Consider the following 72,089-nt stretch of genomic DNA (forward strand, 5'->3'; position numbering starts at 1 on the left):
AGATCCATTGCATAAGCTGGTCAGGATTTTAAACATCCCATTCAAATTCCCACATTCCTATCAGAACATGTTCATGTTCAATGCTTTTGGTTTCCCATATTGCTCTGCAGATGGACTTCTGCACACCCTAATTTGACAAACCCGTAAGCTTGTTGCAGGCGTGGAGGAGCGGATGGGTGAGGACCCCTAAGCTACATTTAAACCCTGTCGAGTCGGAGGCCTTGTGGGCGACGGGCTCCTGCATCCAAGAAACAGGAGAGTTACCTGCTCTGGATGGGGCTTCACTCCCTTCTGAATGAACAATGCTCCTGGATCCCTCTTTGTCACTGGAGCCACAGGTAGCCTCGGTTGCTAGGAGTGCCTTTTACCAGCTTCATCTGGTAAGACCATAGTGGCCGCTGGAGTTAGGGACCTCAAGATTGGATGCCTGCAACGCACTGCATGGGGGGGGGGGGATTCCCAGAAAGCTGCAGCTAGTGCAGAATGCAGCAACCAGGCTGTTAACTGCAACATCTTCCCAATAGCATATAGCACCTCCGCTAAGAGAACTACACTGACTGCCAAAATGCTATAGGGCTCAGTTCAAGAGTTTGCTTTCCGTGTTTAAAGCCCTATGCAACCTGGGGCCAGGTTACCTGAAGGACATTTTGCCACGTATATCCTTGCTCAGCAATTGCATTCCTCTGATGGGGCGTTGTTAAGAGTTCTGAATATCCCAGAAGTACATTTGATCTCAACTCGGGAAACGGGTCTTTAGTGTTGCGGCTGTAGCTCTAAGTAATCAGCCTCCCACTGAACAGACGCGTGCTTAGCATCTTTACTTTTAGCAGCTACTGAACACTTATCTTTTTAAGACATTTCTTATCTTTTTAAGAAAGTCAAAATGACCCAGCCATTTCATACTGGATTACATTACACAGAATTTTGCAGTTTGACATTTTAAAGATATGCTTTAAAAAACAGTTGTGTATATTTCGTTGCTTATGAATTTTTAAAATATATTTCTGTTGAGTGCTGCTTCAGAAACATTTGTTGGGAAGCAGTTTAAAAACCCTTTAATAAATATGGCACCCAGTTGGAGCCTACATTCACCCTATGGCTTTCTGTTAATCGGTGCAAGGGACTGTGCAAATGCTCTGAACTTATCTGTGACATCTCTCTCCAGGTGCTGCTTCCAGTTTAGCAGTCGTGTTGAATCGGGAACTCCTGTGCAGCCATGCCTTTAATGGAAAGTTACATGTTGCAAAGGACGCCAGATCATCATAAATCAAACAGTACCAAACAAACTCATAAACCTTCTGGAGATACAGACACAGAGGAAAGCCCATTGCGGTGTTTTAAGATAATTTTATCTCTATATGTAAAGCAAATAGTTTACAGTGCAACTCTGATTTTTCATGGAACAAAGAGCAGACCTTCAACACCAACAAATGCAAAAGTCAAGATAAATTCACAAGGAACAACCCACATTGACACAAAATAAAAAGATGGGGTCTCACAAAAGCGTCTCTGTGTGAAAGGGAATGGGACAGATCAGTGTCTGGTACAGTGTGATACACTCAGCCAGACCCTTGCCAGAGCACTACCAAATCACATTTGAGAAATCAAAGACATTCCAGGGAAAGTATGAACTTCAGTCTGCCAGTGGAGGTGGAAGGTGAGATGAATAGATTAGTTTTGCCAATGAGAAAGGAGTGAGATAAAGGATATTTGTCCTTTAAATTCTTCATCTATTTTCATCTTCTAAATATTTAGAATAAGCTCCAGATAAAACCTAGAATTTGCCAATTCTGTCCAAGATAGCCTATCCTATCCTGTTTAGGATAACCTAAAATATATGACACATCTCTCATTTCCTGTAAGTGAGCAAGAACTACCCATAGTGAACAAAAACTGTGATTCCAAACTGGTGGTGGCCTCTGAACCCTTTGAGAGCCTTCTGGGGAGTCTGAAGAAACTTAGACTCAAGTGGTGATCAGCCAGAAATAGACCTGTCATTCCATGACCATATTTGCAAGGGGATGTTGGCTTGCATCGTAAGATACAAAACTAATTAAACTCATGTTAGCTAACCCAGGTCTAAGCATAAATCTCCAATTCCGAAAATAGAAAACTCACATTCCTCTGTAAGAACACTTTTCAAATTCATGTTGATTCCTCAGAGACACATTCCAAAGGCATGTGGTCTATCAACCAGCCTTTGCCAGTCCCTCATGAATTCTGCTAGGGAGAAATTCCCATTCCCCCCGCTAACTTTGAATCTATAAATCTAGCTTAAGCAACCCAGAACAGAAGCCACACGGCGCAGCTTCTTAAATAATTAAACTTCATTCTAGCAGTCTTACTGCCTACAGTTATCATTAAACACAACAAAACGATTTTCTAAATCCCTGAAAAAGAGCATGGGTCCACTCCCTCCCACCCTCTCGCCACATGTCCCACGTCAGAACAGCTTTCCCAGAAACAATTCCTGCAACAAACACAGTGTGATGCATCTTAGAGACACATCCACCATTAAAAGGGAGGAAGGACGAGGGAAGAGGAATGTGGATGCTACATTACAGCACCAGTACAAAGTAGTTAAGCACATTTTCAGTGACAGGAAAGAAACGACCAGACCCAGAAGATTAACCTGAAGTGACTTAAATAAATAGAACGCCACAGCCACCTAGTAAAAGCTACTACTCCACCCTGGGAAGTTACAATAAAGCAAAACACCAGCAAGGTGGGCAACATAAAAGTGGTGGTAGGATACATTCTTTGGGGGGGGGAAACCACAGAGCTACCTTCTGCGGTAGCACTTCCTTCATTGGTCCAGTTTTATATCACTCTTTACATTCAGCATATTTTAAATTGAAAGGCTGAATCTGACCAGGGAATGAAAAGATCGCTTCTCTAGCTAGTCAGGTTCAGAACCCCACCCAGAAGCAGAAGAACAGCATGGTGATATACGGGTTGGTTTTCAGTGCAACCACCCAAAGCTTTCCTTGCACATTCTTCCATCAAAGTTCCCTGGGAGCTGGGGGTGAGGGAAGATTTTTAGAGGGGGGAGGGGTCCTCAGCTTGAAAGTGGCAGGTCAGTAAATGGAGGTGATTGTCCTTTGGATCACTCAGCAGGCAGTGAAATGAAGGAAGAGCTGTGATGAAGAAGCGCACAGCAAGATCCTTGTTTCCAGTGTTCCCCTCTCAACAGGGGCAAGTTCCTCCCTCTCTTCCCCATTCCTTAGACTCGCTGAATTTCAAACAGCTTTACATCCGTGTCATACCAGATAGGGGGATCCACATTCCTGAAGAGAAACAGAAGTTTGTTTTATTAGGCAAACACGAATCCCGGCGTTTTCCCATCTAGGATAGTTACAACGTTCACAAAACTTTAACAGATTTGCAAACTCATGAGGTCAACAGACACAAGTTGCTAAGGGCCACACTGTTTGTGATGTTCAGTCAACTATTTCTTTATTATTTTTCTGCTCTTCTCAGACTGGAAGCAGCTCTCCAGAGTCTCAGACATATAAGTATTCTACATCTACCTGTTTTCTGATCCTTCTAAAATGAAGATGCCAAAGATTTTCTTTTACAAAACAGAACTGTGGAAGATCAGTAGTGGTGAGGCTTCGTAACTCTTTCTCCTCCAAGGCCCCCCACCTTAAAAAAATTCCACACCCACACTCAAAAAAAAAATAACAAATCAAAGTGATGCAGATCATCCAAACATATACAACTTGTGTATACAGTGTAAACTCACTGCTGTAGCTGGCTAAAAGTATATCCTTCCTATGCTGCTTCAACCTCTGAGATCCACTTGTAATCCATATAACAGAGATCGCAAGTACAAGAAACTGTGAAAAGATTTACTTGTCACCATGTCCATGCCTGCAGAAAGTTCCACTGGAACAATTATCTCCACCCAGGCAATTATCTCCACCCATGGAGATAATAATTCTACATTATAATAAACTGTCTACCATTTCCTTACTGATATTGTTATAGCAACTGCAAGTTCCTTCATGGCAGTATTATTAAACTATTCCATACCACCAGGATGGGCAACCTGTGTTTTAATATACTGTTTAAATCCTGAAATTATCCGTCTTTAGCTGAGAAGGGGAAATATACACGCAGGTCCAGCACCCATGCCCGAGGGTAAAAGATCCAAAAAATGAAATGGCAGCATTTCTTAAAGGTTCAGAACCGAACACTGAATAGATGTCTAGGGCTGAGTAGACGCTTATTGTGAAGAGGATTTTTTCCCATTTCCCCAAGGTAACATGACCCATTATGGATTTTCTCTTAAATTTACTTTCCTGTATCTTAACCTCATGCTCTCCATACTATATTAAGGGCACCTGAGGAATAATTGTTCTCCCTTTTTATTTCCAATATCTAAACATTATTTTGAATTGCCGTTTTGTTTTCAAATTCTAAGCCCAGTTCAATACTAAATGTACGTTATTCTCAGATGCCGATAAAACCCTGATTACACTTCAAAGTGATCTTACTGAAAATGAAATGTCATTCTCTGTACAGAACCTAACAACATGGCTCATGACAGGCTTGGCATCCATTACTTTGTGCAACATTTAAAATTCACAGCATAACTCCACCTCATGGTTATGAAGGCAGCCTTTAGTACCAACCACTTAACTGAAAACAAGGCAGGCAACTCGTCAGCAACATGCTATCAGTGAAGAAAAATGAATTTGGGTTGTTTTGGGCCGACTTACCTCAAATAAATAACTCCCCACATGTAAGTGCGGAACCACATAGCAGTGCCACAGTTAGCCTGGTATTTGCGGATCAGGATGGGATGAGGAACAGGAAGCAGCCCCACCAATGTGCCATGCTGCAAGAACTTCAGAATCTCAGACTCATCTGTGAGGCCCCTGGAAAAAAGAGAGAACACTTAAATGGATGCTGCAGAAGAATAAACGTGACCCACAGAGTTTCCTTTTATTGGTGTGCACTCAAGTTCCACGGACAAGGGCAAGATGAAAGAGCATTAGAAATTCTCTAAAACTGCCAGGAATTCCCTGCAGAACATACTGAAGTGTCCAGTTATTTCCTTCAAAATGACACTAGTGTATTGGTCCAAGCTTGATCTTACAATACACTAAGGGGCTAAATTACATACAACTCTGGAGCTCTGTGTCTGGAGGTCCAAGGCAATGTACTTTTTTGTAAAAGCAGCCACACATTTCCAGCTGAGGTCAGGCACAGGGGGTGAAAGTACAATCCTTCCTACAGCTGTCATCTAGACTGCTCCTCTGGAACAGCTGTTGCCAACAGGAAGTTCTACATGTGGGCTAAAAATAAATTAAGTGAACAAGTTCCCCCTCCACAACTAACAGCCATTAAGGAATGAGGGTGATCTCAATAAGGGCCCACTCCACCCACACCCATTGCAGTTCTAGTCTAAAACTGGACCCCGTGGCTCATTTTACAAATTGGGAGCTGCAAAGCAAAGAGCTCCAATGTGACATGCAGTTTTGGTCCAGTGAAGAATGTCAACTTTGCCAATAAATATCTTCAGTCAGGACAAAGAACACCAAAGAGTTTACCCACACATTTACAGGTATCTTTTTTCTGGTTGTTAATGAGGTGACGGAGACTTGCCTATTACAAAAATTGATTAGGACCATAATGCTTATGTTTACTAACTCAACATATGTTGATAGGATATTATCTCTTTGAATAAGGAAAATTGCACAGTAACATTACAGATTATGCATGAGATATCAGCCAGATTCAGGCTGGATCTAGACACATCAAAGAAGCGTTTCAGTTTAAAGCGTTATAAATTTAAACGGAAAACAGGTAGAGAAAAAACGGGACTGCCATGTTGCCACCTGGTGGCACAATGTTATATTGCATATACAACGCATATAAGTCACTTTTTCTTTACCAATCTAGCTGAGTTCATAGTTTCAGCAATGTACTGTATGCTATCAGTGCAATAATAAGAGTTCAGAATTGCTTCTGTGTAAAGTGTTATCTGGAATCGTTATCGTGCTGCAATTTATTGCCTTTCTTAGGGAAACCAGTTAACCATCAGGTTGTGCAGCTGTAGGGAGCCAGCCCCATAATGCTCTGCACTTCTTAAACCACCCCCTCAAGCAATTCATTGGGGTATAGAATCAAAAGGCCCTAAGAAAATGCAAATGTGGGGTCCATACTCCTTCTCAAACTTTGCACTAAAGAAGATATACAGAGGTGGGGAAATCATGCTCTCTATTCAAGGAGAAGATCAGTTTCAGAGATCTTCAGAGAACGTCCTTGAGTTGCTGCTGGCTAATTTTAATGGTGACCATGCTTATGTTATTGTGGGTATAGGATTTCTTATTATCATCTAAACCATAGTGTATGATTACTTTTAGAGTTTGTTGTTGTGTGAGTATTTTTTTAATGGAAAGTTTGTATTAGAACTGTATCTCTCACTGCAATTTGCGCTAAGACCTGCATAAGCTGATGAACAAATGAAATTTATTGTATTACCACAGTTAAAAGAAATTAGCAAGAAGATGTTCCTGCCATGCATTAGGTAAACAACAACAACAAAAAAACCTCTTGAGGGGAAGGTTGGCATGTGCAAGCTCCTAACAGATCTCTTGCATAGCCTCAAAGCTGGGCTTTGCACAAGTGCAGAGCCCCATACATTGAATCAATATAGATAGACTTCTTTCTGATGTTTGGGACTGCATGTACTTTGGGTAATTATTGCCAAATTTGATATTACCCAAACTCCTATAGAAAAGTGAGCAGAGGGCATGTCCTGATCATCACAGTATTGACTTCTTTATAATTCCTATCACTTTACAACTCCCCTCTGGCCCCGCCCTCAAATATTCAAAGGACCATAGACACTTACTTGTCAATGCAAATCTTCTCTACCTGGGGGACCAAGACCTGTAAAAGCCGCATGATTGTCTGTAGGGGCAGCTTTGACTTCCAAGATACTACCTACAAAGAAAAGGAGTAGAAGATAAAATCAATGATTTTGAACAACTCAGAAAGCATACAGATGAACATATTCATGTAGAACATGTCAAGTATATCAAACTAGGTTGCCCTTAACAGGGACAGTAGGAACATTAGAGTATGTACCTACAAAAGGAACTTCCATGTCCCCCCCCCCCCGCCACAAAAACATAGGCAGGGGTTCTGTGAATGCTTATATTAATTTTTTTCTATAAGAGAATTAAGTCTTCAAACATAACCACACAAGCTCTGAACACTGTAGTTTTCTGAAAGAAGAGTACAGTGGTACCTTGGTTCCCGAACGGCTTAGTTGACAAACAAATTGGCTCCTGAATGCCGCAAACCCAGAAGTAAGTGTACTGGTTTGTGAACGTTTTTCGGAAGCTGAAAGTCAGTTTCTGCTGTCGGCATTGTTTCCGGGGCCAATGAGAAGCCATGCCTTGGGTTTTCAAATGTTTTGGAAGTCGAATGGACTTCCAGAACGGATTGAGTTCAAGAACCAAGGTACCATTGTACTCTGTCCCTACAGAGACAGAGAAAGCCGCAGGCCACCCCAGGGATAAACCCTCTTCTCATTTAGAATGAACACGCAGCAACCCACCCTTCCACAGACAGAAAGAATCACGTAGACTTAAAAGCTAAGAAAGACTGCTTAACTACTAATAATTTTGATATTAAAAGCTTTTTATTGCATGCAGTGCGCAAAGTTCATTATAATTCCTGCTTCATTAAGCAATGAAGGGAGCAATGGAGCAGGACCAAAAACTATAGTGATCCCTAATGAGGGATGAAAAGTGTAGCACCTGCTTGCTGTTCTTTGCAGGCCCCTCTCTGCTCAGGTCCAGGTGGCAGGAGAATGCTGCTTCATCACTTTGGAACAAGCACACACACCCCTCCCCCGATTGCATCACGCTTGCTGTAAAAAGGGCTCAGGGTGGGCATCTGCTCTAATGCACATAGCATTTTACTTAATCACCGCCTGTTTACTTTAACTGACTAGGAGCAGCCCCAGTTCAGCTCCTGCTGAATCAATAGGGAGTGAGAAGGAAAAGGAATCATGGAGCACAGGCTCCTCTCACCCATTCAGGAGTTGGATTCCACTGCCCAACTGAGGATGCACTGGACTGACGCCGTCGATCTCGCCGGGGCTGCAATGATTCCTGAGAAAAAGGGACACAACCATATCACTTACCAACTTATCTGCGCCACACTGCTGCCTGGCTAATGCAAATATTACTTTACATGCCGGTCAAGTGGGAAGATAAAGCATGAAAAGTAAGTGCAGTACATGAAAAGGAATGGGTGGGAGGGAAGCAAATGCAAATTTCCCCAACATATTCTTTTTCATTAATTCTGGGGGTTTTTCACTGCAATTTTTCACATTTGGAGGTTAACCATTCCAGATGGGCATAGCAATCTATGCCCCTGATTTGCTGTGCTGAAGAGGGTTTGGAAGAGGTAGACAGGGCCCCTCCACCCAGGCCTGCAAAAATCTGCTGGACTCTGCCAGGAGGAGCTCAACCAGCAAGACGTGCCCCAGTGTACTCCCCCAAACTGAGTGCAGAATCTATTGCTGGTGGTATTGCTACAAGCGGAAGCCAGCAGAAATTCTAGAAACAGGGCATGGGGTGGGTGGGGAGGGGGAGAGAGCTGAGCTGGCACAGGATCCAGCAGATCCTCAGCCAGCCCTGCCACTGTTATAGAAAAGGGCCCAATCCAGTGCCAATCTGTGAGCTGGCGTAGCATCCCCACTTTCTGCCTTAGATGGTGTGGGCAGTGGGACTGTGGATGCATTCAGCCCCTACCTCTCTTGACCAGGGGCTTGTATTCTTCACCTCTAAGGTCAAGAAATCTAGCAGCTGTGTCTTAACATGCATCATGGATATTCACTGACTATACTGAACCAAATTTGTTACTGGGAGACCTTCAGCTCATATCATTTCCTGTGTGGTCATAGGGCCTTTGTGCTGGACATAAGGCCACTCTACACTTAAGCCCCAATAAAAGCACCTCTGCAGGACAAAGCTGCAGTGTAGCATCCACTTCCAGGTACGTCTAAGTGGGCAGTTACAAAAACTCCTCACTGATACCATTCATCTCTGGAAACACTATACTGAGCTCTAAACCAACAGAAGTGTAATGCTGCTTATCTGGAAGCAAACAAGGTACAAGATGATCTGGGTCTCTATCTTTTTTTGCCTCCAGGATTTATTTATTGTCGCCATAAAGTGATAACACAATCCAGCATAATTTACAGGCACATTAACTTTATGGTATGTAGACTCCTGGACACCCCCAATAAAGCTTCCACAAATCAATCCATGAAAATACCTGTTTGGGGCCCCTGTTCATGCCCTCCCCCATCCCCAGAGCATGAGAACCTTAACCCTGTCATCAGCAAATGTCCACAAAACTGACATTTTAAGAGCAGCATAATTCTATTTGATCTACACAGCAATGTGTCAAACGGAGATACTTGCTAGATTTGTCCTGCTGATAAAAAAGAATTATTCAGGTTTAAAGTATGGATCTGAAACGCCACCAACTTCTCTGTAGATGAGAAAAAGGCAGACTCCGAACTGCAATATGTAAGAAACCCATTTTGGATCACCTCGTTTTCTACACACACAAGCACTTTACCAAATGTGCTTTAGTGGATTTAATGCCAAGGGCAACAGTGTCCTTGAACTGCATCAAGGATAGCACTAGATCAGTGGATCCCAAACTCCCCCCACCCCACCCCCAGACCACTTGAAAATGGCTGAGAGACTTAATGGACCACTTAATGATTTTTTCTGCCTGCTGTAGAAATTGTAATGTGCTATGCTAGATGCTGTATGGTTTCCTTAATGGTGTTTTCATTGTTTCTTTTATTTCTTATAAGTCATATTAAAATTTTAATTCTATGGAATTCAAATTATAATGTAATCATAGAATGGTAGAGTTGGAAGCTACCCCCAAGGGTCATCTATTAAAATCCTCTGCAATGCAGGCATCTTAACTAGATCATCCATGTCCAATGGCCATCCAACCTCTGCTTTAACAACTCCACAAAGGAGAGTCCGCTGCTTTTTCTTGTACAATAAAATACAATATAAGAAATAATAGGTGCAACAACAATACCATTAAATACCATTAAGAATGTTTAAGAAGATTGACGTGTAGTCTCTCCTCTTCAACCACAAATCTGTAGACACACCATCTGAATGAAGCTCATGGTTGTAGGACCATACAGTGGTACCTCAGTTTACAGACGCTTCAGGTTACAGATGCATCAGGTTACAGACTCCGCTAACCCAGAAATAGTACCTCGGGTTAAGAACTTTGCTTCGGTATGAGAACAGAAATTGTGCTTCAGCAGTGCAGCAGCAGCGGGAAGCCCCATTATCTAAAGTGGTGCTTCTGGTTAAGAACAGTTTCAGGTTAAGAACGGACCTCCAGAACGAATTAAGTTCTTAGCCAGATGTACCAGTGTAGTTTGAGAACTCCTACTCTAGATACTGTTATTCAGTACCTGTATTACAACTACTAGCTGTGCAAGTTTAGACAATAATAATCAGAATGTGTCCAAGCACAAAAGCAACATGTAGCCGTACCCCACTCCAAGATTCTGTGTCACTGATAACGCCAGGAGGGCTGCCTTGTGCTGCAGACTGCGCAGACTCTGGCTCCAGGGAGCGCATCGTCCCATCTTCAGACACCTGGGCTTTCTCAGTGAGCTTGTCAATACCTGAATTTGGAAGACAGCATTAAGAGGAAGCCAAGCAAGGCTCGGAGGAGGTCAACAACATAACTTAGACCAAATGATGCAACTCCCACCACTTGCCTTTCTGTTAAGTAGATTCTTCTTGCTTATGTTTAAACCGACATATCAAGACATGTAAATTTGACATTTGTTTTAACACGCAATCATATTTTATAATGTATATTTTTTAACTGTTGGTTTTGTTTTGAAATTTTTAAGGCTAACATCTGATTTTATTGGTAATTTTAATGTTATATAAATCTTGTTAGATAATTTCCCACCACTTTTTCAAGAGCAGAAAGCACCTCATTCTAGAAAAAGGAGAACTATCATGGGGGAGGGTAGGCAAGCTCCCCGGTAATTGAATTAAGCTTAGGGACTAGGAAACCAAGACGGGAACATTTGGTCGTTTGTGGGTAGCTACAAAACAGCCCGGTTCAAATGAGGGTTCTATGGCAATATCCTGGCAATGGTTCTATGACAATATCCCGGCTGACAAAGCCGTTTCATAACATGGAGCTTAAGTTATTTCCCTAAATGATCTTCGTCATCAGGAAAGACATCAAAGATTGATCCAATTCATCATCTTTAACTGAACTTACACTTTATTTAAGCAATTATACAACAATAAAGGTTAGACTGACCTGGAGTTGCTACCAAGCTGGCCTTTAGCGTCCCGGGCTCAGCAGGTGCAGCCGGTCGAGATCCTTCCATGGACACTCCGTCCTGAGAGTTGGTGCGAGATATAGGTTCGGGAGCTTTCTTTTTGCGCTGCAAAGCTCTCTGGATGGACTGCAAGTCAGTAGGCAGATTGGCCAGCTGATGGAACACATTTCGCTTGCGGATAATGGCATAGACCAAGTTGGAATTGCCTAGGAAATCACAGCAGCAGAAGGGAGAAAAAACATGATTAAGTAATTTTATTTGCAGGGTAAAAGACCTATAAATAAGCCTGGGAGGCTGTATGCTACTTATAGTCCTGTATCAAGAACATCTTTCCTTACCTTCTCCTATATTACCGCTAGGGGAAAAATTTAGTCCACAAAGCAAAAGCACAGTTCTTGAGTTGTTTACAGGGTACCCAGTTGGCAATGCTAAAGTTAAGATCAATAACAGAGCAGAAGGAAGTGGGAGCCTAGTGAGCAGCATGCAGGATCTGGACTTGAATTTGCTTTCTTGCTTGGCTACCTGCTTACTGAAACTTTGGCCTAGTCACTGTTCTCAGCCTTAGTGCCCAGTGCATAAAATGGAAGCTATAGTGACATGGATCAAAAGCAGTGTTAGAAACTGGGATAGAAAAGCTGGAAGCCAAATGACTTCTGGGACTTGGGTTGTGGGTGCCAAAACAGAATGTCTAGTTGTTATGGGGAGGGGGCGTGACAACACTTTTTATTATTACTATATTTAGAGTAATACATTTTCTTCGTTCTTGGCATGCCATCAGAAAGGGGTATTGGGCCAGCTTATTGTTTAGCAGCTACTCACCATCAAACTGATATTGAATGATATTATTGAAAACTTCCAGCAAAAAGAAGACAAGGTGGTGGTTCTGGACAGCGGAGAAGAGGAACCAGGTGGTTGAAAATGCTTCCAACAAGTGCAGCAGTTTGTTAGCAGCTACCATGGAAAGAGACTTCAAGTATGGAGATACTGGAAGAAGGGGAAAAGAAAATTAGGGTGACAGTAATTCCCTTTATGATTGCTTATCTTCAGCATACATGGCACTTTAACACACAGAGAGAGAGAGAGAGAGAGAGAAGGAAGGAAGGAAGGAAGGAAGGAAGGAAGGAAGGAAGGAAGGAAGGAAGGAATCTAAATTTTAACAGTGGGGAAGGTACATGGGGCAGTTAAAGACAGCAAAGGATGGATGTGAACAAATGTTGTTATACACCCTAAATTACTGCAGGGGAGTAGGATTAAACCAAAGGCTTCATAGTAGGGGCGAATTTTGGGAAGGCACGTATTTACTAGTTCACTCAGTCTTTTGTGAACTGGTAATGTAAAACCTTAAATAAAAATAAAGAAGTTTACATCTAATTCTAGGAAAAGGTGAAGCAGGAAACTTTGTTGAAGTTTGCCTCATATCTTGAAAACTAGTTTAGGGGTTTTATGTGTGTTCCATAAAGGGAAAGGCAGACTGTAGTGTCTCGTTACACAGGGTTCCATAGCTGTTACCTTCAGAATTAGGAGATACGTGCACCATATGGGGCCTTGTAAAATAAAGGAAACCTGATCAGACACCACTTTAGCCTTTATGACACTCTTCTTGTGTTTTTAAAATTTGTTTAAATGGTTAATATATTTGGAACAAAACCCTGTAACAGGATACAAGAGCTAGTAAAGAAAAACTAAGTCAATTATGAAAAGGCAGTTCCAAAAAATGCTACAGGTTTCCCTTAATATGAAACAAATCTTGATTCTAAGTGACTGCATATTGTTAGCGAAGGAGGCCAATGCCATCTACTGCAGTGGAGATGGTATTGCACCATTTCCTCAGCTCCTCATAAAATTACTTCAATGCTTATTGTACAGATTGACACAAACTAGGATGTGTCTTGAACGAGAGTAAGGAAATGCACAAAATAACTCAGTGAACATTTCCCAACTGTTGCACTCACAGTGGTCTTCTCCGACCGAGTTTAAGGAACTAGAATGAAGATTTCTAGAAATAACATCTGCATATATTGGGTGGTATCCAACTAAACAGTTCCACTAGCGCAAACTCTTTTAGCTGCACAACATAACTTCCCCTCCCTCTTCTCTCGCCATGAAGCTGATTTAAGGGGACACAGAAGAGGGAAGGGAAGGTTAGCTCCACCACATGCCAAAACCCAACCATCTGTTTTGCAGGATACCAGCAACTGTCTGTTCCTTCAGATGTCAAGAGAAACACTGCTGGATTATTATACTACCAAAGGTTTCTTTTGTGGGGAGGTTGTTGATTTAAACATAAATCTCCATAACTAAGTAAGTGTTTCAATACAGTTCACTCTGGCACCTTACCATTCACAATGATAGTAAGGAGGCAGTCAAAGAGGGGCTGCAGCCTCTGGTGCCCACTGGTGATGATCTTATGAAAGACCTGGAACACAGAATGAAAGTGGAAATGAACAGGTGCAAACAGAATTATCCTGTGCTGGCTGTTGCCACCACTGAAGAGCAAATGTAGCATATGAAATTCTATAAGTCGACCATGAAGCAGTTCACAAAATTCCTGCCCATTTCTCCTAAACTCTGATTAGCAAGACACGGGGCTCACATACACTTCCACTCGTCCTGTGTTTTCTAGGCATGATTCTGAGTGGTGGTCTGTTTTCCCTGCCACTTTCCTCCAGAAAACCAGACTCTTTAGTGCTAAATTGGAATAGACGACAATCCATGGAAAACCCAACTGCCGTTTGTTCAGCATTAAACTGTGGGTTTTTCTTTGGAAAACAGAAGTGTGGATGGGCAATGGGCACGGCTGGTAACTGCGACACTCACAATGATCAGGAGATCTGCGTGTGTCCCTGTAAATACAGGGATATCCATTGGTACTCGAACGGAGTACGGCTTGTTCAGCCGAACCCCAAAATTTCTCTCTCCACTCAGCAGCAGTAGGATGAAGACACCGATATGCATAAGCCCAACACGTGCTGTAAAAAGAAGAACAGTGTTGACGTTCAATCAGCTAACAGAGATAACGCAAATAATTTTGTAGAAGAATCTTCTGCACAGCAGCTCCACTACTGTTCAGTCCAACGGTCCTAAAGACACTCATGATCAAAACAGACCCATTTCACTGCTGACACCCAAGCAGTTTAACAGGGAAAGGGCTACAGCTCAGTGGTAGAGCATCTGCAGTGCATGCAGTTTTAATCCCCAGCATCTCCAGGTAGGGCAGGGAGAAACCCTTATTTGAAATCCTGGAAAGCTGCTCCCAGTCACTGCAGGCAGTGCTGAGCTGGATGGACTGTTGATGATCTTACTCAGTATAAGGCAGCTTCCTATATATGTCATGGGGCAATGTGTGACTGCTGATTTTGTGAATGTACTCCAAGAAGGGTACTGAAAAAAGGAGAGGGAGGTCCAAACCAGATATGACAGGGAAGCCACACATATTTACACGTTTAAAGCAGGGAGTGTGTCGACACCGTTTGCACAAAAAGAACCAAATGCCTGTGAAGAGCTAAACCCTATCCTGCCTTAGCTCACAGTGCTCCACTGCCTGCAGTAGTTCTTTCTCAGCCCAGCTCCAATAATGGCACTGAGCAGAGCTGAAGAGAAACATACTTGTAAACAATGTACAGTGGTACCTCGGGTTACAGACGCTTCCGGTCACAGACTCCGTTAACCCAGAAATACTGTAGTACCTCAGGTTAAGAACTTTGCTTCAGGATGAGAAGAGAAATCGTGCTCTGGCAGCACGGGGGCAGCAGGAGGCCCCATTAGCTAAAGTGGTGCTTCAGGTTAAGAACAGTTTCAGGTTAAGAACGGACCTCCGGAACGAACTAAGTTCTTAATCAGAGGTACCACTGTAGTGAGGTTGGATGAGAGATGGCTAAGCTCCATTCATCTATGAATGCCTTGTCATGTTAAGGAAAACAAAACAAAGCCCTGAACCCTCTCCCTCCGCCATGCTTTACACATGAAAATAACAGACATGTCTGCCCATGTCTAATCTGGCGTGGCCCTAACACAGCTCTCTTGCCTCTGCATCTAGAATCTTTATGGCTGATGACCCAAGAGCCAAGGAAAATTAACATGGGTATCATTTGATTAAATTATGTTTGGCTTCTGGGTGCTGTGAACAGGAGACACCAAACCCACTTCTCACATATTCTAATGGTAACACACTGACCTGTGCTTTTCCAGCCATTCTTTTGGATCTTGCAAATCAGAGCCACCAGCTGAGCAGTACAGGAACACTAAGATTAGTGGGGAAGGCTGCTCATGATGGCCTATGGCTATATGACTGTAAACTGATAATTCTGGATTCTCATGCTGTGTACACACTAGTGGGCAGGCAGTGGGTATGGGTGTCTTCCTGTAGCTTATGTTTTCAAGTTGGGTCAAAGCTGATGGGGTGGGGTGGGGCTGTATTGAAATACAGCATTTTTCAACCTCACATACTCTCTAGGCACAACCTCTTCAGTTGAATTGGACCCAACTACAGCTACACCCATGAAGTTATTTCCAGTATCTGTGACTGCACAAGCAATCACAGTGAATGCAGAAGCAAGCCTTATCAGCCTGAGTTTTGAGAAAAAGACAAGGCCAAACTTACACTGATCTGCCCTGGCATCGTTCAGGAAGAAGAGAATTGGCACCAGGATATCTAGGACATCGCTACTCTTCAGCACAAAGAAGAGAAATTTCTGAAAGGGAAAGATAAATACTTGAACTCCTTCACACAGTTTATCTACTCTATAGGTCCAGCCACGGCCCAGTGGCCCAACAGAAAGAAACTGATGCTTTATATGAAGATGTGTCAGAGAGGAGGAATAGCATACAAACCAACAAGTTGAGAAGTGCCGGCTAGTTTTTCAGTGGTTTTGTGTTTTAGAACTCTGCTTTCTGCTGACTGCATTGCAGCACAAAAAAGTTAAGGAGCAAGCCCTAGTAACTCAATGAGTCTGTCTTCTAAATAGATATGGTAGCATTTGCACTGATAACCCCACATTTATTTTCATGTTAAATGTCTTGATTGAATAATGAAAAGCATGCTCTGCCAGTAGTTTCTTATGTGAGGAAATCAGCAAACAGCTGGCACTATAATTTCCTATTTTCCCCCTTATAGGCTCTTTCTGTTGGAGGCTTCTCAAGTGTCAGGTGTGCTGATTCAGCATGCCTGGAATCTGAAGCTCACATTAAGGATTGGGTTGACGCCTGTGCTGATCTCTGCAAGTCCAACCACATGCAAGCAGACTAGCAGTATCAGCAAGGGTTATAATGTCCCACACAGTCACCAGTTAATGAAAGAACAATACTAATCAGTATATTTTCCCTTCAGTGATTCCCCATTCCTGCATCTTTCAGTGCTAAACCAGCCAAGGGGGAAGGAGGTCAGGGGAAAGAGGACAACTGCCAACTAGGTAACACACACGTCCCTAGTCACTATCACTAAGATTCCCTTATTCCCTTGCTTGCTTTCAGCAGGCACAGATCTCTCCCCCTCTTGATTCTTTGGCAGACCCAACAGATGTGCACCTTGTTGAAATCACAGAGTTTCCAGAAGAGAACCAGGAGCTCCTGGTGGAACTGAATCTTCTTGGTAGAGTTTGGCAGGTAGGTTTGGACCAGTGGGTTGGAGAGTAGACGGGCCACTCCTTTCAGAATGAATTGAAAATCCTGCCAAAAAAAGATAATGTAAATGGAATAAACAAGTCCTGTCAACAAAGATAATGTAAATGGGCTCAAGGCTAGCCCAGTAAGTAGTAAAAAGAAGAATGTATGCAACATGTACCTCTTCTCTGTGTATCCTGGACAGGTAATTGACAAACAGATTGTCTGGTCCCGGAGGCTGCATTAAAAGGAAGTTGAGATAGCACTTCTCAGCATTTGCATTGGTAATTAAGGGCATATAAAAAGTTATTTGCATTCTCTGGCAACTGACATTTTCACCAAATTGTCAGAAAATTCTAATATTTATTTGACAAATTCACTCAGTTAGGGATCAGTGATACACAGAACAGGATTTGGTATAAAAGTGCTTCCACTCACAGAATTTAGCAGCAAGCCAAATGATACACCTTCCATTTTGAGGATGCAACGTACAGCAGTGCTGCTGACCAAAGTCAATACTTAGCATCTATAGACTAGGCTACTTACTTTACTTATTATATAGGGAATGCTATTAATTCTAAAAATTGACTTGCACACAAAAATAGGAAGTGGTTCCTAACACTACTATTGATAGCATGCAAGGTTTTAATTGTCACACAAAGATTTCTGCTTGGAGTAGAAAGCTCTGCAAAGTTAGAAGACTTGCGGTAATTTTCCTATAAAATGAATTACGGTACCTCTGCTAGCACCCAACAATTTCAAATTCTGACTCTTATAATTCAGGGGCAAGCTACATGTTACATGCACATGCAAACCCCAACACTATTTAAGAAGAGCAGCTTCTCAATTGGGTTGTTTTTGTTTTTACCCCTTTTTCCACGAGCCATTCCCCCCCCCCCATTCCAAATCACACTCCTGAAGGGAGCTAGAAGCAATTCCCACCCTGACATCAACCAGGGCCACACAGGGGAGGAACAATGGAGGATGTGTGATTTGGTTTGAAAAAAAATGGCTGTAAAGGGGAAAAGGGAAAGGCATAAGCCCGCTCCCCACCTCCAAAGCTGTTTTTCTTTCAACACTAACACACTGGGGCTTCAGTATTTACATCTCTGTGTAACATGCAGTTTGCCTCACAGTTTGCCTCTTAGTACAAAGTATGTAGGGACAGACAGCTGAAAGCATTCTAAGATTTGAAGGCTGAGCATCAGTTTGGCCAAAAAGGAGTGTTTCAGTAGAAAGATGACCTTTCCCTCCAATAAAGACCAGTTAGCTCCTTCTCCTCGGCAAGAAAAGGAAGGGCTAGAGTGCTCCTTTCATCTCTGCTCATTTTGAGAGCGACAATGGGATACCTTCCCAGCATGCGGACAGGAAGAAAAGCAGAGTGGAACCAAAACAATCACGTGTGCTACAACCGCAGTGTGAGGAATGCCCTGAAATGAGCTAGTTAGTATGCACATTAATACAGGTCAGGGACTCAGAAGAAGTTCAGTATTAAGGGGAAGCAAACGCACCACTAAGCTCTTAGGATGATGGGGAGTTCATGTCTCAGATTTACCATGATTACTACAATTGTCTCATAGCAAAAGAGAGCTTGAAAAGAGGTTTTCAAAAACCAGCTGGACTCTAGAAAACAGCACTATACTGAAGTATGCACTATTGAGAGAGGGCAGAGTACTCAAACTTCAGTAGAAGTCAGTCATCCCACTACATTTCACATTGTGGTGAATTTATGATACATACATATTAGTTTTTGATCTTCCCTTTTTGAATTTATTGGGCTTTTTTATAGGGACAAATCCATTTACCTGTTTGGTCAAAGACACCATCTGATCTTCTCCCAAAACCCAAACTACATATTGCATACAAACTCTCTTCCCATGTTCCTTATCTGCAGCAAAACTGTCTCCCCCCCCCAAAAAAAAAACACTTTTCCTTCACAGAAGCTCCTGAAGGGGTATATGCAACATCTGGCAGTTTCAGGACCTTCAGCCTGACCAAAAAGACTCTTGTGTGAGTCTGGGCAATATTTGAGACTGGTCTCATGACAGATACATACAGGAAATACAGAACACAGGAACACAAAAATTCCAGCTGGAGAGTTACTCTTTGAGGTGTATAAATTTTATAAATAAAATAAATGACTGTGTACCCACAAACTTCTCTAGAAAGGGAAGCCATCCTCCCCTCAGTACAAGGAAACACAGCTAAACTTGGGAGCAACTCACATCAGCATCATCCATGACTGTTCCAGTGGTAGTTCCATCTACTGTGGGGCTGGAGCTGGTGGAAGTGTCATAGTCCAGGGTGACTATCAAGACTTGGGCAGCCTGCTCCACCAGGGGTTCACGATAGTCCGAGAAGAGCAAGTGGTTATATGGGATCCCATAGCCCACTGGATCATAAGCACAGACGATATTCAAGAGGGAAGTGAACAGTGGAAGCGCATGCCTAAAAGAGGATCCAACATGCTCAAGAAGTTGCACTGGGGATGAAAAACTCTTCAAAGCTTTCCAAAGTCAGCTGTACTTTCTACAAGGTGTGCATTCTGTTAGCATTGATTCACTACTATGTGAAAGGATAGAAACCTGTATGCCTCAGGGACAGCATGGATTAGTGAAAAGGGGGGGGGGGACTTATTCTGAGGCATCATCTGATATTTTTAGATTATTCTTCTTAGCCATCTAGATAAATGAATCATTATTCCATAAGTGTGTCAACATAAACTTGAATTGAACCATTATAACCCATACAACTGTAATAAAAAAAATTATTTCATCACTACTTAAGTGCTGCTGTCATACAAATCTTCTACTGTATACAATAGTTGGGCAAAGTGCTTGTGGCATCACTAGCAATAAGCAATTAAAACATACCCTATCCCTTTAAAAAAACATTTCCCCAAAGCAATTTACAACAGACAATAAAAAAAAGCACCCACTCATATACCGTGCAATTTTATGAGCATAAAGGAGTTTATTTGTTTTCCTGCTTTACAGAGACGTTCCTCCTGCCATGGTAACAGGCAGTGAAATGCTCTTATTGCTCTCTCTTTTTTTAAGGGCAGTGGGGAAAGAAGTGGACATCAACAAAACTACCTCTTTCATAGACAACGAAGGGCTGCCTTTTGTTTTGTTTAAATTCTCTGAGGCTAAGCACTCTTCCTCTCCAACACTGCTTTGTGTGCACGATTAAGTCTTTTTTTAAGTGGCACAAGGCTTACTTACACACTTGGCACTTGCTCCCTTCCATTACATGGGGACAGAAATAGCACTGTCACTGGAGCTTGCTCCACCAGTGCTAAGAATAAAAAACCATTTTGAATCATCTGCAAAGGCAGGCATGAAAAAAGCTGCCAGCTACTGATTTTATCACATCAACTGATGTAGCAAAAGGAAAGCGATACCACTCAGCTCAGGAGTGCTGGTTGGATAAATCCAGTCATATTCTAGACCAATGAAAGCGCTTAAGCCTTTTGAAAGGCAGAAGACTGCAAGAGATGAACACCAGAGGGCAGGCATTCACCAGGAATCAAGGATTGCAATCCAGGTATAACCAACAACGTACAGTCGTCAGAATATTTGAAGCCACAATTGGAAACCAATATAGAAAGTCCACCCGGTCTACTTGCTTGTACTTCAGAAATTGGAGTACAGTGAACTTCAACTTCCAGTATGAGGCGTAGAATATATCACCTATTTGGGCAACGCGTGTGAGTTGTAAATAAAGCTAGGCAAGTGTGGACATCCGTAAGGCAGATATAGTGAAACACCCACAAAAAAGAGGGGTGACATGCAGAAGAGAGATACCTTGTCTATTGAACAGGCATCCCCAAACTCAACCCTCCATGTTTTTGGGACTACAGTTCCCAGCATCCCTAGCTAACAGGACCAGTGGTCAAGGATGATGGGAATTGTAGTCCCAAAACATCTGGAGGGCTGAGTTTGGGGATGCCTGCTATAGAACGTCTTAGGCTAACAGATTTGGATTAAACTATATTGCTCCAAAGTATCCACCACATACAGTCAGCTACCTCTCACCTATTCTCCGTGGAGCAGAAAAACTGGACCCAGGGATTTGAGTTGCTATCTGAGGAGGGGGGCAGGTACATGACCTCGGAGAAACAAGTCAGCAGGAGCTTCAGGAGCTCTGTTCTGAAAAACACAACAGCAAGAAATCCCAGTTGCATGAGGCTGTAAGGAATGGAGAGCTAATGGAGGGGTAGTTTCGGATTCTCTGTTACAATGTAAACTGAGCAACCTTTCATCAACCGCCAGCTTAATATACATTACTAAATGCATTTTTCTTCGTGTTGGCATTTGTAAGTGGTCACTGAGTAGTTTTCTTCTCTTATCAAAGACATGCTTTTTCTAGGAGCACTATTCCTTTAGCCATCAGGAGCCACATGCCACTTATGCACTCTCCCATTCACAGTATGTAGCTATTAGCAGACAGATCCTGAAGCTGAGACTCCAATACTTTGGCCACCTCATGAGAAGAGAAGACTCCCTGGAAAAGACCCTGATGTTGGGAAAGATGGAGGGCACAAGGAGAAGGGGATGACAGAGGACAAGATGGTTGGACAGTGTCTCGAAGCTACCAGCATGAGTCTGACCAAACTGTGGGAGGCAGTGGAAAATAGGAGTGCCTGGCGTGCTCTGGTCGTTGGGGTCGTGAAGAGTCGACTAAACAACAACAAGCATTGTGTCTTTTGTTTGGCCCTATTCCATGGAGCCCATCTAAGCAAAAGAATGATAGTGGGAAATAAAATGCAATGCAATGCCCGGTGTAGCCTTTGCATTAGCACTGTTGGCTTGTGCAACTTCATATATCGATGATGCCTGGGTTTTCATATTCTATCAGAGACCATCTAGAATGCAGACTTGAGTAGAAAAAAAATCACCTCCCCATATATGAAATTAATTTAGTCCTAGTCTTCAATACCATAAGGTTATTAGCACCTAGCTTTCGCCCATACAAAGAAAGGTCTATTGAGATGCTCACATTTCTGTATAGTGCCAATCATCCTGCCAGCTCTCCTTTTGTCTCTTCTGGAGTATTTTTTGATGTTCTTACCTGTTCAAGTCGTGGTTGTAGCTGGGCTGTGGGGAGTGAGCAAACCCAACACCAGCCTCCCAGATGTACTCACAGCTGTCAATTGCATGGATATCCTCAGCTGTGTCCTGGAAAAGAAGTCAGGAGATGAAAGATAAATACTCATGCAAACCGGAAGTGGGATTTACTTTGTCTTTTTACTAGCAGAGGCTCCTGCTGAATCTTCCAGCTGAATGAATGGCCAGGATAACCAAGATCAGGGTAAATACCTCCTTATGCCAAGGATCTCTTGTATATAGATTAAGAGGATCTGAGAGTTTCAAGCAGCAGAGAAGCGAGATAGGGCTACTAGGGATAGACCAATCAGTCTATTTCCAGTCGGTGCTGATTTACTGTGTGTTTATTCAGAAGTCTGTTGTCTGCCCTTTTCCAAAGTTTTTAAAATCCATACAAAAGCATTATGAATTCAGATACATAATTAAATACATATTTATCACAAAATAGGTGTTTAAATACACCTATTTTGGTGTATTCAACTAATGAGTCCCATCAGGAGACACCTGCACAAGGACTTCCACTTGTGCAATAGGGCTTCGCCTCTTTCTTCCCTCCCATGCCCTTCAAAATTGGCTCGGGGAGGTGGGAGTTGGGAGAACCCCAAAAACAACACATGGAAGGAGAGTGGGGTGTCGTTCTATCTGGCAAGCTGAAATGTTTGCATCGACAGAACAACTGTAATAGCCCAAGGTTGAATTCCTCCCACAGTTTATGCCAGTGAGTGAACTTCTAATCATCTTTTATCCTAAAACACATGTTAACAAATGTTGGTACGTTTTTGAGCCAAGAACCGTATTGCAAAACTTGGAGAAGCACGAAATCCAAAACATAGTCATGTTCCAATCTGCATATTAGCCCAGCAAGACGTAAGTGAAGCCACTTAAAAATGCAGAACAAACAAAATTCACTTCCGGCCTTGAATGCCACACATCGCAACACACAGCCATATTATGTTTGGTTGTTTGTAGGAACTGGTGGTGTTTGCATTTATATTAGTTTACAATTTAGAGAGGCAGAGTTATGACAAGGTTGTTCCATTAGTGCCACATGGCTTCCTTTCCCCATGTGCCCCTGGCACCCACAATCACACCCACAAAGGAGATGAGGGGGGCACAGGGGTGTGTGGTGAGAAAAGAGGAAGCCGTATTGTGCAGGTGGAAGTCCTTGTGCTAATGGAATGACTCCGCTGAATATAACTGAAAATGTGTGGCTATTTTCAATCTTCTGTTTAAATGAGCACGTCCTGCATCTGGGAAGGTGGCATCTGGTCCAAAAAAGCTTATGGTACAAGAAATGATGCCAAAAGACTCTATTATTTCTAGTCTTGCATTCTGGACTATCATCCAGGACAAATCAGGTAGTCTCAGACATGTTTAGTAGCAAACAGATCCCACAATAGTGTAGTTAGCCACAAATAGCTCTTCTTCTATACAGAAAAGGGCACATTCCAATACTAGTTCATCCATATTCTTGCTGCCGCTTTTCAAGGCCAATGAATCATTACTCACATGAAGACCCCCTTCCCACCAGCACACACTGAAAACAGTTATAAATTTAAGAAGCTTTTCCTTTGTATCCAGCTTTATTAAGGTTGACCACTTTGCCCTTCCTCTTATTTTCCCAGTATTGTTTTTTTGGCAGCAACACGCTCTATTCTGTGCCACAAACAAATCACTGGGACCACTTTTATGGAAACAAGCAGCCATTGAATACAGTGGCGTTTTATTTTACTTTTCAGGAGCAGCTGAGGCAAAAGGGGCCTCAGATTAATGTGCTCAAATTAAGGGCATCTGGCATCATTAAAACAAATCATTCCGGTGCTTTAATTAAGAAAGTTCTATGTTATCCTTTCCCTGGCACACACGGAGTGGCATTTACAACTCTTGCCCAATGCCTCAGAATTTCCATTATATAATGGTCAACCTCACACATCCCAACACAGAGACAGGACAACAGTTTGAATGGCTGGAGCGGCAACCAACTCTGCCTGCCTGCTAAGGCACAATCGTGCAGAGCAGCGCCTTCTGTAGAGGAGTACAACTTTTAAGCTCAATCCAACAGCTGCAATCTCCCCACGGAGCCAACATTTCACTGAAGGCAAACAATCAAATAAGTTTTGGGGGGTTTTTTGTAAGTCACTCAGGGCTTTTAAAAATCTCTCTCAGACGTAAGTTCAATCTGCAGCATTAAAAAAAGGAGCATGGCATAAAACGTGTCCAGCGAGCTAAAGGATACTTCTGCCGAGCTAACCTTGTCTCAATTAGAACGCCAATGAAAGAAGCAAGATGGTGCAATGATCACAATGGCTGAGATGCAGTAATGGGGACAGTGTCAGCAACCCAGTTAAAGGTTCACTCAACAATACCACAACACTCTGCCAGCAACACTCCTTGGACAGTCTGTACCAGGCAACTCCAATTTAGTTTTTCCAAGAACAACACAAAACTCATGGAAGAGAAAAGCTTCCTAATTTGACAGAACAGGCCAAATAGTCCGACTCTGTTTACATCACTTGCTCCTCAGCAGCTTGAAAGCATCATGCAGTGGTAGTGGGGAAGAGAGGCAGAAGGATCATGTGGTGCTCCCGAACCCCTACAACCAACTTGGTTTTGAATCCAGTGTAGATTCCTTAACACAATAACTGGTGCTAGCCTTTGCAGGGTGCTATAGCTGAGGATGGAGGGCAATTCATCCCATATGCATTTTAAGCAAATAGCACAAATGTGCGCTGGTAAGAAAATAACTGTATATTTAAATTTGCACTTCTATGAATTTCATGACCTAGTTCTTGGATCAAAAAGTATATGAAATTTGTAAAAAGCATAATTTGGAGTAAAAAAACCCCATTTAGAAATGTACTTATTATATTTTGGTAGTCTATAAATAAATAAATAAATAAATCACAGATTAATGAGTAAATACAATGGATTTATGAATGTATGCGAGACTGTCATGTTAAACTGATTCACCCATATCTAGTTACATCAGGTGTTCAGAGGCTAGCCATGTAGAAAACTATTTTCAAGCACACCCCACCAAATAGGAAGGCACAGGGGGTAGATTCAGCATTAGTCACACTAATTTTCCCATACATGAGTCACTATTCTGCCGTCAACAGCTCTTCAATATTGCTGGAGGCCCTTAGAATGACGCACTATGATAAGAGTGATTTCTACTCAACACGCAGAGGTCTGTGCAAGAACCCTTGCCATCAAAAGAAGCCACAGGCTACACATATTGTACCAAGGCTCTTCCACAGAGTCGAAAGGCACCCGTCCATTTTCATTTTTAAAAAGTCCTTGCTAATAGTATTTAATTATTGCATATTATGCATGCCTGTTACCAAATAGCCTTAAGATGAATTACTACTTAAACATGCTAAAATATGACAAAGGAAAGAAAGGAAAAGGAAAGACATGTAAAAACAAGCTTTTGGAGATTATTGCAGTGTGCCAAAGGATCAGAAACCGAAAGGTAATTTAAAATAAATAGATATCTGAAAGATTCAGAATTATGATTTTTATGGGTTCATCAAATTTTGGGTCATCAGTCTAATGTTAAATGCACTACGTTCACCATGCTACCTGCAAATGGAATACAAACTCATGGAGAAGCATACTGTGCCCTACATCCAACACAGAGTTAGGCAAACCTGTTGCGTAAGCATGCCTAGGTGTGCTGAATTGGGGCCTATAGGTGTGGATATTTTCTGTTAACATTCTAAGCAGGGCTTTATTCAAAACTCACAGTGCAATCCTAATCATGACTACAGTACTAAGTATTATTGAGCTGCAACCGTAACCTGTCAGGATAGAACAAAATCAAATTATTGAACTCACCACATTGTTTTTTCGGTGGCTCTGGACAGTGAATTCTGGACAAAAGAGCAAATCCGCAATGGCCAGAAGCAGCGACTCAGCGAGAGGCCTAGCATTTTCATCATCTTCATCTCCCTGCCAATCAAAGGATAAGTCACAGCATACTCGATCTGATCTTGACACTGACTGCAAAGCAACATTACTTAGTTCACCTAGCTTCCTTTGGAAGCACACAAGACATGTGTGTTGGAATAGGTTCTACCAAGAGTCACTGGTGCAGGATTCAGAAAAAACCAAAACTATGGAGGAGGAAAAAATGCAACAGAGGCAAACTCTAAAAGAGGCAGTGCTACTGAGGGAGAGGGTGCCAATGTGGTCTAAACCACAGAGCCTCTTGGGCTTGCCGATTAGAAGATCGGTGGTTCGATTTCCTGAGACGGGCTGAGCTCCTGTTGCTCTGTTCCAGTTTCTGTCCACCTAGCAGCTTGAAAGCACACCTGTGCAAGTAAATAAATAGTTACCGCTGCTGCGGAAAGGTAAACGGCGTTTCCGTGCGCTCTGGCTTCCGTCACGGTGTTCCGTTGTGCCAGAAGCGGTTTAATCATACTGGCCACATGACCTAGAAAGCTATCTGTAGACAAACGCCAGCTCCCTCAACTGGAAAGCGAGATAAAGTGCTGCACCCAATAGTCACCTTTGACTGGACTTATCCGTTCAGGGGTCCTTTACCTTTTCCTACCTTTACTGAGCTATGTGAAGAAACATGTTTATTTTTATTTAGAACCAGGCCTATTTCTATGGGTAAGGGCTGTGAACACAGTATATTTATAGGATAAACATAAGGAGTAGGACACAGCTTTTTCCACGTTCTAGCTGAGGAAGCAAGTCTAAGCACTAACATTTTTTCTTGGGACCACCCAATGGCAGCCTGACCAAGGTAGGAATTGAAACAAAGGGTTTATTTATATATCGTCCACAGCTTTCTCTCAAATTACATTTTACCTATCTGCAGTTTCTGAGCACCTTTGCTCTGCAGACCACATGAAGCATGTTACTGTGTCCAGAAGCAGCTTTGTGCTGCTGCTCTTCCCTTTGTGTTTTTAGTTTTCTAAATAAGTTCACATGTACAAGTTTCCATGTAACTAAAACTCAGGATGAAATATAAAGTTGTCTTAGAACTGGAAAGTGCACCTTATCAGTTTGTTTGTTTTTAATGATGGGATTACACAAGCACAGCCAAATACTCCTGGATACTTCAGCCAGATACTCCTGACTGAGTTATTTAACTGGAAATAAAAGTCGGGGGGGGGGGATGTAACAGGCAAATTAAATTTTTAACAAGAATGATTGTTATTAAAACCACACAATGGTCAGGTGTGGTTAAGAGCAAATGGTAGAATGTGGTTGTGGCTACCAGCCATAATAGCTGAAAATGGCGACTCCATGTTTAGAAGCAAGTCACCCCAATGAAGGGGTTGCTATCTTCATCATGCCGTACTTGTAAGCTTCCCAGGGGCATCCAGCTAGCCACTTTTGGAAACAAAATGCTGAGCTACTTTAGCTGCCTAACACGCCAATGCTTATGTCTTAGCACAAGCTATGCATATGAAGAAAAAGTAGCATTCGTGCAGCCCATGATCTCCATCATAATTGCAAAACCTACTGATGCATTATCTATAATTATTATAAATATCTTCCCCACATAGAAAATATAGGGCTTTCGCTCAGTGGAACACAATATATCCCAAAGTATCACACAAAAGTACAAAGTTAATGCAGACTATGCATTGCCAAAAAAATGGCTGCAAATGAGCCCAAATGTCCTTGGTCAAATAATTTAACATCAGGGCCACTTTGGCTTCAAATACATTACTGTATTCTAGAATCTAGTCATTGCATGAGCAGACCTTAAACAGAAGCATATAGTTCTTATGTTGCTGAATGATCTGTGAGAAATGTGTTATAGAGGCAGGCGGTTATTCAGCAAGGAGATGCTCTTAGTTTTGCTGGGGCAAAGCAAGTCTCTTACTTCAGCAGCCCAAGTGCTTCCAGGCATCCAAATCAAGCCCTATTCTTCTATCTCAGTGCTGGTGCTTCGCTTCAGTCACAAGTCTGCAGCTGTTTCCAAGGGAACCATACATCCCCTCTGCAGGCCTGTAGCACTGCCACTCAAAGCTCATCCTGGATCTCATACTCTCCTCCAGCGGAGGGGGAGGGACAGGGGCTTATCTGTGACAGCCAGGCCTGTATCAGCCTGTGCATGACACAGAGCCCTTCACTCATGGCAAGCAGGCTAGACTACAATAATGACCTGCATTGATCCAACCTTGTCTAGTACCATAACGGGGCAACCAATAAAAGCACACTAAGTGCAGAAATAGAAAACAAAAGAGATGAAAACCGGCTAGCTGCCCTTCCATTCAGCTTTGAAATCAGAGAAGGAAAAATAGTCTCTAAGAATCTTAAGGGCAAAAGCATCAAATCGATTAATCACAGACATCTGTTATTGTTAATATGGGATGGCTTTAACACAGAGCCATGGCCTTCAGTGTAGCATACAATGCACAGCTCTTGAGGTAAGCACCAATTACAATCTCCAGCTTAAGCTCCACTGAAATGAATAGGCAGAATTATACTATCACAGTTGTGCTCTTATAACTCCTGCTCCTTTTAACGGGTCTAGCCTAGAAGAAACTCCTGAAAAAGAACAGAGCCCATAAATTGACCCCCATAAATTATTTGATGTTATTTAGTCAACAAAAACATTTTCATACATATTCCCAATATTTCAACTACAGTCAAACCTCAGGTTACAGACACTTCGGGTTGTGTGTTTTCGAATTGTGCACCGCGCCGAACCCAGAAGTACTGGAACAGGTTACTTCCGGGTTTCGGCAATCGCGCTTTGCGCATGCACATAAGCACCGAATTGTAACCCGAGCGTGCACAGACGCGACACTGCGGGTTGCGAATGCTGCGGGTTGCGAACGCTGTGGGTTGCGAACGTGCCTCCTGCACGGATCACGTTCGCAACCCAAGCGTCCACTGTATTGCATTTGACCAATTTAATAATTTAAAATGTTATTGGAAAGTCAACACATTTAAACAGCTTGGCAGTCTGTAGGAGGATGAACTATAGTAAAGCAAAATGAGGCAAGAAAGCACCACTATGCTGTACACAGGCTGTAATTGGCAGTGGGGACTATTTTTAAGCAAGTCCTTCTGCAGATATGGTGTGGAAACAGATTTCCGTGGCATTCTCAGTTTAACAATTTGCAAAAACAAAAATCCCACCAACAACTCAAAAACACACATAAAATGGTTTCATCCTGTGTTGCTTATGGGTACAAAACTGCAGTTTGTAAAACAAAACGAAAATGTTCCAAATTCTACGAGCAAAGCCCAAATGAGAAACTAAATCAATAAAACATGCAAAGTGGCTGAATGCTCAATATTTGGTTGCAAAAATTTCTGTGCTTTGTCAGATTTAAATTCCTTGACAGAAGTTGGGGGTTTAGAGACTAGAATGGCATTATAGAAGTCAAAAGCAAAGAATTTTTATTACGCATTCGGGGAAAGTGGGCATAAACAACTCAGAAACTGATTGCTTCCAGACAATATGAAGAAGTCCGCCCCACTTAGTGTTGCATTGGGGTTAGCCCTCTTCAGTACTTCCTGCACATTTTCCAAGTCCCATTTTCTAAGGCCAATGCAGAGAACACATTTCAAGTGTTCATCACAATTTACACCCACCACATCCCTATTCCTACAAACACTTGGGCTGCACACATAGTCTTTGAGGAAAGTAAATTAAGAATGCCACCAGCCATCTCCTCAGGAGCAGGAAATGGGTTTGGATTCAGTCCTTTCACCTCCCCACCCAAACCAAAAAACTGATTTGTGGGATTTTAATACTATTATTTTTTTGAAGGTTCAAAGCAAGGTTTTGGCATTGATATACACAGCCGTATACAGCTTGGGACCAGGATAACTTGATGTTTCTACATCCCAGCTGATCATATATGTATATATGATCATATGTGTTGTTATTGTAAATAACAACAACACCTGGAACTACTGAGAGTATGTCTGAACCCTGAAAACTATTGTGATTGTGGTCGTTGGCTCTGAATAAGCATGACTTGGAACAAGAGATCAATAGTACAGTCAGTCCTTGCCATTTTTCACTGGCACTGCAGACCAAAATTACTCCTTACCAGGCTATTGCAGATGCTGAGTAAGATGCAAAATTCAGCAACGAAAAGCACCTTACGTTGTCCTTCCGAGGACATCATCAGTCTAGGTTCATTTAATTTTCTTTCCTCCCATCCCATTTATAGATAGAATGAATTTCAAGACAATTCTTCAACACCGGGTATCGTTTTGAGAATGACCAGCTTTCCCTTGAGATGCCCATGGATGAAAAAATAGTTTAAAAGATACAGGCATGGACAAAGCCAGGTGCCCGCTTTACCAGTCTTTCCATTATGAGCCTCTAGTCCTCCATTAAATATGTTTCAGTGCTTCATTTAAGAAGGTAGAAATGCTGCCAGGATCAGAGCAAACCAAGCAACACAGTCCAGGCATGCCTAGGCCTGGGTAAAGTTTTCCTACCTCTAGATAAATATAATTTAGTAGTTAAAATAAATTAATCATTACACTTTGATTAAGAAGTCCTTCCTCCTTCATCTGTTTGAAAGCAGTAGTACAATTCAATAGATACATACCCCTCCTCGACCTGCTCCGGGAACGGTTGACCAGAAAAAGCCTCTCCAGTCGGGATCCTCAAAGATATAGGGTAGGATGCGGGTCAACAGGCGGCTACAGTTCAGGACAATCTGCTTTTCCTTATCAGAGTGACAGCCACTCTCAGCTCCCTGCACCAGCTTTTCCACTGCCTGAAACAAATAAGGTAAAGCAAATGACAGGAACTGCTGCCATGCAGACACCAATTATTGCCACAGATAATTCAAGTTTTCAAATGGCTTACTGCAGCAGCAGCAACATTTAATAAATGCATCATTATTTATTATTAGTGCTGGCCTCTGTTTGAACGTAATAGGTAACATCCAATGTTTCCATCCCATTAGCACAACAGATTTCCATTCGTTTTACAGAACTTGCCCTTCTAGCCCCTTCCCCCACCCAAATTTGCTTTTGGAACAGAGTTCGAGGAGGGGGGAAGCAGAGGAAAGGGAAATACTTTTGTGAGCATTTAAATCTGATCATGCAATGCTGTATGTTACCCAATACTGAAATCCATCTGAAAAAGACGTTTTTCTGAGAATGTGATAATTTAGTAAAGGGCGGGGGAGAGAAAGGATTTCAAGACTTAGAAGTGTGTAATCAAAATCTTACTTTCTTCCTTGATCTTGAAAAATGACTGAAGGTTCCACAGATGAATATGCTGCTCTATGAGAAGTGCTCTTAACAAGTGCCAAGCATAATGGAAGAGGTGGGAAATGTGGATCCAACTGATTTGTAAAGTGTGGGGAGAGAGCATGCCAGATTTCCAAGATAAATACCTGAGATCAAGTTAATATCAATGTTTTTCAGGAACAAGGTCACTGACTCCAGTATAACCCTACCAGCAGCAGTCCGTGCCAGCTTCTATTTTTGCAATTATCTGATATTCCCAGATACATTTTTAGTGGAGGGAGAAAAGCTTTGGTCTGCAGTATGGTATGCATTACTCTTGAAAATGAACTCATATTTGAATTGGAAATGCAAAGTACATTTTGAGGATCAATATGCCACTTCCAGCTCTTGGAGAACTATCAGAAATTGTTTAACATGGCTGCTCACATAGTTTGAATAGCATGTATCCAGCCCAGTGATTTGCAAGGTATGTAAAGTCATATTAAAGGGACGCGAGTGGCACTGTGGGTTAAACCACAGAGCCTAGGACTTGCCGATCAGAAGGTTGGCGGTTCAAATTCCCGTGATGGGGTGAGCTCCCATTGTTCAGTCCCTGCTCCTGCCAACCTAGCAGTTCGAAAGCACGTCAAAGTGCAAATAGATAAATAGGTACCGCTCCGGCGGGAAGGTAAACTGTGTTTCCATGTGCTGCTCTGGTTCGCCAGAAGTGGCTTAGTCATGCTGGCCACAAGACCCGGAAGCTGTACGCCGGCTCCCTCAGCCAATAAAGCGAGATGAGCGCCGCAACCCCAGAGTCGGTCACGACTGGACCTAATGGTCAGGGGTCCCTTTACTTTACCTTAAAGTCATATTAAACAGAGTGCTCTGCAGGTAAATACTGCATAGCGGACTAGCAATAGTCCAATCTACAAGTATTGGTGGTACAGTAGATGCAAATAGGTTCCTCTTTCCTCCGTTTACCAAAGAGTAAAAGAAGAGGGGAAACCTCATACATTAAAAGTATTTTCAATGTCTGAACGACATTCCAGACTAGAGCAGTTGAAGTTCCTATTGCTGAATATGGGAGAACTCTCCTAGGATGCATCTTAGTGGTATGCAAATATCATAATATTCTACTGTGCCACATACACGTACAGAAAAAAGACAGACCCGCTTGCTTATTTTCTACACCTGAAAGCAAGAAACTACAAATTTGATGCATATCCCCTGTCCACGACACCCTTGTGCTGTTAAAGTCTTCTCTGTTAGACAGAGAATTACAAATATTCTGCTATAATGAGTAAGAAAACCTAAACAAGAAGAGATAAAACCAAAGTCTTTAACAACCGCTTCAACTTATAATGCAAGGGATTAAACAAGATGGAATAATACAAAGGGCATTTTTATAAATACTGAACTTGCTCTGGGGCACAATTTTCTGAGGTAGGAAGTGATGTTTGTTTATTTAAGGAATGCATTCCCTGCTTTGCAATATATGTCTCGCTGTGGCTTGTAAGATGATGATGATAGATAGATAGATAGATAGATAGATAGATAGATAGATAGATGATAGATGATAGATAGATAGATAGAGAGAGAGATAGATAGATAGATGATAGATAGATAGATAGATAGATAGATAGATGATGGATAGATAACCACATCAGAAAATGGAAATATTACAGCAACATTCATAGTGCCTGGGCCTCCTGAAATAAAACTGCTTTAACCTGCAAGATGGCCCTCCTTCAGGAGACACAAGCAATTTACTAAAAAAGCAAGTTCTCACTTGTTTTCCTTTTCACCAGTTTCTAACTTGTTTTCCTTTTCACCAATATCATTCCCTCATCACTACATCATGTTCAGAACTAGAAAAGCATTTCCAGCAGCATTTTTTCTAGCCTCTGAGCGATCAGGTACAAGGAGTTTTTCATTCGTGGTAATGATGATGACCATTTCTTTTCCAAAACATTTTAGGGGGAGGCTGGAAGCGCAGCCACTGCTCTTCAGCAGGCATTTCCTTTTTCTCTGGAGAAAACCTCTGGGACCATCCAAAGGCATTCTAAGGAAAGTGAGGGAAGAAGGCTAGGTGGCTGAATGCCCAGCACCAAACGTTTAAAAATAGTTCTTAAACCTAATTTAAAAATAATAATAAAAATTGGGAGGGGCAGGGGGTCTCGGTCCAAGAACACTATGCTGCCTGCAGACACCACATGGGGGACTCCAGGCTTAAAAGAACAGGAGAGTCCCTATAATGGGATTCAGAGGCATAATTGAGGTCACATCTAGTTTGACCCTTAGGTCTGCTTTCCTGGGGAGGGTTAGAAAGATGGTATTCTGGGACAGCTTAGCCTAGCGGTTACTTCGGAGCAATCTTTGCAGATTCACCAATTGCTTAACGGCAGTTCGATACCCTGCAGGCGCTGTCTGGCTTTTTTTAAAAAAGAAAAGAAAGAAAGAAAGAAAGAAAGAAAGAAAGAAAGAAAGAAAGAAAGAAGGTATTCTAAAATTCACCTGGTAAATGTAACTCCTGAGCACACTTAAACTAGCAAAGGTCTGTCTGATTCTTTGATCATATGTACCAAGTATCTACAGTTGAAATACATGGGAGCTTTATAGCTGGAATTCAGATTATTGCACTCTTATTCTTGCCTTGCAGGCTACTGCTGTCCAAGACTGATTGCCATAGTTAATCCTGTTGAAGTTTAACTACAGCTTTCATGTTTGCCTACCCTGCAGGGTATTGGTGGTTTGATACTATTTCCTCTTCCAGATTACCATAAACCTCAGCTAACAATGAATCTACTGAAGTATCTTTCTATGCCTTGGTGCTAATTTAGGATTGTTTGGAATTATGGAGTCGTTTCAAAAACTGTACATTCCCTGTGATCAGGGGTCTCTACTTAAGAGTGACGGACATCTCATTCTGGATTGGTTTACCTTCAGCCAATTGTCCCCCTTTGAATGAGCTAATGTTTGACTAATTGAATTTCACAGCGGGGACAATACAGGAAGAATAATGCCTTTTACCTTATAACACAAAGTAGCCAAATTTGAAGGAGATTCTTCCCTCACAGCTCTGATTTCTGCAGCAGGAACAAGAGCAAAAACATCTTGGACTGAAGTAGCTGTATCTGCCCAGAACTGGTCCCAGAACGCATCATCTGTTGCTTCTACAGGCTGAAGAGACACAAATATCAAAGGATTGAATTGATTCAGTGTTTTTATGCTGCTTTTTCCAACAGCAAAGTTGAGGTCAAAGCAGTCCACAACAATAAAGATAAGAACGCTTCCATCAGTATAATCATAGCACATCAGTAAGCAAAAGCGGACCAATAAAAAAGACATTTAATACAAACCCATGCTTATTCAAAAATAATTTATCAGAAATGACTGCTAAGCACTAGCCCAGTGCCAGCTGACATAACTCCTATAGAAAGTGGTTTTCTCGCCCAATGCAGCAGCACAACCTAAGAAGGCAGATGGGAGTAGTCAGGTGGTCTTTAATGAAAACATACAAAACCTGGAAATGGGAATGATTTTTGGGAAAGCTAAGAGGCACAGAAGGCTGACCGGAATGCAGGGAGTAGGTTAAAAACACCACCACACAATTATAACCTACATTGGTTTTTGAGTTACTGGTTGAATACTTGGTGTGATCACTTTGTTTATCAAGCAGACATTTGAATGAAGTCCATGACCAAGGAACATCCAAAGCCATCCAACCAAATCAACCCAATACTACTGACCAGTTGGACAAATGTAAATGCATTATTAATAAAATAATAGAGTATCTTGGAGAGACACAAGTAGGGTGGAAAAACTGAAGGGAAATGATGTAGAGAAGCTGAGAGCAAAAAGGCAAAGACTTAGGGCCAATAGGAAGGGGCAAGAAGCTGTGGTGAGATTCGGCAAGTACCTATGAAGCTACACCAACATCTCTTGTTCATTCGTTGCTGCTTTCAAGAAAGACGCTTTGACAGACACTTACTTTAATAGAAACCAATGCATGTGTGGGAACAGAGCTATATACACAGGCAGAGTAACACACAGCGTTCTGGACATGGGTGCACATCTACATGCATATAGTTTATGATACAGACAACCACAAAAGTCATACTGAGCAGACTTGATTATTTTGTGCCAACACAAACAGTCACTCTAAGAATACTAAGTGTACCAAGTGAAGAAGGTTCTCTCCCTTAATAAAGGAAATAAATTTCAGTCATTACAGACTCACTGAATACTACTCAGCAGGACAAGTCAAGACATCAGGTAGAATGAATATTCTATCGTGATCTTGTGTGTCTGACATAGTAAAAGCTCCAAAAGCAAACAGCAGTTCTTGCCTAATAGCAAGTTATTCAGGGCATTCGGCAATTTCAAATTGTGTTTGGAAAGGGTGAGGAGAGGAAAGACGACTGCTTGTTTAAACAAAGACAATTTCCTGGCTTCCAATTTCCTGGCTTTACAGCAGATAAAGGAATCCAATGCCTACATTGTTAAAGAACAGTTTAAAAAGCAAGTGAGAGTGAGAAACTTTGTCATGCCTGATTAATAACTGGCTGTGATGAAGGGGCACTACCTGAGCTATTGATAGGTAATGTGTCACTAAAACATAAAGACCAGAAAGCTGAAGCAGGTAAGCAAAGCATAAACTGGTAGAGCATGTTTGTTCTGTAGTGATTATATATTCCCATGAGATACTAATGTCAACTACCTCCCTGTCACCATCCTTAACATCCATAAAATGAGCCCCTTTGCATTCTCTAAAAGTAGGCACTTAATCACAGGTGATTGCCTTAATGCAGAAAGTATTTGCATGTTAACCAATGGGCAACACAGCAAGTCTGCATTCAGCTCCTTCTGAGTGAGGAAAGAGGAAAAGAGACTGAACAATCAGAAATAAATTCAGCAGGAAAGCATATTCATAGTACTGAACTACTGAGAATCAGGAATTTTAGCGGATTGTGTGCACAGGTGTAAAATGCATTTACACTGACATTCAGAATGATATAACCGAGGATTTAGGTAAAGAAGTGGCCCCTGACTTGATCAGAGTAACAACCACCCAGAATAAATAGGATTGGTATAACTGGGGTGCAGTGTATTATGCAACTCAAATACATCCATTACCTTGAAAAATATTCAAGTTACCAAACTCTTTTCAACATGGTCCTGGGACAAACTAATGAGCAAATCACCCACAATGCAGATGGATTAAAAATGTGACGTTAAAAAATGTGATATAAAAATGTGCATTATGCTGGATATGAAAAGGCAAGAAGAATGCAAAACTAACTGGAAGGAATATCAAATATAGTGTATTAGAATAGTAGACACAGCACTCATCAAAGAAGTGTCAGCCTTGCCTCTTCCCTAAGCTCCACCCCCCTCATAGTATCCTCTCCCACACCCTTAGGATGATGTCTGTCCCACACCCTACAAAATCCCCTTCCCAACTCCCAGAACAGCCACTTTATACGAAAGGGTAGCCATTTTGTGTATGCACCCCAAGCAGTATTTTCAAGGTAGGTTGTGATCTATCCATGTTGGATGAGGGTGGATATATGAGCACTGGCCCCATGCTATTAGCTGATATACTTTCCAGCCATTGAATTGTGTTAAGATGAACCCCCACCCCTCAAAAAAAATTGCTCTGCAAGCTTATCTAGCCAGATGGCCACAAGGAAGCCAGAGAAGGAAGTACAGTATTATATGCTCTCAAGGCAATGATTCACCAGGGACTCTGCTGAGAAGGTTGTGCGCTGGAAGAGTGTTTATTTACATGAGGAGGGTGGGGAGAATTCAGTGCTGTGCACCCATTTATCCCACCACATAATATTAATTTCCTTTTATTTCCCCCACTAAGAACCATGAAAATGTAAGGATCCCTGTAGTATATTAAAAAAACATATTGAATGTTACATTTGTAAATAATGTAAAACAAAAGTATAGAACATAAAATTTTAAAAAAACCAGTTTGATTCCAGATCTACCCTCTGTTTCACTGGAATGCAGTGTTTCCGGAAATACTGGATATCGTTCAGGGAATTAGGCAGAATGTCCTGGTCAGATGACTGCCAAGGGAAGGGGCCACTTCAGCAGAAAAGGCAGGTGTTCTACCTTACACTGAACAGTTTCCTGGCTGAAAAAACAGAAAGATTTTGCATTACAGAATCCTTCCCCAGGCATAACTATTTGGACTATTTATTATAGTAAACTGTTTCAATGATACTTCTTCAAATATCATGAGTATGTTTGATCCAATACTCTCTGTACAAAGCATGGGACAAGTTGGGGGCAGGGGAGAACATACTTGAGAACTATGCTTTTGGGTCACCTCCAAAGTAAGAGCCCAACAAAACTACCTTAAGCTGCTACCAGACTGATGTTCAGCTGTGCCATCCTTGATATGCCAAAAAGTTTCTACCACTTCCATTAGAATTAAAATGTATCTTGAAATAAAAAGGCATTGCAGACGAAGATATTTGAACATAACCACTTGCTACAGACATGCTGTGATATGTCTGCAAGCCTAAGAGGACCAAGGGTATTATAAGTGAGCTAATGATCAAAAGTAACTATTACCAGTGATGCATTTATGGCAAGGGGGTGGGTGTGAAACGTACCACCATCACCCCCACTACAAATGTAGCCAAGGAGCACAGCTCTTCTTATCATATGCCAGAAAATCAATGGCTACGACCATTTGATCTCAAATCTCCATAAGTGAAATTCTAATAGGAGATATAGGAAACACAATTATCTTATTACAGTGTAATGCTTTAATATCTATTTGTAAGTATTGTAAGTACCACTGAGTAAGGCAGGCTCAATGAGTTCAAGAGAACTTACTTCCAAATAAACAGGTACATGATTGCTGCCTTAGTTGAGTATTTGAGGAAAGGGGTTAGAGCCAGGAAACATAGCTGAGGTTTAAAGTAATTACTATAAAATAAAGCAAGAGATTTAATCCAGCCCCTCCAGGAATAATCCACCCCAAACCTAGAGAAAGTCAATGTGTGTATCAAGTGGTGTGTTGCGCATTTTAGTTCTGTCTTAACAGCTTTGCTTTAACTTGAGAGAAATGAAAGGATCTACTTAAATTCCAGTGGACCTGATAATTTCCAGAGAATCAAGAGCTCTGCATAAGATTCCTGAGGAAACAGGATACATCTGCAGAAATAAGAGAATAGTGCTACCCTTTGAAACAGGAAAAGGCAACAACGCACTCTTCCAAATCAGCATTAGCTAGATTTTCAAATAATGGTAACTTCATAAAGATAGTGCAATGCAGAATTCTGGACTTATATGGGAAATCTGGGTTCAAATCCTTGCTGAAGTTGGTGGTCTTGATAAAATCACAGTCTCCTAGCCTACTTATATGTTTGGTGCAATAATAAGATGCTTTGTAACTGCCCAGAGCCTTTTATGAGGGAAGACAACCTAGAGCTGTATAAAAATGAAAGGAGATCCTATGCTTACACCTGCAAGGTAAGACAGGTATACAAATTAGCCCGCTGAATTGTACTTAATGTTGTCAAGCAAGAAAGCCTAGTTTGACCGTAGCTGCCCAAATAACTTTTGCTTCTCGTGCCTAAGGCCAGTTGCCTTGCTGAGTTCAAATGCCTAAAATTAATGCCTCTCTATTTGCTAATCCTACCCATCAGTAAAGGAGACAATAGGAAGAAGGAAGGCATGTGATAAAAAAAAATTGTCATTTTCTCTGGAGAAGGTATTCCAGTTGCAATATAAAAAGCAATCCATCAACACTGACAGAATGCAATGGCAGGCAGCATATTTTCACCAAAGAGACTATGGAAAAGATAGCACTGCTTATTTGCAATTTGTACAAATTACATTAACATAGTAAAGACACCAGTCCCCAGGTTACAGACGCACATAGCCTTTCATACTGGTCACTTTTCAGGCTTTTTGAAAATTATCTCATTAGAAAACACAGACTACAGAAACTATCCATGTGCACCAAGTCCAGTTGGTTCAGATCTGCAGCCTGACATTCATAAAAAGAAATTTGAAATAGTAGGATTTATTAGGTTGCACAAGTATGTGTTGTGTGTATATATAGTCTTTATGATCATTTTTTTGTCAGTCTGTACAACAGTATGACATTATGGTATAGTTTTCATTTTGACAAAACAGTCAAAAGCAACGGCATCAAACTTCAATTCACCTATCCCTGACTGATATGAAGGATCTATGTTTTTGTTATAATGGTGTAATAAACAGCACCACCAAAATGTTACATACAGAATGCGGCTGATAAGGCAGTGCTATATCTTACACAGATATTTTGGTGACTAGCCCCAAGATAGTCATACATACTGCCCTGCAGGTACTGTAGGGCCCTTCTCAAGTATGTAAATATGGGTGTTCCATCTCCTCCACCCACCTTTCCTCATGGCACAGTCTCCCCAGTACTGCTATGGAGGCTTTTAACAAACCAAGCTAGGGACACCAAACGTTCACTTTTATAAAAGGAATGAACTTGTAAAGTCAGCAAACCAAAAAAATAACAACTCCTATTTGCTTGCTGTGTACTAGCACTATGCTCAGACTGTGAAACCCAAGGAGACATTATACTTATACTGTAGGAGTAAGACTCACTGAATTTAACCGAGCTTTAAGCATAGATGTCAAAAATTGCAAAGGTTATAGTCTCTTTATACACACACAGCAGTTTTTAATTTTTCCTTTACTCAATTGAAGGACACCACATTAGCACTAAAAGAAAAAAAATACATAATATTATATTAAACCTAAAGTATTGATTTATATTTTTCCATTATCTTTCTTTCAATATATTTGTCTCAACCTCAAGCTGGCTTACAGATTTTACAAATGTAATTATTATTTAGTGATGGGACAAGGAATGTGGGACTAGGCACAAGAAAGCCTAGTCATGCATACTGTACCTGCAGGTACAAATCAAATTATTTGGTGATGGGACAAGGAATGTGGGACTCTCAGGATCCCTAACGGGTGCCCTTATTAGCATTCTTTCTCCTTTGTTGGAACCTGTAGAAAAGGAACCAACAGAAAAGAAAGTTAACTTTTTCCTCATATCATGAGATCTGAACATATAATGCCTAACTCTGAAGGTCTATTCGTCCTTCCTTTCATCATAAACTCCATACAGCTAAAATGTCACCATGACTCTGCTGCAAGCAGGCCTTCCACTGCCACATTGCAGCAAATCAAAATAAGTCTGGAAAATCCATGTCACTAGAGCTTCAAAATATCTCTTAATTTTACTTATCTGCAGGTTCAAGTACTAGGATACTTACACTGACAAGCCTAAGCAGCATTGTTATATGCCAACTAAGGGAGGTGGGTTTTTTTACAGCCTCCCTGCATTCTCACACTGTACCTGTCTCTAACCATGGTTACTAGTCCTATGCTTTTTTTGCTGGAGATGGCAAAAATCCACCAGCTGTTGCATTTTGGCCACCGTGCAACAAGCAGGGTAAAGAGAAGAATTTTGCTGAATATATTTGTTGAGAATCTTCCTCTAGCTGTAACTTTCACCCTTCAAGTACAAATAAAAGGTCTCAAGGCCCTTCCTGTCTCTTGTCAATAAGCACCACCTCACGTAGCCCAACCTGTCTGATGTTTCTAAAGTTGCGACAGCTGCTGCACTTTCCAGTACTCACTCAACTATTTGCCTGCAGGCTACCAGTTCATTACCTCTTCTCTCCGTAACAACATTTTTTGTACCCATGCACCTGACTTAAAATTTAAGTGCAAGCAAACAAAAGGCATAACCCGATTAGCCGAACACCATATGCTATGTAACCACTAATTCCCCAGGCTTCCCTGAAAGGGTAAAAGAAAGTTACGCATCAAGGATGTGTGTATCCAAATGATTTGATTCAGTTACCCGATGCTATGAAATAGATGCATATAGGTCAACAAAACAATTCAGCATTTTGCAAACAGGCACAGCCTTGAGCCTTGGTCCTAATCGTGCTCATTTTTTACTCCAACTGTGGTTACTTTACCACATACAGTGATTGGGGAAGAGCGTCTACCATCTGGCCTGACTACATCATATTACTAGACTGCACCCTTCCAACTTTCTCCTATGCTCTTCTCCTCAGGCCTTCTGCTCCAGTGAGGCCTTCTCCGACTGTTAGGCCCAAATCCTTGAGGCAGCCCACCTCTGTCAGCCTCTATTCACAAACATATGGAGCTGTGGGCACCGCAGGTTTTACTTGGCTGCCTTGCGTATGTGAGAGGCCAAGTTTAATCCTGTGGGTTGTGGAGATAACACACAGATAAGAAAGGGGGGCAATACAAATAAAGGCATGGCAGCAAGCAAATGGTTTGCAGCACAGCAATGTCTGTGAAGATGAATTGACTTAAGACCCACTTTGCAGAGGGCTCGCAAACCCGGCACTTTTCAGGTGCCTGTATGCATCTCACAAGGTCCATTCCCACCTAGATCCCCAGGATGGTGGGCTTACCCCACGTCAACACCCCCCAGAGGGAGAAAAGGGGGGTGGATCTTCCAGCGTCAGAAGCTTCCCTGCTGCATCCTGTCAAACCCCAGCCCCACGGCTTCTCCTTGGATCAATGTCTCTGCCCAGGAAGAAGACCCTTTGCCCATCAAACCCCCCCCCCAACCAACCACCTCGAAAGGCCTTTCCTTCAAGCCCCCCCCTGCACGCCTCTCCTCCTCGCCTGCCTGAGTAGTGAGCCAGCCTCGCCGCCGATGCCTTTGATTTAAGGGGTGCTTCTCCCTCGCAGACCGGCCCTGCTCAGGTGCGCTCCCCCCCCCCCGCCTCACCTGCGTCTTGGTGGTGAGCTGGATCACCGCCTTCCTGAAGTTGAGCTTGGAGTCGGCGTTGCCCATCCTCCTCCCGCGCCCGGATCCGGGTCCGCTACCTGCTCACTCCCTGCGGCGGGCCAGAGCGAGCCGCCGCCGCCTCCTCCTCCCTCGTCACCGCTAACAGCCCTCCTCTCCTTCTCCACCTCTTCCTCTCCTCGGCGCTGCGGGCTCCATCCCGGCGGCTTCGCTCACCTGCTTCCCTGGCGGCGGCGGAGGCTGCTACTCCCTCCCTCCCTCCCTCCCTCCCTGTCAAAGGGAGCCGCGCAGCAGCTGATGCTGTTGCTGGTCCTGATCCCGCCTCCCCTCGTCAGAGAGAGGCGGCTCCTCCTCGCGCCTCCCTCCGTCCCCGGCAGCAGCCGCCCCCTTTCCCTGATCGGGAAAAGCCACGCTAAGCCCGCCTCCCTCTCTTCCATCAGCATCGCCTCTCTGGTCCTTAGGCACGCACGCATCATGCATCCCTCCATCTTCTCCATGGGCAAAAAGGCCTTTCTGCTCAGTTGCGGTGACGCCGCCTTCGCACGGCTCCACACTAAAAACATAACCTCTCGGTTTTCCTCCAATTCTGCCTGAAGCGCAGACCGCTCCCTCGCCCCGCCTGCTTCTCATTGCTGCCTCCACCATTTCCCGCTCTCCTGCCTCATGCACACCCCAGGGTTATTTTCTCCCCTTATACCGCCTTGCGGCTCAGTTCTCTATTTGTTTTCACACTGTGTTGAGGAGGGCATCCTCCCCTTAAATGTGTATAAGATTGGAGCCCTACAGTACATCTTCTTCTTAATTATTATCCCAGTGTATCTCATAACTGGTTTTTTGGTCCCTCACACAGAAGAGTCCTATATATATGCATTCACCCTTTCCCCACTTGTTCAACCTATTTATCTACTATATATTTATGTTCCACTATTAATTTATCTGGTCCATCCTCCACTCCCTTCCAAACTTTAAATGGCAAGATTAGCCCAAGATATTTTGGTATGCATAAAATTGTACCCACCCATCCTATGTTCTGGCAACATAGGCAAAAAGTACACATCCATATTTTTAACAGTGTGCACACAAAGAATACTGTGCATGCAAAAAGTCTGAAGTTCAAATTCTGGCATATCCAAATATGGCTGGGAATTTAGAGAAGGCACTTGTCTGAAACTGGAGAGCTGTCCAAACCCTTTGCACACATCAGATACATTTCAGGGCCTTGGGTTATTTTGTGGAACATAAAGGTATGGTCATACATATAAGAATACTTTTTAAACATAGGTGTACAAATATAAGGAACGGTTTAAGAGATGATTAGCACACTGTCTCAAATTTGCTACCCAAGTCAACTGCCACAGTTTGCTTCAGAATACGGCCAGACCTTTAAAATAGTTCCTTCTGCTCTTTTCCTGTCTTAAAGTATATATGTGGCTGGTGAGGGGATTTGAATTGTCCTTATTAATGACTTTATGTATAAACCAAGTGTGGTAGCTACTCTTCTTTTGCCATAGTACAAATTGACAAGATATATATTTTCACACACATCCTTCTTAATTTCTACTTTATTCAGTTGCCAGCATTCATCTTTCCTTCTCCCTTCTGTATCACCCACCACTTATATGTTATCTGTATTGTAGGCTCATAAATGAAGAGTCCTGCTAAATCAAACCAGAAGCCCATCTAGCCCAGCATCTCGTTCTCACAGTGGTCAACCAGATGCCAATGAGGGCAACAGTACTCTTACCACTTGTAATGCCCAACAATGTATATTCAGAATCACACTGCCTCTGATACTAAAGGCAGTATGTAGCTATCATGGCTGGTAGCCACTGATAACCTTGTCACCCATGAATCAGTCTAAAATCATTTGTAAGTCATCTTGTTGTAGATAATTCCATAGTTTAACCAGGCACCTTATGAAGAAGTATTTCATTTTGTCTTTCTGAATCTTCCAAAATTCAGGTTAATTGGATGGGCCCTGGTTCTTGTTTTATGAGCAAGGGAGAAAATTTTATCCACTTTCTACACATGAAGGATAATTTTGTAAATATCTGTCATTTCATCTACTTATGTGCCTTTTTTCTAAACTAAAAAGCTGAACATATTGATTCCCCCCCATTGGGGAATTACTCCAACCACTCGATCTTTTTGGTTGCCCTTTTTGGAACTTCTTTTGCAGTATATCAAAAAATATCCTTCTTGGAGTGTGGCATGGCAATTACAGTATTCAAAGTGCAGCCGGATTTGTATAACAGCATATTAGCAATTTCATTTTTAATTCCTTTTCCTAATAATCCCTCACATGAGGTGGGTTTTTTGTTTTTTTACAGTTGCCACACGTTAGGTCAACATCTTCATAAAGCTATTTGCAGAATTGGGCCTATAGCTATTGCTTGGTTTCTATAGAGGAACCAAGTGAGCTTTCTCCTAACGCAGGTGTGTGAGGGCTGATCGAGAAAAGACACTCAGCGCATGAGCAAGGACACTATTTCTTCATTAAAGAAAACTAGATTCTGAACTAAACCCTGGGGAAGGGTGGCACATCAAATTAAGTTCTTTTGCCAGTAGTTGATATGGAATCACCAGCACCCCTCCATCAAATTCAGATGCCTACCCCTGTTCCAAGCTTTCCTACTCTGTCCTCCACTAGGAAGACTATTTGCCACCTCCTATTGCAAGGAACAATCTTGCCTCCCATCTATTTTAATTAATAAGAGACATGGAATTAGATTCCCCCCTCCCCAAGTCGGATTGTTCGTTTATTGCAGCGAGAGCAAGGATTTTCCAAAGGAACAATGGCAAGGAATAATGCCAGCATAAGCTGTCGTGAAAACATTCATCGCTGGCTCTTACCCAACACACACATCCCCAGCGCGCAAAGTAAAAGCTGTGCAGGCTGCCGTAGTAAAAAGGACCTCCCACTTATGTGCAGATTCACAGATTTGGGTTTTGTTTTGCTTTTTGACTGGCACCTTCCACGGCTCCGCCCCTAGCTCTCTACATCCTGGAGGAATGCAAGCCTCAAATCCGCCTAGCAGCTAAAATGCATCTGGAATTCCTCTGATGAGAAGGATCGGGCGGGTAAAAAAAAAAAAGGAAAAGGAGGGAGGTCTGCTCTCCCTCTCCCTCCTCCCCTCCTCCCGCGCCCATGTCTTTTGCATGGAATTTTTTTTGCAGCAGTTCCATGCTAGAGGTCTCCACCGAGCTGCACAAATAGGAACTGGCTGCATCGGAAGGTTGCTCTTTCTTTTGTGCATCATCACCCAGCGAAGTCGGCGCAAGTAAGAGAGCCTTTGCAGTCTTCAGGTTCTGGTTCCCGTCCGTAACAAAGACTTAATAATCCCTCCGCCCCCAGCCAGAAAGCAAGATTTTGGCGTGGAGGACAAGAAAAAGGCCGGGGAAATCCGTACGCCACGTCTTCTCTGCTCTCGCTCCCTCGCCAAAGGGCTGATGGAGAGAGAAGGAAGGAAGGTGATGCAGAGATAGAGGGAGAGAGAGAGCGCTCGATGCCTGCTACTACTGCAGCAGCAGCAGCACTGATCACAATAGCACATCTGCAAAGCCATTGTCCCAACCTTACGTCTGCGCAGGATCAGACCTACTGGCCGATTCCCAGCCTTAAAGCCTGGCGACTGGATCCTGCCTTCATCAGCTTGGGTCTTTGGGAGAAGATCCCCTCTGCTCCCCCTCCCCCAGCTCCGGTCTTTTCTCACCCTTGATTGTATATATCTTTCTGCAGTATCCTCTTTGAGAGCTCAGCCTCTCTCTGCTTTACTGCTCTGTTTTGGATGTTTCCGGAGTAGGAGAGCTAATGCTGAGCGCCGACAGGATGGAAGAGTTTCAAAGCGAAGAAGAGGAACCCTGGTACGACCAACAGGACTTGGAGCAAGGTAAGGAAACGTATAAAAAAACAAAACACTATAGCACCAAAGCCATGACGATCTTCACACAGGGGATGACCTAGCAGAACGGGATAGGGACACAGAAGCAAATAGGCTGGAAAAAGCTTCCTAATCCAACTTCTGAAACGCCATTCTCTCTCCGCCTTCAATACCTGAAAGACTGCACCATCTCTCAGGGGAGCTAAACCATCGGATTGTAAATTTAATATTTCACCGTACATCAATGGGGAACTCTTTAAGTTAAAAGGCCTCTGTAGACCCAGGGAAAGATGCATACATTTTGCCCCAAGTTATCCTGATGGGAAAAATACGTCACCATGTCATTAGTGTTCGTGGTGTTAGACCTCTGCAAAAATGGTCATGGCACTTGATTTGAGTCCCAACTATTTACCTGTTAGTGCTAGTTTAGATTAGATTAAGTCATGTTGGTTACAGACAATTGTAAATCAGTAAGAAGTGACTTGTACAGAAATGGGAGAGAGATATAATGAGAATGGAGAAAGTTTTCAGTTGCAAACAACCAAAAGTAAGTGAACCATATTTTTTTTTGAAAGATAGAAATTTGTTTTGTACGTTTCTTTTTAAACGAGCAGCCACAAATTTATGCTGTATGCTTTCAACATAAGCAATATTTGCTGTACAAGCTGCAATGAGCTGCATTAAAAAAATTAAAATGTTATTTGTGTCAAACTCTTACTGACCACTAGGAAATCTCTCCTTTTCTTATATGAGAGCCCCAAAAATGAACCTTCCTATGCTCAGTAAAATAAAGGAATTGAAGATAAACCTACAACTGTAATACTGAATTAAATGTAGACATAACTGTTGGTGAGATAATCTCTTCAACTAATAGCTTCACATGGATGCTCATAGCCTTAGGAGATTTTGCTGGAACATAAGTTTTCATAACTTCAGTTGCAGAGGAGGAAATGAGAAAAGACTAAACATTCCATTTACAACATCGCACACTTAAACTAATAAAAAATACGCAGCCTAGATATTAGAGGTGCAAAACATTCATGAAACTGGAGATCAGATCAATACCCTTGTATTGTGGAGAGAGAGAGCCATAGCTAAGCATTTTATATGCCAATGAATTAAGCATGTCCTTAACTCTTAGATGTACTTTGGCCAGGTTGTGGCCTTACACTTGGGGGATGGGGTGTTTCAGCTTACTCCATCCCGTCAAAAGGAAGGCAGGATCCGAAGATGGAATGCAAAAGTGAGGATTCTGTGTAGGGAATCTAGGTTAAAACACAATTGACTTGATCCTGAACAGCATGCAACTTGGCCTCAATTTCTTGAGGCAGCATCAAGAAAGTAAATATATTTCCACCCCCAAAAAAGTGAGGTTATTATGAGGGCTTGCTTGGTGACACTGAACCCAACGTGTGACAGTGTTCAATAACTTATGCTTGCTTATGTGAATGGGAAGGGAGTTTGAATAATAAGAAAAGAACTGATGCTTCCAGAGGATGAAAACAATTTGGAGAGCTACCATATCCTTGCATACCATTTTAAAAACTTGAGCCAACACCTAAGTGCCTAGGATGGGAGCAAGCCAACAGTAACATTAGCATAACATCAGTAAACATAATTTTCCACTGGCATTGGAGGTGGTGTTCCATGCTGATAAACTCACAGTTATTGAAGAACAGGGTCCAGGAAAATAGAGGTTATAATAAAGAAGCTTAAATCAGCTAGGAATCCGAACATGGAGAAGATGTTGAGGTCTGCTATTGCTTAATAACTACAACCACAGTTAATATGTACAATACACAAAGCTGACAAGTACTTACAGTATTGTATTCTGTGCAACTGCATTGAGACGGAATAGCAGTCTCTGGTTGATTACTGTCTCTTAAGTTTAACACATTATTGCAGGCTTGTTGTTTTTTTTAGTTGGGAAATGCGGAAGCTTTTAAAAGGTGCAGAGTGTGTTATGCATTGCTAAGAGGATCAGGATGTGAGCCTTCTGGGGGTCACGGAGGCAAGGTAATATTTGGCAGCAGATTCAGACAGGGTGAGTGACCTTTCCTGCAGGTTAAATGCTGAAACTGCTGAAGGCAAAGTAATGTGGGAATGACATCGGTCTTGATTACTCCAGTTTGTAATGTGATTTTGCTCGGTTATCAAAAGTGCTCTTTATGTAGGAATAATAAAAGCTGCCTCCCAAGCAGTCAGTACTTTTAAGTAGGAATTCAGCAAAGGGTTATTATGATCACTAACCACTTAGCTACTGGTTCATTATACCCACATTCTAAGCATAATATCTCCATACAGTACTAGGTTCTTTTCTTTTCTCTGAATTTCCAGCTGTCTGGATATTCACATCTCTGCCTCAGTAAGTCTGCTTGCATGAACTATCAGTTTAGTTATGTCTTTCACTGCCTAGAGACTTCACATGAGGCAGTTGTGAAGTACTGTATTAACAAATAATAAGTTCTAGGGTTTTCCCCCTTTTCATTAATTATGTCTCTTATCTAAAAGCCATTTTTGAATGATGCACATTGATCCCTCTTGCTCTCTGCTTGTAATACAGGGTATTTAGTATTCTACATGGCTAAAGTCAATTGGTAGCCTATGTGGAATGATGAAATAGCAGCTTCTATTTGTAATATCAGCTTCTGTTTGTAATGGAAAACAGCTTTCTTTCCCTTGTGGTGTTGAAAATTAAATGAAGAATATCTTCTGAATTCTGAAGTACACTGCACATGACCTTGCTCTTCGCCTGACCACCACCATCCTCCTCCTCCTCCTCTCCTTGTCTTTAAATATATACCAGTCAAGAACATTTCTCTCCAATGCAAGGCTTCATTTAAAACTAAACTGGAATCAGTTTGGAGAGAATGTGCAAATTTGAGATCTACACACTCTTTGCAGAGTTCCTGTTCCTGAATATAACAGAAGCCTACACCCTTGACTCTAATAATTTAAGTGGCGTGTTTACTGTTTATGTTATTGTCAGAAATACTAGTTCCTTAAGAAAGGGGGATTAGACTAGTTGACTTTCAGGTTTATTTCAGCTCTTTGCTTTTAGAATGCTTTTCATAGAAAAAACTATTAGGTATATTAAGAGATTTTAGATTTAGTAGTATGACTGAGCCTTTTTCAGGTAATATCAGCTTCTGTATATCGTTTCAGATTTAATTCAGCCATTGAACTTGGAGAATATTGACAAATGAGTTTATTTTGTTTCCAGAAGTAAGATTTTGTACTTTTTTATTTTTAGACATGCTTTTATTGTTGACAAACAGCTGGTGATGGCACTGTAATACTACACTTAAAACAATGCCACTAAATTGTAGCTTATGTTGCTTTAATGGCTGCAAAGAACAGTCTATAGAAAAAACCGGTTTGGCAGAGCGAGAGTGTAAACACGGATTTTGTTTAATCAGAAACCCTTTTCCCATTTGCTGAAGACATGCGTTGTGTGGCCTTGTTCCTTTAAGGAAGTCCTGCAATTGGAATGCATGAATGAAGGTAGAGCTGTGGAGAGAAGTGGAGACAATGAGCCTTGTTTCTGGCAGCTGGAACATGATGATGTGGCTGTACTGACATAATGCAGTAACTTCCCAAGGAATGTTTGCTATGAGAGCTCAAGGGAGTGAACTAGGAAACCTAAACTATAAAGAATCAGGGGAATATTTCTACTTCTTGGCTTATTATTTAGTTCAGAATAAATATACCAGAAGAGAATTGCAGTCACAGGCCAAATAGCCTGCCTAGCTGCTATGGCTCAGCAGGCATGATGTTCATGCAAGTGATATACACAATTATTTCATTTTTTTCCTTGATGTTTTACATTTCTACTTTCTCTCTCTAAGATGCTCAGGGTGATGTGATCGGTCCCCCATTTTCCCTTATAACAACTGGATTAGGCTAAGAGATGGTGATTGTCCCAGGCTTATCAACTGAGAGTCATGGTTTAACATGGATTTTAATTACTTGCATGCGCACGCACATACACACACACACGCATATCTGCCATTGTTTGTTTCCATTGTGATCCTTGGTGGTAAACAAGGAGGAGGAATATAGTCAACAGCCATTAAACGGGGGTGGGAGGGCATCTGTACTTACTTTCAGAAATAACAATAGTTTGCTCCAGGAGTGAAGTACTTCACATCCGTTCTGCTTGCACTGCTGTTCTTCTCACCTGGTTCTCACCCCCTTCCTAAGCTGAGAATAAACCATGTAGTAGCTGGTACATAGAGCATGTAAGAAAGGATTCTTCTTTGCATTATGTGATGTGTAAGTTAGGATGAAGGAGGCTGCATTGCAAAACAAATCTGCATTGCAAAACAAATCTACCTAAGTATTTCTCCTACCTGGGAAGACAGAACTCGTTACAGGCTTCTCCCAAGTCTTTTTATGTGTTGCATTTGGGGACAAAGCAACGTATGGAGGGACAGCTTGGAGATAAGAGTAGAGCCAGCAGGCATGATCCCAATTTCCGTCTGTTTAAGGGTCCTGTTTGAACATGGATAGGCTCTTGTATGCATGACTGGGAAACCTTCATTTTTCCAGGATACTAGATGTTAAGCACTTTCAGGTATATTTGCGTAGATTCCATTCATTTGGGACCCATGAGTTCATGGAAGTCCAGGAAAGGACCAGCAGGTGTTTGCTGACCACCTGTACAGCACTACTGACTTTCAGCTATTCAAAGAGAAGCAGCAACAAATTACTGCTAACCAAACATAAACAGTAGGGAAATACCTAATAGTAGCTCCAGCAGTAAACCAGGCATGAACTGCTAATGCAAACATACCATATGTGTACACTTAAGCCATATAATGTTAATGCCCACTCCAGAGCACAAATCTAAGCATTCTTCTCTCTCAGGATCCGTAGTCTGTTTAGGCAACTTGTCACTTGTTTTGCTCACATGTAACAACACAAAATGATGTTACTGTCTTTCACTGTGGGTTCCGGCATTCATTATGCTTCATCCTTGTACCAAGATGTAACTGCTGCACTTTCCACTAGGTGTCTATAAATCTTTTGATACAGAAGAGTAGCTGTTAACTGCAAAAGTTTTTCAAAGTACTGTATTCATTTAAAGGGCTTCAAAGGGATAATTGCAATGTAATATGTTACTTGACGGTAACTAACCTGGAGTGTGTTGCAGTGATGAAGAATGCGCAGTTACATCCTGTGTCTTCAGCATTGCTAATACTCCAGTTGTTGTTTTTTTAAGAATCTGAACATTTTCATAGAGTTTCTGGGCAAATGTATTCAACATGTAAATCAGCAGGTTTGCCACTCATATGAAATGTGAATATATCTTAAAACTTGAACATTTTTTTAAAAAAGTATATTGCTAGATGAGGAGGTTGATAAAAACGACCCGGTTGGCAAGAAAAGATTGTTGGATTATGTAAAACCATCCTAATCACAACTTTAGGTAATAATAAAATTACTTTATTGCACTAGCCAAAGACCATGGCATCATTCTCAAAGGGAACAAAAAGAAAAGCAATAAAAACCATAAAAACATCAGGCACTGCAGATACAGTGGTGCCCCGCAAGACGAATGCCTCGCAAGACGAAAAACCCGCTAGACGAAAGGGTTTTCCGTTTTTCGATGCACTTCGCAAGACGAATTTCCCTATGGGCTTGCTTCGCAAGACGAAAACGTCTTGCGAGTCCTGCGATTTTTTTCACTCCCCCCCTTTTTCTATGCCGCTAAATGGCCGCTAAACCGCTAATAGCGCTAATCCACTAAGCCGCTAATGGGGTTGCTTCGCAAGACGAAAAAACCGCTAGACGAAGAGACTCACGGAACGGATTATTTTCGTCTTGCGAGGCACCACATTACAATAAACCATGATCACATCTCCTAAAAATTATTTGTTGCATACGATAGAATAGCAGGGGGTTCTCAGGTAAAATGTGCCAGCTTAAATGTCTGGATCACCTTTGCAATTGACCGCTATTTTATCTAGTTCTTTTCTCCTGATCTTCTTAGCTGCCAATGCATAGAGTGCTACTTTATAAGTTACGAAGTCATCAGTATCACTCAGCAGCCATTTCACCCTTTCCACCCTGTTTCAGTGTGTTCCATTCATAAGCAGGGGTTTTATAAATCAATCTCCTGGTTCTATATGTAGTGGGCATTGCAATAAATAGTGGTACAGATGCTCTACACAAGGTTGCCCACACAGACAAACTCTCTCCTTGCACTGTACTTTGCCGTACCGACCATCCACCACCGCCGAGGGCATCGATTGGAATCGTAATTCTGTAAAAGCGATTCTTAGTATGGCAAGTGGGAGCTTTGTCAAATAATTAGCTCAGATGTGCTCCGTTTTGATAAGTGGGAACCATGGTGAATTTTTGGTAGAGGCAATTGTAGTTAAATCCCTTTCTGCATCGGACCTGAAGAGACAATCTCTTAAGTGCCTCTTATCCATCCATCTTCATGATCACCTGAAGATCTTGGGTCAAGAGGCATTGGACGCCATCCTTCCAACATTTGGTCTGTTCCTGCTCTGTGTGGGAAAATCTCTCCTCTGAGAGAGATTCAAGTCTTTTCACATAGTTTAGACACAGATAGTCAATTCTAGCCCATATTGCACAACTTTAGGTAATTCACAAGAGTATTGCTACCTCATGGCTTGCCCAGAAATTTCTCAGCCAGATTAGTCAGTTAGAAATACATAGTTTAATTAAATTTACACAAGACCCTTCTTTTCCCCCCCATAATGCATTTTAGGCAATGAACTTGGCCAGCCTTATTGCTAAAGCTGGGGTGTATGTTTTGTTTGATTAGTGGGGAGGCTTTTGGGGTGGAGTTGATAGGGGCCTAAAACTTTCTGCAGTGTCTCTCTCTGCACCCAGTTAACCACTCTGAAATTCAAGTCCTTACATTGCTGGGAATTCAGAAATACATGGGTTATTTTATTGGCTAGGTTTTGTAAACAAATGTACAATAACTCTCATTTCTGACATGGCCAGAAATACTTATCAGATACACCAGACTGAAGCATTGTGGATAAAGAAGGGAATGAAAAAGGTCACTCCATCGAGTGGCAGAAAGCTTCCCAACTTGTCTCATAATTCTGGTTGTGCTGCTCTGAAGAAGCGTGATGCAGATTGCCTGGCACTGTGGGCTGTACCGCTGTGATTGGCTGGATGTTGTTTGACCCAAAATCTGCGCAGTCAGAAGGATGCTGCTGGCTATCTCTGCAGTATCTGAAGCTCTTATTTATTTATGAGTCTAAACAAGCAGGTGTGTTCAGCTAGTGGAAACTTTTTCTCCTAACTGCTGAGCTGCCATACTGCTAAACCAGTGGCCTGTGTAAGATGTGGAGGCAAAGATTATATTTAGTTATTAAATTTAGAGCAGGGAAACCCTTTTGAACCCAAGGGCCAGAGGCCAAAGTAGATGGAGCAATTAATGTGATTTTTTTCTTTGTACGGTAGGCTACTTTCTTCGCACACGCACATCCCTCTCTATCTTTCATCCAAGCAAGCAACTCGAGTTCAAGGGCATACTGCAGCCAGGAAAAACCACTCAAGGGAGATGTGGAGGAGGACTGGTGAGGGGTGTAGCCTGAGGAGAGTTCAGAGGGCCAGCTATGGAGGCATAAAATGCTACATTTGGCCCTCGCTTGGTTTTAGAGCCTCTTCCAGCATTAAAAAATAAAATAAAAAATTGTGGGCACAGAAGTGCTTCATGAATAATTTCCACAGTTAAATTGTATTATAGGAAATACTAATGCAATCAGCCTTAAGTAGGGCTGGACGATATCAGCTTTTTGACGATATACCGAGATGTTGAAAAAACTGCATTGGCCTCTGCCCACGAGGCACCTGGTGAAACTGCCCCAGCTTTCACCTCTCGCCTCACAACTCATTGTGTCGTCTTCATTTTGTAGCAGTATTCACATGGATTAAAAAATGTAATGTGGAAAGGCAGCCCCTTCCATGGACTAGATTCTGGTCACTGGAACATGTCAAGGAGATTCCGAAATCGATTTTCTTAAAGGAAAGAAAAATCCACACACACCCCGCCAAATCTCCTGGAGAAAGGGAATTATTTATGCACAGATTGATCTGTAACTTCCTGTGAGAACCTCCTATGGAAGATCTTTTTAGCACTTGGTTCCACATGCAGGAGAGAGTAGAATTAGAAGGAAATTGCAGTTAGAAAGTCAAGCCAGTGGGTGATTTGAGGGCAGGGGAGAAGCAAAATGGATCCTCTGAACCCTGGAATGGCCACCTGGCTGCAGATGTTTCTCCCTGTCTAATCTATAAATAGAAAAATTTGCCTCATGAATCCTAAATGTCATTCCAACTCTAGCGACATAGACTTGTATTAGTCATTTGGGGCACGTCAGCAGCCTAGGAGGAGGTGGGGAAAGCAATTTGTTTTGCAACTTAGAAAAACCTTCCTGAATACCTGCCTGAAATTATTTTTTAAATGGGCACAATCCAGCACTCCTGTTGGAATCAATGAGATTGGAAATCAAAGGGTCTTACATTCTGCCAGATCACAACCTCTGCTAAATTGCCAATATCATCTTTCAGTAATGGAGTATTTTGCTGCTGCTTCTTTTTCATTTAAGCTATCATTTTTTGATAGCTGATAGTTTTAGCCTTTTATCATATGACTGGTCTTCTATACCTATTAATATTTCAATATTTCTCTGTTTTACTCCCTTTAATAGTGAAGTCAGGTGCTGAGGGTCAACAGAATTGGAGCCCAAAGGGGAGCCATTAGGAAACAAGATGGGGGAGGTATCTGCATCCTCAGGGAAACCCCAAGATTTGCAAAACTAAGTCTCCCCCCTTTTTTTTAAAGTGGCAGCTTCTCTCCCCCCCAAAACAGTCCAAGGACTTTGTAGCCACAGAACACTGAGAGTCCAGTTGCAAAGGAAAACCTGGGAAGGGCAATTGAGGTATAGAAGTTGGAGGAAAGGGATGGCTAGCTGGCTGTTCCTGTTAGGAGATAACGATATACTGCAACATTTTGGTTGCAGGTCCCACTTGTTCCTTACTATTGGTCACCATGCTTGTGTCTTTACTGTGCCACTACCATACTAAATGAAGCATGAAGGGGATTCTTATGTGCGTTTGAAGTAAATGGGTACATGGCTCCGAAGGAAGGTGCGGTTTGGAACGGTGCTCTTGAGAATGAATAGTAATGGCTCTGCACCATTGGCTCCTTCCCAGAGAAGAATTATTATTTCTGCTCAGTCACCTACACAGAGTGCAGCAGTGAGTGCAAAGGATTATGGGGACTAGGTAGCCTGTTTCTAAAGACCTGAACAACACAGATAATGAGCTGGTTATGTTGAGGGCTGAAGAATAAAGCAACCATGAGGTCGGTCAGGATCCCCAGCTTTGTATGACGCACGGATGCAGAAAGGAGTTTGGGAGTTTCTGCAGTGCAGCTCCTTCCCACATGACTACGGTAATGTAAGAAGCTCCAGGCCACATGGGAGGTGGGTGTGCTGCATCTCCTCCCCACACCAGCAAGATTTCTCCTGGAATCTAGGACAGAAGCTGGCGCAGGAACAGGCTGCAGCAGGGGCTCCTCTTATGTGCCCAAGTCTTCGGATGCTATCTTCAAGGTGCAGGAAGGAGCAGGCTGAACCACAAGAAGTGGCTCTGTGTTAACAATAACCCAGATTCACAGTGTTCACAGTAGATGTTTATGCCTCTTGATTGCTCTACCTTAGTGTATCTCTGAAAGGCAGTTGCAAGCACAGACTCTTCCTGATTTAGTAAGGGTATGCAAGGATCACCCAGGTTGTAGACAAGTATGGGGACAGGGGAAAGGTTATTTATTGTTGGCAAAATGCTGGGAAATACAGTGTAATGAAGAAATGCCAACTGAGACATCTTAAATGCCATGTAATACCTCAACGTCGGTAAGCATTTATGGTTACTGTTTTCATACTGATTACAGTGGTACCTCGGGTTACATACGCTTCAGGTTACAGACTCTGCTAACCCAGAAATAGTACCTCGGGTTAAGAACTTTGCTTCAGGATGAGAACAGAAATTGTGCTCCGGCGGTGCAGCGGCAGCAGGAGGCCCCATTAGCTAAAGCGGTGCTTCAGGTTAAGAACAGTTTCAGGTTAAGGACAGACCTCTGGAATGAATTAAGTACTTAACCCGAGGTACCACTGTAAATGCTTTATGTTAGGCTACTCCGAAGAAGACCGGGCATCTTAGAATATCCTGGGGCAGTAAAAATGCTCAAGGAGCGTGGTCTGGCCCTTTGCACGTCTTGCAGAAGAGTTCTTTCCCAGGGAACACAGGCCCATAAACTTAAAGAGATTTAAACTGGATTAAAGTATCATGGTGTTGACTTGTGGGAAGCAGAAGTTACAAATCAGACTGAGCCACTCTCCATTTTGATTCTGATGTAGTTGGTCAGGAACCTATTTGAGAGTAGATTGACATGATTTACATATTGTTGCACTAAGAACAAAGGAAGAGTCTGTGAAAATGATTCCTAGGCTTTATGCTTACCTGCTGCTACAGAGGGCTGAAAGGTGCTGTGGCCCATGATAGAGACAAGCAGGTTCTCCAGACACTAATGAGTGGCTGCCGATTGAACAGCAGATTCTTTTCCTTCATGCAACTACGTACTTTGCTATCCACATACTTTTAAGTGGCTGCATTGGCAAGAGGAGATTTTTTAAATGATACTTTTCTTTATGGGGAGGCTGATGAGAGGAGAGGAGTGCTTTGTGGTTTAACTAAAGAGAAACTGATTGGGGGGGATCTAGTTATGGGCTTAGATACATTAAGGGAGGGTTTATCTATAGATTATCTGAGAAATCAACTGGTTAGCTTTCTGAGAAATAGGTATTGTTGTTGCAGCCAAAAAAAAAGTGACCTCAGACAAGTGGCCTGGTGTTTGGAGGACCAGGCTCTTGCTTGTCTCTTTGCCTCATTGGTTTGCCTTCTATGAAATGGGTATTGTGTTGCAGTAGGCAAATGGGGTGCTTCAATGAATTGCTTAGTGTTTTCAGCTCTGAGAGAGAGAGAGAGAAATAGCCTGTGCATTGTAACTTCTTAGCTTCCACATCTGTAAAATGGGTAATTTTTTTTTATAGAAAGACTTCTGCCTCCTTAATTCCTCGATCACCATGTGTGAATTATTCAACTCAGTAGCATAGCTCATTTTCTTGAGGCATATATCTGCTCTTCGTGTATCTTCTTTTCTGCTTACTGTTCATAGCACAGTTGTCGTCTGGATTGCCTTTCATTTCTGGGGTCTTGGTATCATGTGTGGATAAGCATTGCCCTTGCAATCACATGCAGTAGTATACATCTTAGATTAGTGTAGTTTTTTATGGGGGGGTGGGCTGCCAACTGGCCAAGCTCTGCTCTTATCTTTAACATGCCAGACTCAGTGGTTGTATTAGTAATGACTTCACTTTGGTAGGCACCGGCTGCCACTGCGTTCTTGATTCCTGAACTGATGCTCTGTTTTCCAAAATGAATCTTAGGGACAATTTAAATGTTCAGCAAAATCAAGCAGTAAAACGTTCCCTTGTTGTCCCACACTTGACTCAGGTATGCAAAGCAAAATGCTTTTTTTTGAATGTGTGGAGACTTTTGTCATGGGATATCGTTCGGATTGGCAAAGCCCCTCCTTAGCCAGTTGAAATGACCAACAAGGACAAATTCCACTTCTTAATTCTACTTAAGCTGGCCTTTTTATTGTGGTTTTATTTAAAAAAAACCCCACAATACTAACATGGTTTCTTTATTTGCCATTGAGTTGTTAAAAGCTCTTGTCAAATGCTTGAAAAATTGTATTTTAGTATGTATAACATATCTAGTGTTTCTGTATGTATATATGTATATATGTAATATAATATAATATCTACACAGAGGTGGATTAAATGGACAGCTGGCGATTAAAGTGTGTTGTGTAGACCTTCATCATTTTACACTGATGGTTATGAATTCCACAATTTGTTCAGTTGTAAAGAAAGGCTAGCAATCTCAACTGTGGTTAGCTTAGTCTGGAGTTATGAGTGTTACATTTCCAGAGGGGTAGACAGGTTAAAACTTGCAGCAAAAGCTACAGAGAGGCTTGTGGCACCTTAAAGGCTAGTTGCCTAACCTAGAGTCCTTGTCAAGTTGCCGTGGAGCAGAGGAATGATGAATGAAGGTCATGAGGTTCCTAAAAAGCATGCCGTAAAAAGCTTCCTAAAGCTGTATAAATTTTAAAAAGCTTTAAAATCTCTGGAGGTTGAAACACAAGAAGTTAAAGGCAGGGATAAACCATTAAATCTGCCTTCTTTGGCTTGAAAGACCTGCAAACAAAATGTGGCTTTGGAGACCAGTATTACCTGAGACGTCAAAAATGCCCAAAGTAAGCCCTCTCAGGACATAGGAGATGATATCAGATAATGTGTCGTGGCCTCCTTAAGCACACTTAGGAAAGCAATTGAGATCTGAACAGCAAGAGTCTTGGAAACATCTACTGATCACATAAGTTGTCTCAGATCAAGGAGAGAAGACAGACTCAAAAGGCTAAACAAAGCAACAAGCATTAGTAGATAAGGTGAGCAATATTTTCATGGAAGATGCAGACATTTGTACTGCCTTCACTTTGGAGGCTTCAAAAAAGGAGTTGAAAATAATGATTTTATTCCTTACCACCTGCATTAAAAAAGCTTTAGCAATGGAACATGCGACTGGGAGCAGAGCAGTCTCTACGGGCCTCTTTTGACATTGTTATGTTTCTGCATTTTCACGACAAGAAAACTATTAAGAAAGAGCAGCGACTGTTAAAGCATGAAGTTGAAAGCATGAAGGGTATTGTATTTCAAGGTCTCTCTGTGGAAATGATGCATAAGTCCAAAATTATGAACTCATCACAGTCCTAATAGTTGAAGGATTACAACAATGAGGGGGACTTGCTCTGTTGTGCTGAAGTGTGTGGTGCTCTGAAGTGTGTGGTGGCAATAAGCCCCAGATTAACCATTTTTACAAGTTTAAAGGACAAAAAGAAGAACTGAGGCAGCCCCCAGATTGTATCATACAGGAATCCAAAGGAGCTTGCTTTCTGAAACAGACCCACAGCCCAAACTGAGTCATGATTTGCTGAGACCAAATTGAATCCAAGTTATGTGGATTCCTCCCTCATCCCTAAAGGCAACTGAAAACCTCTGAATATAACCAATTGTGTTTTGAACAAACCACAGTTATAGGTGAAAAAAAAATGAGAACTTGAAAAGGTTACTCGAAAAAATAGTGAAATGGAACGATTTTTGAAAGATGGCATTACAATCATTTGTAACATCTCAGTAAGATTCGAGTGCTAATAACATGGTATGTTTGAAAAACCGAATTTCTTCTGGAACAAGAGATATGGACAAGCTTACATCCTTGGTGGTAGTTCAAAGGAGAACTGTTTCAAAGTTGTGGCATTTTGGTACATTACCTGAGAGCCTTAAACACTTTATAAAGATGGAGATGCTTGGAATGTCCTGGTGTTCTTGGTTACTCACTTGAACTTCTGGTGGCCTTGGCTAGCAATTCAGTGAGCTTTTCCAGCTGGATGAAAAGGTCTCTGCCTAAGGCGATCATTTTGAATTGATTTTAAACCACTGTTCAGTTGCTTTTTGCACTGTTTTTAAAACGATGTTTAGCTTGTCTTATGGTAAGCATGGAAATCGCCTGGTGACACATGTAAAGGTGATTCATAAATTAATAAATAATAATAATTCTGGATATGTGTCCTTCACAGAAAGTACAGTGGTTGGAATTACAGTCACTAGCTATACTGGTTGGGATATGTAAATCAAAAGATAACTACCTGGCTTTATAAAATAAGCTAGATGCTCACAGTTCAATGATGAAAATCATCTAAACCATTAAAAGAGACAGATTAGATTTATAAATTATAGGGGATATTCTAAAGATGGACAAACTAAATCTGGGGTCAAAATAGATTATTTTATAGCAAAATTTTGGCCTATGATTGGAGAATGCTCGAGCCAAGATTCATATATCTCTATCTATCTATCATCTATCTATCTATCTATATCTATTCCTGAGATTAGTCCTGAGAGATATAGAAGAATTTATTTGAATTAAACCTTAATTCAATATAGAGTTTGATTAATGGATGAATTAAACAAGGATCTAGTCAGCCCTTTCCTTGGTGGGATAAGGAACAGAAAGGACAACGATAGGATTGGTTAATTCTTTCCTTGTGTTGCATTTTTTGTGAAGGGACAATTAATATATATATTTTTAAGTTGCCCTAGAGCAATCTCTGTCACCATGGCAGCATGGTTCCTGAGCTGGTGTTATTTCATTCTACAATGACTTTCTGGCTTGCTTCCGGCTTTGTGTTTTCTTAACTGCAAGGCTATCTGCCCTTCTTGTTGCTCTCGACATAATTTGTCTTAACTGCTCTGACAAAAGACAGCTGCTAGAACTCCTCCTTCAAGACATCTTGAATAATATTTAACATATTTATTCCAAATCTGCCTGTATGTTTGTGTAGAAGTGCTAATACTTTTGATTTTACAGAAAAATTGCAGTGATTTTGCCAAGGTGACCCTGTAGTAAGGTGACCCTCTTCGTAGATGGATTTAGGATTGCAGCCTCCTAAATCCCACTGGATTTAGTTGGACATACTTCTGGGTAAATATGAGTAGGATTGCACTATTAATTAAGCATGTTACCTGCTTGGTAGCTGAATTAATGGTCCCCCATAACTTGCATGTGTGGTTCGTATCTACCACATGCATTCAGTATTATGAACCTCGCTCAGGTCGGACAAACCACCCTCCTCCTTGTTGAACTTCTTTTGTTTCAGCAGGCCTTTTAAGTAACTTTTCCGATTTTGTAGTTAGTTAGTTTAATCTTTATTGTAGCATTTTAGCCTTATGGTACACTGGTTAGAGATTAAAGCGTTAAACCTATGTATAAATGCTTGAAGTAAAATAGCTGAAAACAAAATATGCCATATCAGTTCTGATGGTGCTGTGTGACAGGCCCAGTTTGGACAATTGTATCTAGGCTTAAGCAGAAATAAGCATAAGTCTTGGGGATGCGAGCTCTGTCCCCTTCCTTCCCTCTGTTTTTCTTGGTGTACAGTGATGAGCCAGGAAGTCTTCAGTTAACTATAATTTTCCATTTTATCTGAACCAGAAAACTGTTTACTATGCCATGACTTAAAGCCATAGTTTGATGCTGGTTTAAGAATATGGCATTTCCCAAAGCTGGTAGTTTCCCCACTTGGATGAATAGTAAATTATGCTTAATTGAAGGCTCAGCGCAGTGCACTGAGAAGGGATGGAACTGTATGCACATGCATTTTGAAACACGAGAGGAAAACTTTGAGAGGAAAGGGAAATATATGCATTGCTGACTTACCTATGAAGAAGCCTTGGCTCTTTTACCACCTTAAAAATAAGAAATGCATTATGTTTAACTTAGGCTGCAGTTCACACATAAAACACCACTGTTTAAATGAATTAAAAATATATAAAATCTTAAACTGTTATTCACGATTACGAGTATACCGTACCTTGTGTTAGAAATGAAACGTTTAGCTGATTAAGTAGCTAATTGTGCTTTTTGCAAGTTGGCAAAAATGAAGCAAAAGTTTGCCATGGATGATAAATGAAAGAGGGCTTTAAAAAAAAAAAAATTATGGGAAGTTGTGCAGGGAAGGAGTGTTCATACCTTTTAAGTAGAAATCAGAGAGGGGGAATATGTCTCCCTCCTTATGTTAAAAGGTAAAGACCTTAAAATTCTTATAAGAAAAGGTACCCTTGACCGTTAGGTCCAGTTGCGGATGACTCTGGGGTTGTGTGCTCATCTCGCTCTGTAGGCCGAGGGAGCCGGCGTTTGTCTGCAGACAGCTTCCGGGTCATGTGGCCAGCATCTGCTTCTGGCGAACCAGAGCAGTGCATGGAAATGCCGTTTACCTTCCCGCCGGAGCAGTACCTATTTATCTACTTGCACTTGATGTGCTTTCAAACTGCTAGGTGGGCAGGAGCTGGGACTGAACAATGGGAGCTCACCCCATCGCGGGGATTCAAACTGCTGACCTTCCGATCGGCAAGCCCTAGGCTCTGTGGTTTAGACCACAGCACCACCTGCGTCTCCTGATGTTACTGGACTACAACTCCTATCAGCCCTGATCACTGGCCATGCTGGCTGGGGCTGATGGGAGTAAGAGGATTCCTACCGTCAAGTAGGAGTGCCTGGCACAATAGGGCAGTGGCGTGGAGCCACCCTCCTAACTACTGGCATTGCTGCTGAATGGGGCAGGGCAGCTGCTGCTGGTGTACCCACATTGCCATAACCTCACTACCCCTCGGTCTCCACTCTGTCCAGGACACAGCTCATACACTTTTAATTCCTCACATGCTGTTGCTGGTTTCCGTGGGTGCAGAGTTCCTAGTTGTGTAGAAGCAAATGTGATTGTTGAAAGCAGCAGTTCTTTAAGATGTTACTTTAAACTGAAAAACCTCATTGCCTCCCGACGAAGATGTCCTCCGTCACAGAAAAGAATAATAATTTTCCTACGATTTTTTTCTCTTATACCTTTTACAGCTCCTGCAAAAAAATTACTAGTTTTTAAAACCATGATGCTGGATCCCGGGCTTTCCTAATCCACTTAACTCAACCCCAGCAAATTAAATTGGAAGCCATATGGTGGGACAAGGCTGACGTAATCCTTGGATATGCAGGGAGAACTCTGCTCTTTGTTACCTGGAGTGAGGCAGCACAAATGTTTCTGGGTCTATCAGCTTCTAAATAATAATTTAAAAAAGATGACGTAGAAGAAAAAGAGTACATCAGTCACAGCCCAAGGAGCTAATGAATATGACATTTCCCTTTTGACACAAGCTGGAACATATTATTTTCCTCATCCAGTACTAACCCCTCTTTGTCACGCTTCCAATCTCTTGGGGGCATTTTGAAACCTGGAGGTGGCTCCTATAAAAATCTCTCTACCCGTAAATGCAATCCACTCTTAATCAGACCCATTCAGGGAGTGCAGCTGCCAGACCAGGTCATTCCGCATCGTTATGATTATTAAAATTAAGAGCTTGTCACTTCTCAGAGTTCACCCTGGGGTATAGTGTTCAGAGCCGGAAATCGGGTTCCCGAGGAATAATCAACATATATAACAAGGAGCTTAGGAATACATCTAAAGCCCTTGGCCAGCCTCTGGGTGTAATTTGGTGCTTCTCTCGTACTTCTTGTCAGGTTTTAAGCAGGGAAGGACAATTAGGAAAAGCTGAATCTGATTACTAATTAACAATTCTATATTTGCATACTGTTGCAAATGCAGCACAGGACACATGCACCCAGATTTAGTTATTTCCCTCCATTCTAGCATATTCAAATCCCACAATCAGTAGGCCCAGTGGGCTTAATTATACAAATAGTATTGCCTTGTGTGCCTTTACAGAGGGTAGCCCTCCATTTGAAGGGCTGTCCAGTCCAAGACGCAGTAAGGGACGCGGGTGGCGCTGTGGGTTAAACCACAGAGCCTAGGACTTGCCGATCAGAAGGTCGGCAGTTCGAATCCCTGCGACAGGGTGAGCTCCCGTTGCTCGGTCCCTGCTCCTGCCAACCTAGCAGTTCGAAAGCACAAAGTGCAAGTAGATAAATAGGTACCGCTCCAGCGGGAAGGTAAATGGCGTTTCTGTGCGCTGCTCTGGTTCACCAGAAGCAGCTTAGTCATGCTGGCCACATGACCCAGAAGCTGTCTGCAGACAAACGCTGGCTCCCTCGGCCAATAAAGCGAGATGAGCGCCGCAACGCCAGAGTCGGTCACGACTGGACCTAATGGCCAGGGGTCCCTTTACCTTTTACCAGTCCAAGACTGGTTGAAAGATCAAGACTCCTGCTGTTCTTTCTTTTCACAGCAGACTGTGAAACCATACAGGTCAAACCTATTCCTACTATGATATGATAGTGCATCTTTCTAAATGTGCATCTCTCTGTCATTAATCAGCATATGCAACTTTTGAGCAAATCAGTGTCATCTTCCAACTTTCCCTTAGACTTATGCATTTTTTTTTGGCGGTGTGTAACTGGCCCGCCCTCTGTACAACCTTTGCCCAAAGTGAGCTGAGGTGCAGGGTGCAATTCCAGAAACTGCTGATTTACCAGAAAGGCATTTGGATTCGAGACCTGTTAATTCCTATCTGAAGCCTGACATCTACATGTGCGGGGAATAGGGAGGACAGCAGAGGAAGGTGTGTATTTGTGTGGGTGGGTGTCTGGCCTCCTGCTTCTGCTATAGCAACCAGTTCAGAACAATAGCTCCCCAGAAGCATTACTCATTAAAGTCCAGGGGAACCAGGAGGAAAGGCAGTGATTCAATTAGCACCTCTGTGGCAGCACTGCCCCCTTTGGCTTCCCAGCAGTGTGGGATAATTAGGACAATTTATCCTACAGCTGCGCTGCCCCAGAGAGACGGGCAGGTGCAGCTGACTCTTCCTGACACACGAAGGAGTCTATGGCAGCTTGTCCCCCAGGCAGCAGCCACCAACACTCCCAAGTCTTCTCACACGTTCACTGACAAATAGAGGATCAGATCAGACAGACAGTGGCAGAGGCAGCTGTGAAGAGTCTGGTGGGAAGAGATGGCTTTGTGCCTCCAGGCTGAGCAGGACTCTTGTCAGGAGCTGGAGATGGATGAAATGCAGAGGGTTACTCAGTCCTTGAAAAGGACTATAAACCCATTCTCCGCTGGTAGTGCATTGTAAGCGACAAGGCTGACTCTACAAGGCACTGGACAATGTTGACCTGAATATTCAACATTGGCTTGGAAAAGCTGAGAGTGTAGAATCTTATCAGAGTGAGCTCGTGGCCGTGGGATCCGGCGGGCACCTAGAGCGACCCCCAAAACGAAGAAGGGATCCCGTAAGGGGCTCCGGAAGCGCGGAGGGGAAGCGGTGCTGTGGATTCATCGCTCTTTCTGCGGGAGTGAAGCCGCGCGGCTGTTGCGGATGAGCGCCGACCTTTCTTCCTTTTACATTGGATTACAAACCAACTACTCGTGAGTAAGATTTACTCAAAATTGGATTACAAATTTACGAATTTGGCTGAAAGCGGGAGGCGAGAAAAAGGAAGTCCGTCTCCCGAGGATGCTAGTGATCAAAAGCAAAGATTTGACAAGCTGGAAGCAGTGCGGAGAGATTTTAAAGTGAGACATCATACGTTCGGAAAAGTCGGAAACTGAAGCAGGCAAGTTACCTTTATTTCCTTGCTATTTTCTGTACCTTATCTGGGGACTTTCTCCTCCGCCGGACTTTTTTAAATTTTAAAGACTTTAAAACCCCCAGTCTCGGGCTTGCAGTGGGACAAAAGGCTACTTTGCGGATATACTTATAAATTTGAAATGGACACTTAGAGGCATTACTGTTGGATACAATTAAACAACTGTACTTTTGCACCTTTTAAGAAGCTTATGGCAACATTGTGAGAGCTCTGCTAGAGGGAAAAGGTCTTTTCCAAGGATCAGCGTTAATTTATTTAACTTAAGGAACTTTAATGGCGTCTGAAACTTTGTTTCTTCTTCCCTGAATTGCAACTTACTCCCTCTAGTGGAACTTGGGACTTACAATTTCCTGAGAACTAACTTTGCTTTGTCTTTCTGTGGTTGGATTGTTTACGCTTGTGCCTGCCTTTCTCATGAAACTTTTGACAGCCTGACCTTGAATCCAAAGACAGGTGTGGAATGAGCGATAAAGTAAAAACAAGAGCTGCGTCGAAGGCAGGGAAAGGCAAACTGACACAAACAACCCTGTTTTCTCAGGGACGCAGATCTTCAGTCCCTGCCGTTTTACAGACTGCACCCTCGCCAACAACACCAGCTGAAGAAGCTGAACAACCAATAGGTGAGGATATGGCATCTGGAGGATCTAACACTCTTTTAGAGGAAATGTTACAACAATTCGCAATTTTGAACAAAAAAGTGGATGATCAAACTGCAAAAATTGACTTAGCCACATCTTCAATTACCAAACTTTCAGAACAGGTGGCTAAGCATTCACAGGATATTGGAAACTTAAACGACGTAACATCTGAAAATCGAAAATTGGCGGAGGCTGCGATTGGGAAAGCAGAGGCCGCAGCCAAAGGAGTGGAGGAATTGAAAGGAGAGGTAAGACCGCTCCACAAACATATCACAGACCAGCAGGCCTACCTGTCTTTGGTGGAACTGCGAAACAGGGAAAATAACCTGAGATTACGCTCTATCCCAGAGATTGAGAAAGAGGATTTGACCGGCTTTCTAACGGCAGAATTTTCCAAATTCTGGGGTATAAATCAAGACACAGATTTCAAAATAACGACTGCATTTAGATTGGGAAGAGTCGCTGGGAAGGACAGGCCTAGAGACTGTTTGATTATTTTAAGGACTAAACAGGAGAGAGACAAGCTACTTGATTTACACTTCAATAAAGCACTTGTGATCCAGGATAGAAGAGCACAAATTTACAAAGATATTCCCAAACAATTACCGGATCTAAGAGCCAACTACACTGACCTAACTGGACTTCTGAGAGGTAACGGAATACCTTACAGGTGGGAGTTTCCACAAGGCGTCTTATTTAAATACAAAGGAAAGAAGATAAAAATCAAAACGAAAGAGGATTGCCAGAAGTTCCTACACGATCACGGAGAAGACCTACAGAAAGGAGCAGCTATTTGGCCACCACCAGAGTCAGGGAAAGAGTTACCACCTTCGGACTCGGACAAAAAAGAAGACACCCCACAAGACTAACAACAGATTGATACAAGATGTCTCTGCAGCTGTATAGTTGGAACATTAATGGCGCGAATTCCCCAGAAAAACGCAAACGGATCTTCCATATCCTAAAGAAAGAGAACTTGGACATAATTTGTTTGCAAGAAACCCATGTGACAAGGGCTCACAGGAAGGTGTTAACAAATAAAAGATTAGGCCAAGAATTTATCTCATCAGATAGAGTCAAGAAGAGAGGCGTGGTGATTTACGCCAAAGAGACTCTTTCACCGAAATTTTTGTTTAAAGATGAACAAGGAAGAATCCTGGCTATTGAGATTTCGACCCAAGGAGAGAAAATTTTGATATTAGGAATTTATGCACCAAACGAGGGGAAATCAGAATTTTATAAGAAGCTGCATGAGACATTATTGGACTATCTGGACTATTCGAACATCATTATGATGGGAGACATGAATGGGGTTGTCTCTACCTTTATGGATAAGTCACAGAACCAGAATTTGACTAAAGATGGAAGACTACCAAAAACTTTCTTTGAACTAACTGACAATATGGATTTAATTGACTCATGGAGGACGAGAAACCCCCTCGGTAAAGAAGGAACTTTCTTTTCTGAGGCCCACCTGTCATGGACAAGGATCGACCAAATTTGGACAACTAGAGGGCTGGCACCTAAGACCACAAAAATAGAAATCTGCCCAAAGACTTGCTCCGACCATAACGCTTTGAAAATGGAAATGAGATTTACTACTGCCGACTCCTTCAGATGGAAAATGAATGACAACCTGCTAAGAGATCAAGAGATTGTAAAGAAGGCCCAAAAAGCTTTAAAGGATTATTTTGAAATCAACTTGAACACCTCGGTGGAAAAAAGAATAATCTGGGACGCGAGCAAAGCTGTTATGAGAGGGTTTCTGATACAACAGAATACGATTAAGAAAAAACTCTGGAATGGTAAAAAGGACAAGATATTGGAGAAGATAAGGGACGGCGAGAAAAAATTAAGATTAAACCCAAAATCCAAAGAGACCTTAAGAGAAATTAAATTCCACCAGTCACAATATGCGCAATTGATCAACCAAGAAGTGGAATGGAGAATTAAACAAATGAAACAAAGATCATTTGAATCGGCGAATAAATGTGGGAAACTGCTAGCTTGGCAGTTGAAAAAGAGACAAAAATTAAACTATGTTACCAATCTAGAAGTTGAAGGAAAGAACATCCAGAAACCGGGAGAAATTAGAAAGTGTTTCCAGAAATATTTTAAAAAATTGTATACACAAGGACCCTAGTGGTTAAGAGCAGTAGACTCGTAATCTGGTGAACCGGGTTCGCGTCTCCGCTCCTCCACATGCAGCTGCTGGGTGACCTTGGGCCAGTCACACTTCTCTGAAGTCTCTCAGCCCCACTCACCTCACAGAGTGTTTGTTGTGGGGGAGGAAGGGAAAGGAGAATGTTAGCTGCTTTGAGACTCCTTTGGGTAGTGATAAAGTGGAATATCAAATCCAAACTCCTCCTTCTCCTCCTCCTCTTCTTCTTCTTCTTCTTCGGCAGCCATGCCTTCAACAGCCACCTCTTCATATGCAGCAGTGTCAACTCTGTGCATCAGGCCCTTCTCCAAAGTACCTTAATTTTAGAGGGGAAACAGCATCCGCTGCAAGATGCAAGGGCTATATTTCACTTGCCCAAAGGCACAGGAACGCCCTTGTTGATCAGCCTCATAGCCTTCTGTAGAGTCTTTGCAACCAATCTAACTTTGGCAAGCATATGTCTGCTGCTTCTGCCGCCATTGTCATTGATAATGACGGTAATGATAACAATGATAAATATAACCATTATTATGGGGTTTTATATTCTGCTCTTCAAGCAGAGGCTCTTGGAGAAACCAACAAATCATAAAATAAAACACTAAAAAGATAATTAGCACCTCAGCAGTGGCAAGGGCCCCCTCCTGTGCCACACTAGGGTGAGATAATCAGGACAATTTGCCCGACAGCTGAGCTGCTGAAAACGATAATTAAGAATCATAAATAAATAAAAGCAGCAGTGCAATAAAGTATCTCCTCCTTAGGAGGTGGGGGGAGTCCACATAGGAGGGGGACGGTATCCAGTTCTGCAGTGATGCTCAAAAACGTTAGAGTCCCCCATATGTCTAATCTGGGTCAGTGAAAAGTGGACGCCACTCCGCTTCTTGGAAGCTTGACTTTTGCATGAAAAATAGCTGTATCTGCACTACCTTCATGGAACTTATGAGGAGCCCTGCTGGATCAGATTGAAAGCCCATCTAGATCAGGGTCTTCTTCTCATTTCAGCCCACCAGATGCCTGTGGGAAGCCCAAAATCACAGCCTGAGCACAACAGCCCTTCCCCTCCTAGTGATCCTCAGCAGTTGATATTCAGAAGCGTACTGTCTCAGGCAGCTGAGGTAGAACATAGCAAGGGTCCATTGGGTGGCCATCACTATCTCTTGTGGGAGCAGATTCCATGGTTGTAACAATGCAATGTATGAAGAAGTGCTTGTTTTTGTCTGTACTGAATCTCCCAAAGTTCAGCTTCGTTAAATCACCCTGGCGTCTAGTACAGTGGTACCTCGGGTTAAGAACTTAATTTATTCTGGAGGTCCGTTCTTAACCTGAAACTGTTCTTAACCTGAGGCACCACTTTAGCTAATGGGACCTCCCACTGCCGCCACGCCACCACCGCACAATTTCTGTTCTCATCCTGAAGCAAAGTTCTTAACCCGAGGTACTATTTCTGGGTTAGTGGAGTCTGTAACCAGAAGCGTCTGTAACCCGAGGTACCACTATATATTGAGAGGGGGAGAAAAACGTGTTTCTAACCATTTACTTCACATCACACATAGTTTTGTACACTGTCCTGCTTGGACCAGGTTAGATAATGGTCTGTGAGTTAGACAGGGCAGGTTTCTCAGTACCATCTGCTGAAGGCTTAGGGCCATACACAATAACAAGGTTGGACCCAAGTCAAAAAATAAACCAGGGTGGTGTCCAAAAACAGGAATCAACAACTGAGGAAATCTTGTACATAGCAGGGCAAAGACATCAGGCTCAGACATAGGCAGTTGAATGACATATATCATTCAAGCAACAGATTCCAATGAAGGTTGATACAACCCAGACCATACCCAGCCTAAGATGCAGTTGTTTGCACTAAGAGCCCACTCACTTTAGAAGGACCATTACTCTCAGGGAGCTCTTCGGTTATGCAGTAAAATTGGGTTCTCAGGCATGCACTCCACTGTTGACCAGCTGCCTCGGATTGGGCCTTCTGTTGAGTGCTGGTGGGTATGTGACCTCCCCCTCTGACTTGGCTGGAGGCTCCTCTTCCAGAGGAGGGTCAGAAACTCATCTTGAGGGTCGTTAAGTTATCCAGACTATAACTTCCTGGACACTGACAGTCTGACTTCGTATTTTCTCCTTTGTCTCCAAACCACAAGGAATTAGCAAAACAAAGGCCTGGAAACGATGCCTTATGAGGAACGGCTAAGGGAGCTGGGCATGTTTAGCCTGGAGAAGAGGAGGTTAAGGGGTGATATGATAGCCATGTTCAAATATATAAAAGGATGTCACATGGAGGAGGGAGAAAGGTTGTTTTCTGCTGCTCCGGAGAAGCGGACACGGAGCAATGGATCCAAACTACAAGAAAGAAGATTCCACCTAAACATTAGGAAGAACTTCCTGACAGTAAGAGCTGTTCGACAGTGGAATTTGCTGCCAAGGAGTGTGGTGGAGTCTCCTCCTTTGGAGGTCTTTAAGCAGAGGCTTGACAACCATGTCAGGAGTGCTCTGATGGTGTTTCCTGCTTGGCAGGGGGTTGGACTCGATGGCCCTTGTGGTCTCTTCCAACTCTATGATTCTATGATTCTATGGCTTTTATGATCCAAAACTACAGAAGGAACCTGTGCAGTTAAAATGCATTATTTATGGCACCTGAACTGCTGTACTTGCTTCTGTTGTTTTATTAATGCATTAATCTGAGGTGTTTGAAAGCTCCTTTTTTGTAGATTTAGGTGTAGTTGTTGTTGTTTTTTCCATTAGCTGCCTTGAGATTTGGGAAGATGGGTTAAAAATATTTTTAAGAGATTGAATCAGCCCTATCACTTGCTCACACGTGCCTGGTTCCAGAGAGCTTGGTGGAGAGGCCCTCACAGCGCGTTCTGTTTCGTTTTGCTTTTCAGACTTGCACTTAGCAGCCGAACTGGGGAAAACACTGCTGGAGCGCAACAAAGAACTGGAGGATTCTCTGCAACAGATGTACACAACCAATGAGGAGCAAGTGCAAGAGATAGAGGTACCGGGGAAGCACAGGCACACACATAAGCCAAATAACCCGTTTTCCTGCTTCAGGCGGAGCATGGCTGTGAAAAAGTAGACAGCTGCTTGTTTGGTATTTTCACTGCCACAGCGCAAGCCAGGATGAGCTGCAGCCTCAGAGATGTGCTATTAGGGGGAGGGATGAAAAACACATATGGAAGAGGGTAGAAAAGAGGTGGATTAAGGCCCACAGCTCAAAAAGACATTGCTTTGCATTCCTGGGAAGCCCTCCCACCCCTAACCCATATGTTTACATTCTGGGCAGCAGCTTTAGTCAGGGTCACTTTGAGCTTTGTTGAGTCCCTGGATTAGTTTCCAACAAAGTCCCTGAAATGGGGTTAACGGTGCAGACCTAACCCTGCCTGCTCAGAAGTAAGTCCTATTGAACTGAATTTAGTGTGGCTTACTCCCAGGTAAGGGGGGTTAGGATTGCAGCCTAAATGGCTTTGTCCCCTTTTGACAAAATGCATCTGTTTTCCATGGACTTTTTCTGTTTTCATTTTTCAAAATATTAAGATAGGCTTAGCAGTAGCTTACCTTGTTGTTGTTTTTTAATAGTAAATTCGGGCCCACCCATGTTGCCCAATAGGGTCAGCCTTTTAGTCAAAAGGCATTTTAAGTGATTCATCCAGTCTTTTGACTAAATGCTTTAGACCTACTGAATTGTTTTTTGGTATTATGTCCCTAATGTTTTTGTTTTTTTCTTATGGGCTTTTAAACCTTTTTTCTTTCCAGTATTTGACCAAACAGCTGGAAATGTTACGGCATATGAATGAACAGCATGCCAAGGTTTACGAGCAGCTGGATGTGACAGCGCGTGACTTGGAACTGGCCAATCAGAAGCTTGTGCTGGAGAGTAAGACATCCCAGCAGAAGATACAATGGTAATGCTTCATCTGGTGGGTCCTTTCACGTCTAAAGGTAGAGGTTGCCTGGTAATTGTGGGGGGAAACATTCAAAACTGAGGTGGCATTGTTCATTCAAAAGTGAGGGTTATAAGAACACAGCCATTGTGACAT

General features: G+C 42.3%; 2 protein-coding genes across 6 annotated transcripts in view; one reads left to right on the plus strand and one right to left on the minus strand.

Annotated features, from left to right (window-relative positions):
• Positions 1 to 1,327: 1,327 nt before the first annotated feature.
• HID1 (HID1 domain containing) lies at positions 1,328 to 42,421 on the minus strand. Its single transcript, XM_082211040.1, has 19 exons — positions 42,083 to 42,421; positions 34,300 to 34,449; positions 30,639 to 30,809; positions 25,933 to 26,046; positions 22,058 to 22,164; positions 21,022 to 21,135; positions 19,210 to 19,432; positions 17,166 to 17,222; positions 16,910 to 17,050; positions 15,987 to 16,077; positions 14,204 to 14,355; positions 13,724 to 13,802; positions 12,206 to 12,370; positions 11,365 to 11,592; positions 10,572 to 10,705; positions 8,055 to 8,135; positions 6,866 to 6,957; positions 4,725 to 4,883; positions 1,328 to 3,287 (listed from the first exon to the last, which is right to left on the minus strand). The coding sequence occupies exons 1-19, from the start codon at positions 42,146 to 42,148 to the stop codon at positions 3,224 to 3,226; spliced, it is 2,388 nt and encodes a 795-aa protein (XP_082067166.1). The 5' UTR covers positions 42,149 to 42,421; the 3' UTR covers positions 1,328 to 3,223.
• Positions 42,422 to 45,188: 2,767 nt separating this feature from the next.
• Positions 45,189 to 72,089, plus strand: part of CDR2L (cerebellar degeneration related protein 2 like) — a 34,632-nt gene continuing 7,731 nt past the window's right edge. The window contains exons 1-4 of one of the 5 annotated variants that reach the window (XM_082211119.1): positions 45,189 to 45,381; positions 45,840 to 45,990; positions 70,935 to 71,047; positions 71,806 to 71,954. In XM_082211119.1, the coding sequence (XP_082067245.1) occupies positions 45,912 to 45,990; positions 70,935 to 71,047; positions 71,806 to 71,954 (341 nt within the window). In that variant the 5' untranslated portion in view covers positions 45,189 to 45,381; positions 45,840 to 45,911. Of the gene's footprint in view, positions 45,991 to 47,690; positions 47,794 to 60,565; positions 60,640 to 70,934; positions 71,048 to 71,805; positions 71,955 to 72,089 lie in introns of those variants that run through there. The other 4 variants (XM_082211120.1, XM_082211118.1, XM_082211121.1 and 1 more) reach the window with 4 other exon arrangements.

Source organism: Podarcis vaucheri (assembly GCF_965113315.1).
Source record: "Podarcis vaucheri genome assembly, chromosome: 2".
Taxonomy (NCBI): Eukaryota; Metazoa; Chordata; class Lepidosauria; order Squamata; family Lacertidae; genus Podarcis; species Podarcis vaucheri.

Bases quoted from the DNA above. Each gene is read 5' to 3' on its own strand.
- HID1 (XM_082211040.1), bottom strand. From the start codon at position 42,148: ATGGGCAACGCCGACTCCAAGCTCAACTTCAGGAAGGCGGTGATCCAG. The intron at 21,136-22,057 runs GTAAGAACATCA...TGTGTTTTTCAG, and splicing joins TACAACCACGACTTGAACAG to AACAGAGCTCCTGAAGCTCC. The intron at 19,433-21,021 runs GTGAGAGGTAGC...ATCCTCTTTTAG, and splicing joins TTCTGCTCCACGGAGAATAG to GCATGCGCTTCCACTGTTCA.